The sequence below is a fragment of the Gymnoscopelus microlampas genome (assembly GCF_963454915.1).
Source record: "Gymnoscopelus microlampas genome assembly, chromosome: 21".
NCBI lineage: Eukaryota > Metazoa > Chordata > Actinopteri > Myctophiformes > Myctophidae > Gymnoscopelus > Gymnoscopelus microlampas.
Window position 1 is genome coordinate 21,356,894 of NC_139958.1, and position 59,302 is coordinate 21,416,195.

Below are 59,302 nucleotides of genomic sequence, written 5' to 3' on the forward strand. Positions count from 1 at the left end.
CTTAACTCTGACTGATGAATAAGATCGGGTGGGAGTCTAATGATCATTACAATGTCTGGATGTCAAAGATTATTACAGGATATACCGTATATGGTCAAATCAAAATGTATTGGAAATAAATGTTTTGTCATAGTTAAACGTAATGTTGATATGGCACACTGACTATCAAGAAAATAAAAACATGGCACCTCATGTCAAAAAGGTTGCCAACCGAGCAGCCACTGCAACAACGTAATTTATGGGGTTTAAGTGATTAATAATGAAGGTTTGGAGATTTTTTTTGTCTTTTTTTTAATGAAGTATTTTCTTTCTGGTGCAGGTGCAGACTATTCCAGCCAGTCCTACAGCCATTCCCCTTACACTCCCTACAGTGAAGCCTGGAGGTTCACCAACTCCAGCATACTTGGTGAGTACTGTATGATCAAACATAACAGAGATCCGTCAGTGATATCAACTAATGCCCGAGTTTTACTTAAGTGTATGCGGGTGTCGCACACCAAAAATAGCAGCTATAAAAGCTCACAACACATTGCGCTGTGATGTATAAGTATAAATCAGGTGTAAGTGTCATGTAGCAAAAGTGCTTCTGACTCATGGGGTCCTTCCTGGCTTGAACCACAAAATCACACTGTTGTAAAAGAAATTCACATAACTCTTGTGTTCGAGAAAAAACTGAGTCTTATTTACTCTTGTAACTTAAGCCTTAAGTCAGGGGCCCATGAAAGTACATGTGACACACACTTGTGATTGGTTGTCCTATCCGTGGTATCTTTATTCTAGGGACTAGGGTGACACCTTTTTTATAATAAAGTGGACAGAATAGTGTCATGTTTTATGGCATCTAATACTGTAGAAGACCTTTAAGATTGAAGGAAGGTGTGTGTGTGTGTGTGTGTGTGTGTGTGTGTGTGTGTGTGTGTGTGTGTGTGTGTGTGTGTGTGTGTGTGTGTGTGTGTGTGTGTGTGTGTGTGTGTGTGTGTGTGTGCGCTGCGCACGTGTGTGTGCAGTCTGATTCCAGTCGTAGGACAAGCGATCCAAGTCAGTCAGGTTTCCAGCACAACCATCTGCCACTGTGCCGCATAAGCAGGATAAAGAGTGTCTGATGTTCCATCAATGTCACAAGCTGGAGAAACATCCAGTGATCCAACCATTAGTGCTGACACTTTTCATCTCTGTCTCCCCCTACAGGTTCACCCTATTACTACAGCTCAGCCTCTCGTACAGCTCCCCCCTCCACGGCTGCTTATGACCACCTCTAGTTCATATGGTGCGTTGATTGAAACATTGTTTCTCAATGTCTGGTCCAGGCCCACCAGGGCACCGAATGGACCCTTACAGGTCTGTAACACTGGATCTTTTCCCTTTGGGACCCCAATCTACACTGTACAATTCTTAGTGTTGATTGAACTCTGAGCGTGTACAAATGGAACCAAATGGACCTGTAAGGGTCCATTTGGTTCCACTTGTACACTTTCGGAGTCACAGACCCGTAAGGGTCCATTTGGAATCCCTGGTGGTCCCCGGACCCGACGTTGAGCACCAGTGGATTAACAGACTGATATGATATGGACCAAGAGTACATACTCATGAATATCATTGCAACTATCACTTCCAACTGCGGACCAAGGCATGAAAGTGGAGAATGGATGTCAATTTTACACTGCTAAGGAACTAGCTTATATGGACCATCAAGTCTGATTAATATTTTGCCGTGCAACGGTGTCACACAGTGAAAATAGCAGATCTACATCCATACTGTATGAGGTTGTAGATCAGTTCTTTCCGGCACTTGACACTGTAATACGAAAAAGTATAAATAAGGCTTTTCACCTAAGTCATGGCTAATTAATAAGTTATCTATTTGCCATTGATGATGCCATTTCCCATGGTAACTTTTGACTCATGAACATTTACGCAACTCCCAACTGAACTCATCCAAGGAGCTGATTCCAGGCCAAGGATTAATCTTGCAGTAGTACATATTGTCATTATAGCTCCAATGCTGTTTTGCCAAAGAACTCCTTTCTGTCACATCTGCAACATGGTCCAATATCAACTGAAATGAATGACTGGTGATATGCAATGTGTTTTATTGTACCATGTCTGTTTTTGTTTACAATACTTTTTTATAAGAGGTTCTGTCCTACCATCACATATCCCTTTGTTTTTTGTAATTTATGTCTGCTTGATAATTATGCTTGTTTTATATCATGGTGTAAATTCAGATGGCAGTGATGGACTTTGCTTTAAAATTTGTAACTGATGACTTTAGTTTCATGTGACACAGATCAAATCAAACTTCAAAATTCTGTCCAAAACTGATGTATATGTTTGATAATATGTATATTGTAAATAATGAACTATTATTGGGGATGTGATGCAATTTGGTTCCAAGAATAAGAAGGGTGGGTGTGGGGTGGTGATTTATCTACTGAAAAACTATGCTTGAAACATGTTTCTTTGGCTTTGATGAAATTTGAAGTTTGTTGTCATGCTGATGTTTGGTAAGATCCGTGACTATTTTTTCTGACACTGTTGTTAATATTATTAAATATGTAAATATGGAATTTCTAAGGAATTATTTTAATTAAAGCATGACACGTTATTCCTTTCATTTGTCTTTTTTATATGGCTGCATAAAGTTTTTATATATAAATTGAGGGGAAATGTCACATACTGTTGTAACACATTATTATTATTATTATTATTATTATTGTTATTATATGCAGTTTTGGCTGCATTTTAGCAGTCACCTGCAAATCTGTCTATAATGTAAAAAAAAATCTGCAACTCAGCAATTTAAGAGGACGAAAGCAATGATCCTGAAAGCACGCGCATCTGTTTAATTTCGTTTTTTATTTTCTGCATCATGTAGTTTTATTTGCAATTATTTTGCCTCTCTTTAAGGCCTCATTATTATACCGCGTTAACGAGGCCACGGTTCGGCGGTGCCATGGCCCCACCTGGAGCCACCACCATAACAGCCAGGCGGGGCGTGATGGATAGGCTCGGCTCTCTGTGACGGGTAGGGGCGAGCGTAACAGAATAAGCTTACTCAGCCCACCAGGAAGCTATAGAATATCAAAATCTATGTCTTGTTGTTGTATTGGGAGCCTAAAAACACTTTAATTAGTTGCTTTTATTTGAATTCCATTAGCCTAAAAACTTTGGCTTAAATGTGTTTTTCCCCCCACACACACATATATATATATATATTTATATATGCACTTCAATATGTTCTTTAATTGCATTAAGAGATTTTAACGTGTAAACATGAACAGAGAAAAACTGTGTCATTTTTGTGGGGGCATTGGCAATCCTTTCATTAGGCCACTGTACTGCTGCAGTAGGTTAGGCTAATTTTCAGCCAGCCATGTTCTCTTTGCTTCATGGACTAATTCACCACCAACGAAACCTTCAAACCTAATAAAACAAGTCTTACATCAAATTATATTAGGCTATTGTCTGTGAAAATGACTTGAACTACTCAATATCAATGATACACTGGCTATTAATGGGATGCAGTTGATGCAGTATAAGCTATTCATCTTCTGATTAGGATTAATAGTGACACATTTCTATTTACAGTATGCACAGCTTTTCTTTCCGGTGCCTTTGCCCTCTGCCTGCTTTTTACCATCATCCAGTGTTCGCCTCCTTGCACCCTTCTGTTCAAAAAGACATTTGAATCCACACAACTGTATGCATTGTGTAGTGTCCTGTAAACTTTTAACAATAGCTGCATGCACCCTGTCCCTTTGTTGTTTGAGTGGAATGCCTCACTTCAAACTGCCCATCAACTGGCTGAACACACTCATTTCTTTCCAGTCCCTTGCGCAGGCATGCAGAGAAACACACATCCATACATTCACATGTACGCATCCACAGGGGAGCTTTTAAGTGGATGTGCACTCTGTTTTAACTGAGGCTAAATGAGTGCCCGTCCCCTCCCTATAGCAGAAATATGTAGAGCTATGTAGAGAGCCAGCTGATGTAATGCCAAAGAAATAATGACAGCAACTGTTAAACATTAACACACGCATGGAAAAAAGAAAAGAAATTACACTGACACAAACAGAAATATCACACATCTCTCTGTCCCTTTCTCTCTCTCTCTTTCTGTCTTCCACTGTCTCTTTGTAAGTCTGTCTGTCAGTCTCTCTTGCTCTCTCTCTCGCACACACACACGCGCACGCACACGCACACACACACACACACACACACACACACACACACACACAGTTCTCTCTCCTGTCTCCTCTCTCCCTCCAGCCTGCGTGTGCGCGTGTCTCTCTCTCTCTCTCTCTCTACACCAAACTGTATTTCCTTGCTGTGGATGACTGTGGGCCTATTAGCCATGAGGTTTTGGGCCACAGTGCTTCTAGTAATGAGCCCAACAGCACAATACAAGCACCCGTCCGTAACAGCTGAGGAGAGACAAAAGCCAGCAGGCTGGAGAGAGGACACAGGGTTACTACATTTAGCTTGTGTGTGTGCGTGTGCGTGTGCGTGTGCGTGTGCGTGTGCGTGAGCAGCGGTGCACACATTGACATGGTGTGTTTGTGGATTCATATACAGTACATGTCGCATATGTATTAGTGCATGAATGTGAGCGAGCGAGCGCGCGCGTGCGTGTGTGTGTGTGTGTGTGTGTGTGTGTGTGTGTGTGTGTGTGTGTGTGTGTGTGTGTGTGACTATATGGTGTATAACTGTGCCTTTGAAAGAGGGTCATGTGTGCAAGAAGCATTACAGGGACAGATTCAGAGAGGACTGGGGGCCAAGGGCCCCTGGTGAAATTGCTGCCAAAAAGGCAGTTGCGGAGTGTGTGGCAATCAGCGGAATGACGGATCAGGGTTGTCCTGTGCCATGTCATCCGGAAATTTCACTACTTATCTCCGAGCCTGAGACATTGTCCGACCAGTGCAGACTTAGACAATCTACAAGCTCACAATGCATGGCGTGTTGTGAGCTTGCAAGCTGCTATTTTTTGTTATTTTTGAAAGATTTTGAAAGCCTGGAAATATTGTAGACATTTTTGAAAGATTTCATCTACATGACATGCCCATAATAGGGACAGTGGGACACCAATTGTGAATGGCAGCACTGCTGGGGCACCCATGTCTGCCCTGGCAGTTCAGCCTATTGTAGACCAGTAAAAAAACAAAACACTGTGACTGAACACAGCACCTTCATTAATTGATTTGAATGGTGCGATGTGGGTGACTGATGTTTGGTCTTTTTCCCCCACATAAAACCCACCCTGTCTCTTTGAGTCCTTCTCTGAATGTGAACAAACCTCTTGGAAACCATTGAGAATGAGCTCATTATACTGCTATGATGACATTTTCACAGCAATAGTGTCCATGTCATTAATAGTGCATGGCACGGCGGCCATAGCCGAGTGGGTAAAGAGGCCGTCTGGGAACAGAAGGTCCCGGGTTTGCGCCTCTGCCCTGGTTTGTGTCAAAGTGTCTCTGAGCAAGACACTTCACTCCTCCCATAACGGCCCCCAGACTGCTGTGTTAGTGCTCACTGCTCTTAAAAGTTAGGATGGTAAATGCAGAGGACAAATTTCACATTATGTGCAAGTATACAATAACAAAAAACACTGCAAAGGAGTGGGGACTTTATTATTATGACTACTTTAGCCCCGTAAAGTTTATTATGGTTTTACTTTTCCATTATTGGTGGATTATACCACAAACATACCATAAAACATACTGTATCTTCTACTATGTGGATATTGAAATCAAGACAATTTAATATCACCACGGTCACAAAGTGAGTCAAGATGGTAGGACTCAAACCAGAGAGGCGGAGAGGCAGAGCAGTCCAATTGCAGGAGGTGTATTTACAAAAATAACAGATGTCCACTCCAGGAACATTCACAGTCAGGAACACAAGCAGAACACAAGGAATATCAAAGTACACTGGGAGATCAAAGTACTAAGAAGACACTAGGAGCCTAACCAGGAGTACAGAAGGAGCAAGAAACTTGCCAAATAGTGACATACGCAACAAACTGGCATGGCCACTTGGAACAGGGGGTATAAATACACAGAAGGCGGGTGAGCACAATAGGTAATGAACACTGGGATAGGCTAAAAGACTAACAGGACACAGGTGCAACATTTGCTAATGACAGGACTGGTGAGACAATGCAGGCAACAGCTACTAGAGAATACAGGAAACATTAGGACTAAACATCAAATTACAGGTGTAAAAAGTGTAAAGTAAAACCCTAACTAAAACTAACAAACAAGGAAGACACATTACTACAAAATTAAAGAGACACAACTGAAAATTAAAACAAGGAACCCAGGAAAACACAACAGGGAGACAGAACATTACACGGATCGGATCGACACCCACCTTACATGTACTGTAAGTCTGATATATAGATGGTTGCACACTGTTGTCGTGCACTGGAACTAGTCAGTTTACTAGCTCACAACGTTGTGAGCATGTGGTTATACTTGTTTTCGACCAGGTATAAGTTTAAATCAGACATTAGCCATAATGGATCTGAAACAAACGTGCCAGTCAAACAGAGAATGTTTTGGATAGAAACTGTAGGTGGGGGGGACCAGCCTTAAGGGCAGGAAGTTAGTATTGACTCGAAGACATCAAGAGAAACGCACCTTTCAAAGCACACAACATCCGGATCTGCGGACACACACACACGGACACGCGCACACGGACACACACACACACACACACACACACACACACACCCACCTGGATAAAATCAGCCAGGTATCAGGTACTGCCCTGAGGGAGTAGGTTGACCTCTGCGAGCTGGTGACTGCCTAGTCAAACACTCCATTGACAGAGAGGTCATTCACTATCACACCGACCCTTTGAAAGAATACTGCTTTATCTCCAAATTGCACAGTGTAGATTGAGGATTATAGTATACTACATCTTACCATCAAAGTGCATTAAGATTCTGCCATTACACATAGAGATAAATAACTTATTTATTTTTTTGAATTACCATTTACATTTAAAAGAGCAAAATTACAGACACAATTCTAGGAGAACCCTATGCCAATTTTGGGGTTTGTTGTCCTGTACAGGTTAATAACAGAAAGGTAAAAACATGGCAGTCTGACCTTATAGTACATTGTGATGTAGGCAACGCAGCTGCAGTGAATGAAATTAATAATCGTGTGTGTTAGATTTAGGTGTGTGACGGTGTGTCAATGTGCAAGCATTGACAGCAGTTTTTAACCTGTACAGAAAAAAACACTCAAAATCGGCCTATAGAGTTTCATGGCCCTCAGTAGATTTAACCTATGTGGAATGCCTTCAAGGTCCAGTATCCTTATGTTTGTGTACAACTCCTGCATCTTAAAAGCCATTGAGTCCCTTCCCTGGTTGTATTGTTGGAGCCAGGAGAGTGTAGAAGAGCAGAGGGCAAAGTTAGGTCATGCGTTGAAATGCCCTTAAGCCAGTGACTTTACCTTAACTCCTGCAATGAGAGACTCCTTCGGTACAAAAGACAACATTTGCACAGGCCATGAAAGCATGGCTATGAAATTTAAAGAGTTATTCATGTTGTTACTGGGTCTGCTTGGTAGGTACAATAAAAACGTGTTATTTTAAAGTCTGGCCTTCAGAAAACAACACCAGTGAATGTAATCTAGGCGAAAGGGGGGAATTATATTGTTAAATGTACATTGTTGTCTTTGTCTCTTGTGCTAAGATGTCATTGCGACAGCTATGAAGATGTATAATGAGGCACATGATGGTCGCTCCACTCGTTCAGTAGACTAATTGCCTGGAAGTAACATCAGTTCATTACAGTAAGGACACACTTACTGTGCATTGTCTTATAATTTCTTTTGTCCTGCACTATGAAAGCACTGTTGAGGGTGTACAGTGTTCATTATTGGTGTTTCTTTGTGCGTGGTGTCTTTTACCCAGCTGTATCTACCATACTTTTCTTACCCTGTAACTGTATCTTAGCTGCCGTGCTGCCTTTAGCGACTGAATTTACCCCCAGAATCAATAAAGATCTTATCTTATCTTTCGTTGAGATATTTGTAAAACGTCACTTCTACCACTTAAAACATGAAATTATGTGAGGTTAGATATTTAGTTGTCAAGGTCACCACTAGTTCATCTGTGGCATAGATGGTGTGTCAAAGACAAAGGTTCTAGCTTCAAAACCACCACTTTGAAAATGTGCACTTTGCACCCATATCCTATGAGGAGTATTTATTTAATCAGGGTAATCAGGGAGATGAGATGTACACTGTATTAATCCCCAGGGGGAAATTAAGGGTGTTACAGCAACATGAAATAAAATGAAAAGACAACACAGTGAATACACTAAACTCCTTCTCAACCAGACAAATGACAAATGATAATGCCATGTACAGTGGGTGACCATTGACTTTGTCGCGTTTCATGAGAGAATCACTTCACTCATTTGCCTCACCCGCTTTGCAGTAAATTTAAGTTCCAAATGCTACCACAAGGTGCCGCTTTGGAGTCACTTTTTTTGTGACAGAGAGACAGACAGACAGACAGACAGACATACATACATACATACAGACAGACAGACAGACAGACAGACAGACAGACAGACAGATAGATGTCTTATAATATTATTAATAATAATAATAATAACTAGCAATAATTACGTGTGCTTAGAGCGTTTAAATTGGGTTTTCTGTTCAGCGTCGGGCAGTCAAGAACGCATCTCTGTCATTTTAGAAATGTTCAGACACACATTGGTTTCTGTCTGTCTGTCTGTCTGTCTGTCTGTCTGTCTGTCTGTCTGTCTGTCTGTCTGTCTGTCTGTCGTCAGACGTCTTATATGTTTTTTTTTTCTCGCATCAATTTCTGTGTAGTAGTCTTTTACATATTTTCTCTATAAATGATACAGCTCAGTTAGTGTAGCGGTTAAAACTGATGCCCGGTGATTTTTCAACCCGTGTTCGAATCCCACGCGATGAGCATACAAGTTATTCATTTTAAACGTGTAGGCCTACTACATTTGTAGTACTACTACCGTTTGTTTGAGCTGAATTTAAAATGTCCTGTCTTAATCAATAAAATGCTGGAAGTGGTAGTTAAATGGTGAATATGATACAGTATCTCGTCTATTAGTTTGTATTGGCCAGTGCGTTATATATATATAATGTATGTATAATGGATTAATATTCATAAAACCAACAGACAGACTTTTATTTTAAAACATAGCAGATCTACAAGCTCGCAAAGCATCATGGTGCAACACTTTGGTAGCTTGTAGATCGGCTATTTTCACTATGGGACACTGCTCTCTCTCTCTCTCTCTCTCTCTCTCTCTCTCTCTCTCTCTCTCTCTCTCTCCGACAACTGTTAATAAAGTATTCATTTTTGAATTTATATCGTAAAATCAATGTTAATGTAACTCTGAGAGTGTACAAATGTTGTACACTCTCAGAGTTACAGACCCATACGGGTGTGTGTGTGTGTGTGTGTGTGTGTGTGTGTGTGTGTGTGTGTGTGTGTGTGTGTGTGTGTGTGTGAACAAAACACAGCAGGAGAACCTAAATGATTTGATACTGTTTTTTTATGATGTCCACCATGACCCATTTTTTATGTATAGGTACATGGCAAAACAGGCAAATTAAATGCATACTTTTTAAATGTAGTTGCTTGTGTGGGAGGATATTCTACAAAGAAATGTAAACAGCACAATTACATTTATAATACTGTACTTTGACTCGTTCCATGTTTCCATTGAGGTCCTTGGTGGTTCTGTGAAATGTGTGTTTCAAAAATAAAAGTTTCAATTGCCCAATGTGTTTTGTTTATAATTATTCATTATATTTAGCTCATTATTAAACCAGTGTTCAGTCAGTATAATAATTACTAGGACTACGATTTCAATATCTTTGAATATATCTCGTTTTCAATTATATTATAGGTGCACTCATTACAGTAATGTGTTGTTTTGACCTTATATGTAAAATACGTCCACTAATGAGCGTCGATTATTGTAATGACATTATTAACAAAAGACACTTGATTAATGAATTTGCCATGCAAATGTCGTCCTTTCATACTTAAATAATGAGTCAATGTGCACATAGTTTGCATTCCATTCTAAAGTAGCCTAACTTATTGAATGTCCACATCTGGTATTTTATTTCAATTTAGAGTAGCCTCTGACATTAACAAAAGAGTATGACACTTGATTAATGAATTTGCCATGCAAATGTTGTCCTTTCATCGGGGTGTGGTCAGGTCCACATCTGCTAATTCAAGGAACCAAATGGACCCGTATGGGTCTGTAACTCTGAGTGTACAACATTTGTACACTCTCAGAGTAACATTAACATTGATTTTACGATATAAATTCAAAAATGAATACTTTATTAACAGTTGTTGAAGAACGAGAGAGAGAGAGAGAGAGATAGTTTCTTCAGATTAGCATTTTGACTAAAGCTTTTGTCACAAACTGTACAGCTAAACCCTTTCTCCTGTGTGTATCAACATGTGTTTCTTAAGATTAGCATTTTGACTAAAGCTTTTGACACAAAATGTACAGCTAAACCCTTTCTCCTGTGTGTATCAACATGTGTTTCTTAAGATTAGCATTTTGACTAAAGCTTTTGTCACAAACTGTACAGCTAAACCCTTTCTCCTGTGTGTATCAACATGTGTTTCTTAAGATTAGCATTTTGACTAAAGCTTTTGTCACAAACTGTACACCTGAAGGGGTTTTTCACTGGTATGATTCCTCATAAATCCAAGTCATTTTTCCTGGTATAATAATCCACAGGTGTGTTCAGGAAGAGCCAGAAAAGTCTGCAACCAGCTGGGCAATACCGCCTGTTGTCAGGCTGCTGAAAAGGGCTCATGCTTCATTCAGCATTCTGACAGCAGCTGGGTTAAAACTATTCCATAACCTGGTGGTGGAAAGTAACTTTACTGGAGTATATCCAACATTCAATATTTTTACTCCAATCCGATTAATTCAAAACTTTAGTTACTAGTTACTCTGCAGATATAAAAATAAATGTATATTATAAATCATACATTAACCACTTTAGCCCTATTTTATAACTATCTGAAAATAGCTTAACAACATGCATAGCAACGTGTTGTGAGCTTGTAGATCTGCTATTTTCAAACATATTTGTACTTTTACTTTTGGTACTTTAAGTATATTTTGATGCCAATGAATTCGACTTAAAGGGCTTTGATGATCTACCAGTAGATCGTAAAACGTGTAGGCACTAATGAGCGTTGATTATTGTAATGACATTGACCATGATTAATGAATTTGCCATGCAAATGTAGTCCTTTCATACTTAAATAATGAGTCAATGTGCACATAAGTTTGCATTCCATTCTAAAGTGGCCTAACTTATTGAATGTCCACATCTGGTATTTTATTTAGTTTAGTCACTCCCCGATCAGGACTCACATCTCTTCGCCTCTTCCTCGGCTTTTTGGGGGAAGGGCTGGGGGAACACACACACACACACACACACACACACACACACACACACACACACACACACACACACACACACACACACACACACACACACACACACACACACACACACACACACACACACACATTTGTACACTCTTCGGAGTTAATTTAACACCGGGATTTTATACTGTGTTGCGGAGGGAGTCTGCGTATCAGTTTGACTTTGGCTGTTCCTTTGACATGTCTTATTATTCAGGTCTTTAAAAGCCTCGGCCTGCCTCGCTGGACCCCCCCCCCCCCCCATATCCCTGATTAAAGTGCGACTGACACTCCCAGCGTAGAGCCAAGCTGACCATGGTAGATCTACAAGCTTGCAAAGCATCATGATGCAACTCTAAATTATCCCATCCCTACCCCCAAACTTTGGGGGGGCTTATTTGGAATAGTGTAGGCTACAGTATTAACATTAACATAACCGGTTTGGCAAGAGACTGGACTAACCTTGCGTTTAACAAGACATAGGCCTATGCAGCGTATATGAAAATGCGACATTTATTAAACGTGCTGTCACAGATGATGTGATCATCTTATAAAAAATGTAAGCATATGCCAAGACAATTGAGACTATATAGCTGATGATGAGCTAAATATATGTGTTTAAAGAGAGAGAGAGAGAGAGAGAGAGAGAGAGAGAGAGAGAGAGAGAGAGAGAGAGAGAGAGAGAGAGAGAGAGAGAGAGAGAGAGCAGTGTCCCATAAAGTAGTAGTGGAAATAGCCGATCTACAAGCTCACAAAGTGTTGCACCATGATGCTTTGCGAGCTTGTAGATCTGCTATGTTTTAAAATAAAAGTCTGTCTGTTGGTTTTATGAATATTAATCCATTATACATACATTATATATATATAACGCACTGGCCAATACAAACTAATAGACGAGATACTGTATCATATTCACCATTTAACTTCCACTTCCAGCATTTTATTGATTAAGACAGGACATTTTAAATTCAGCTCAAACAAACGGTCGGCTATGTCGTAGGCCTACACGTTTAAAATGAAAAACTTGTATGCTCATTGCGTGGGATTCGAACACGGGTCGAAAAATCACCGGACTTCAGTTTTAACCGCTACACTAACTGAGCTGTTTCATTTACAGAGGAAATATGTAAAAGACTACTACACAGAAATTGATGCGAGAAAAAAAAAACATATAAGACGTCTGTCTGTCTGTCTGTCTCTCTCTCCATGGACTTTTGAGACAGACAGACAGGCAGAAACCAATGTGTGTCTGAACATTTCTAAAATGACAGAGATGCGTTCCTGACTGCCCGACGCTGAACAGAAAACCCAATCTATTGGCAAGAGAAAAAAATACGTTTATTTTCCCGTCTCGTTTTATCAATGAAGACGTTAAAATTAAACTAATGTTAAGCGCAGCATCAAGCTATCTAACTTTATTTGCTCAATATTTTGCGTAATATAAATGTCACATCTTGTAGGCTACTGTAAGCAACATACAGGATCTTTCTCTGTCTTTCTAGGAAAAACAGTGCCTAAAAACCCCAAAACAAACAATTTTGCTATTCAAATGAGCTATTGGCATGATAAAACATACGTTTACATTTTCCAAAGCAAGTGTCAAAACATAATACAAAAGTGTAAAGTAATGTATGTACAGTTTGGAGAGGATATACAGTAACTAGTAACAAATATATTCTTGCTGTCTGCTGTGGGCTGTAGGCAGCTGTAGGCAGTAGACCGCTGCTGCCCCTAGTGGCACAGAGTGGAAATCATACATGTCCTGCATGAAACGCATGAGAAGAGTGAAAAAAAACGACAAAGTCAATGGTCAGCCACTGTAGCACTTTGATATTTGTGTCAGGTATAAGGTCCATTACAAATAAAATGTATTATTATTATTATACTCACACTCACAAACAAACCCGAACATCACCACAGATTAACTCACTCCAGTACCTCTGTGGTAGGGGAGAAGACGACAGTCTTCACGTGGCCTCCCCTGTGAGTAGCGAGAGATGGTGAAAGACCAGCTTGCGAAGCAGATGTCGTCATCCTATCATCACCCAGATCACCCAGATCACCCAGCTTGCAGATCAGGGCGCAAGAGACCGGGGAGACACACAGAGGAGACAGAAAGACGCCGCCTACACAGCCTACTGTGAAGTGCTCTTTGGGGCAGCAAGTAAAAACATCCTGCGAGGCTACAACATGAATTACATCCCAGGCTGGGATGAAGAGTGTAGCCTCCTCCGACCTGCATGTCCACAAGCAGGCTATACATGTAGCTCCAGGGAAGAAGTGGATGCGACGGTAACGGCACTTCTCAAGAAGCTGGACGCCACCCGAAAGGCAAGGTGGACTGAAGATTTTTGTTTTACCTCTTTACCGTAGTATATGTCTTTGCCCTACAAACACAAAAGGTCCTTGGTTCAAAGCCGATGTGTGGAACACATTCACTCTGCATCTAAATCCTACGAGGTTTAGGAGGTATTTAGTTATCAACATCATCTCCCATGCTTCTGTGATGCAAGAAATATGCCACTGCATTGTAAAGAGAAGGTTCTTGGTTCAAAACCAAGGATGAGGTTTGTTTTTCCAAGTTTGTACCTCGCTCTAATATTGAGGTTATGTATTTAGTTGACAACAAAGCCACATTGTGAGCTTTTTCAATCTTTCCTCCATCAGGAGTTGGCTCTAAAGATTGATGAAAGGACTAAAGGAAAAGGACCTTTAAGTCTGAGTTTTGAACTTCAAACCTCTGCTAGGAGAGGCACATAACTTACCACTGCACCACTGTGTTTTGTATTTTGCCCATTGTCTTACATGCTCTATAGTGAAAGATTAAAGCCAGGCACAAAACAGAAAAACATCACTCTTGGTTTTAAGCCAAGAACCTTCTGTTTAAAATGCAATGCCATATCTCCTGCACCACAGACGCATGGCAGATGTTGGTGACAAACTGGTAACCAAACTAGAATCAGGGCACCCTCTGTGACAAGATTAATTGACCCACACAGTGACATGACATGCAGATGAGCGAAAACCGATTACACAAATATCAAACATTTTGGATGTAAAATGGATAAATGGTGTGGTGTGAGAGCATGTAAAGAAGATAATTTGCGTGAGTCTCACGCCCAACACATGAAAGCATGTCATGTCATGGCAGCTCTAGTAATAATATTACGACTCCTTACATTATAAGGAGTATAGGGTCAGTCTAGGTGTGAGCAATGTGAAAAGTATAGGTTGTGTCCATAATTATAATGTGATGACACATGTGACAAGTCATATCTATTGCAAATCAATTAGAAATATAGCAATAGTCCTATAGGTTATATTATATATATATATATATAGCCTATGATAATTAGTATGTCCTTTTTTGCTACAATGTTGGAAGGTTGGAACGTATGTTGGAGACCTACCCTCTGTGTTAAGTTGACACTGGGAAACAATGGGAGACTCTCAGAGTTAAATGAACACTCATGATTTTGCTGGGTTATTAGAGAGCTGCTGCAATGTCAAGGTGAAGGAGGGGACCAGAGTGTGAGAGGAGACAGAAACCTCCTAAAAGTCTCACAGAGTGATTTCAAGTGTCCTGGAGAGAGAAAAGGCTGTCGCAACATCGGCAGTCAAGAGCAAACCCATTGAAGAAGACATGAAGAGAAAAGAAGAGGGTGACCAAAGATTGAGGAACATTGGAAGAGAGAGAGAGAGAGAGAGAGAGAGAGAGAGAAATGAAGAGTTAACGTGGGTAAGAGATAAACAGTAATAATTAGAGTACTGTATGTGAGGCGTGAGCAGCAGATGGAGAATGTCTGTCAAGAGGGGTATTGAGGGACAAAGTGAGACTGAAAGTAATCCCTGGGTGAAATATTTGTGCTTGAAAGTGAATTTAACAGAAGTTATATACACATTGGCAAGGTGTGTGTGTGTGCGCATGCATACACACACGCATGGAGGGGAAGGGGCATATTTGGACAGATCTCTATTGGAGTTGCTTTGAGGGTTGCACATTGTTCAAAAACAACATAAGTATTTGTATGTATGACTCGTGGTGTGAAGGAGGGGCGGGGGGGGGGGGGCATGCTGGAATGACCTCCCATGTCAGAGGTCTCCTTTGGAGGCTGGATGCCTGACTGAAAGCAAAGCAAAAAGCAGTGCACTGGACGAGGCCCTAATGATCACAACTCAGGCTCTCGCCTTTTTAATTACTCAACCAGGCCTGACTGAGCAGCACAAAGCTCTCCAACCCCCAGAATGGAGTGGCAAGGATGAAAAAAAATAAAATAAAAAGGCCAATTCCCTCAGACGGATGCCCTCTGAACCTTGCAGCCTAATGCAGGCCTCTCCACAGTCCCTGCTGCTTGCGGCCGCTGCATTGTGCTTGAAGAGGAGGAGAGAGTGCAAAACAAGGCTGCCGCCGCCAGTGTCATGGTCCACAGGCCATGAGAAAAGCTCTCTGGTCAAGAGCTCTTCTATGGATGCAAGCACCCCACTGGTCCCTCTGTCGCATAGATGAAAATCGCTGATCAAATTATACACATAATACGACAAAATCTCCAGCTGTCTCCAACTACAACATTTTAGTCACAAGCCTGAGAACCCTTCGTTTAGCCAACATCGCCGTCTTTCAACTCACCTAGCTGCTTCTCCGCCCAAGATGCTGCTAATAGCCCAAGGCCCCTGTCAGTCATGTGGCCCATCAGTCACCCTTCATCTGGTGAATCTGACTTTATCTTAATGAGCTGTTGTTATTCCAATGAATGAATGAAGACTGCTTCCATTCAGAATACAACAAAACAAACATTGTCCCATTACCCCAGCAGTCACCACTTCTGTCCGGCTACTGAGCAGTCAGAGGAGGCCTGCCTACACTGCAAAATCCTGTTGAAAGTTTTTACTGTGACTTTGAGGATCAAAGACATTTTTCCCTCATATTCCAATGAAATCTCTTAGTGTGAACCACTCGAAAGTGGCAAACTATAACTTTTTAAAGTCAATAAAATATTATTTTAGTACGTTAATACAATATGTCACATTTGTGGTGGTTGGAGGTGGGCTCCCTGCTCTTCTATTGTGCCTTTTAGACTTTTGACTTTTTTGTCCACTACAGGCTGACAAGATTGCATGAATTTCAAAGGGAAATATTTCGCCTTGACAAATTCTCTCTCTGTTATGACGCAACTATAGAAATCCTGGCACACATATGGGTGACTTGGGTTCAAATAGGACATGAAAGGCACAGATTGCAGTTTAAATCACTTTAAACCTGGCATCCGTTTTTTTTTCCCCAAAAAAATATCAGATCTTCAAGCTCATAACGCATCATGATGCCACGCGTTTTTAGCTTATAATAGACCGGCAATTTTTTTTTAAATGTTTGAATAGAACTGAAGTGGTTAAGATAATTCATATGAACTGTATGGCCTCTTGTTCAGCACCTGATCCCATGAAGACACTCTGCTACTCAGACAGAATGGTGTGACCTGGGGTGCTGCCCGCATTGTGCTTCCCATTGTTACATCACATTCTTGCCTGTACTGCTGGACAGGGACACGGAGGAGGAATGAGCGTGCATGTGTGTGGTGGGGGTGTTATTCCAGACATCCTGTTCTTATTGTCAACCACCCCAGGCTGACCACTGCTCAACATGTCAGGCTGAAAGAGAACAAAATGGGGGCCCAGATTCCGTTGTGCGCCACCGGGAGAGATCACACACAGAGTGTGGTCCTGGTTTGGACCATCTAACTGCTGAGGCTTAGCATTTTACATCTACCAGGGCATGACTAATGAAGCATTCAAATAATTAGGTTTCATAGTGGAAGTGGCAGTTCATACAGACAGACAGACATAAAACAGACATAAAACAGACAGACAAAGACCAACTGAAAACGTTTGTTACAAAAGGAAATATCCAGCATTATTTGGAGAGAGGACAAAAATGGACAACTTTTTACATGTGGTGTTTTGTCAATGGTTAACAAAATGTTTAACTCTTACATACTTGACTCTATATATTAGCTATTGAATTAACCTACAGTTATTCTAAATGCATGTAGCATAAAAAATGTAATTCTTCATGTGTAAAATATAACACTGTAAATATCAAATGATACTCACTAGGAAGCTGAATCAATAATATTTTATATACAATTCTTCAATGAACAACAAGGCAATTGACAATATTTCAAAGGTACCAGATTAGAATTAGGCTGTTCAGACATATTTTGTACTACCGCGCCCTCTTGTGGTTGACATCTGTCAAAGCATATTTTTTTGCGGCAAACCAAAATCAAGGCGGCGACAACAGTGCTACTGGGAGAAACACTGCAGTGTTATTGGTTACAATGACAGTAACAAGTTATCAAAACAAAGAAAGACTGCATGTGGCTTAAGTCAAACACAAAACACAGAAAAACAAGCCACTACATACTTTAGAAACAACTTGAGAGCTAAATTCTTTGAGGTTCCTTTTTTGTTTTTGTGAAAGTGCAAACTGCAAAAATGCATGAAAGGTGACTCTTAAAAAACAAAAATGACACCAGACTTCCTGAGTCAGATTCTATATGTGGGTTTGATGATTGCTCCACCTCTCAATGACTCCTCCTGATGTTCAACATCAATATAAAAATATATTTTCTAGGGCTGGGTATCATTTGGGTATCACTTTGAAGTGATAACAATAGCATATTAGTACCTTATTTGAATATCAACTATGTAACTGGAAGCACATTGGTTCATAGCAAGCCAACCCACTACGCTGAAACTGTGAAACTATTTAACTTAATAAATTATTCATTTCAAAAGCAATTTAATAAACATTAAGCAGTCGAGCTAACCAAACAAACATAACAGAATAGAAATTCTGATTGTAAGCGTAAGTAAGTAAGTATTTTAAATGTCTTAAAGACAGCAAGTACTTCAATGTTAACTGATATTTTGTCCAATAACTAAACACATCAGCTACATTTGTTGCGGAGAACTTTAGTCCAGAAATGCCGGTATAGAGGGTCAATCACGTCAGGTGTTGGTGTTGATATGAAAAGAATACACATCTTATATGGTAAGGTAGGGATTGACTGCAGGATTTGTTTGAGTGGTATTGTTATGCTGCTACTTGGCATCATATTGATTGAATCAATTTTCAAAGAAAGAAAGTACAGCATACCGGTACCCTGCCCTAATATTCACACGGGTCAACAGTACATACAGTAACATCATTCCCAAGGGCAACAGACTTGTCATCTTATAACAGTCTTAATGTCACTGCTGTAAAACACCTCCTAGAGGATTTTATTACGCCGAGGAATAATGGTCTTGCGGTAAGTCCGTCGCTCAGAGATGTTGCGTTTGACTTTGACCAGAGGTGGTGGAGCCAACTCCAGGTCCAGAGACGGGCTAGAGTAGGACTTCTTCAGTCCTACCTCCTCATCCTCATCACCCATGAAGTCTTTAGACAAGGCTTTGTCAAACAGAGCGAATTCTTTGGTGCCAACTATGGCATCAGCTGCCATATTCAAACCCTTCCAGGCCTCCAACACGCGAATGTAGACCTCATACCGACATATCTATAGTGTGAACAAGAGAAGGGTTACATTATTTTAAACAATCTGTCTGGTAGAGCATGTTAACCACTTAAAAACCTAACCGCAAAACATTTAAAATTATATTTAAAAAAAAGTAGCCAGTCTCCAAGCTCACAAGCATAAAGCATCAAGCTCACAAGTACAGTATGAAGGAGATTTCTTTCATCTTGGAAGATTTTCGATTCCCCCACGCCCCCGTCTAATAACATGCACAACATTGGGACACCAGGATTAAAGTGGCTAATACAATATAACTAGCACATCTGCAATAGTTGGAGGTAGTCGCCCATAAACGTAAATACGTAGGCCGCATTGGCCCCTGGGGCAGTACGTCAATGCCACCCCCATGTTAAGCAGGACAGCTTGCCATAACTCCACCGCAAGAAATACGCCTGAGTCATATATATCTCTGAGATTTAAACTTTTGTTTTATAATCATTATTGGTATTATCTACGTAAGATAGGGTATTATCATATGAAAACACAAATGTTGTATGTAACCAAATGTCCTATATCATAAAATAACTACATTAACATTTGTAACAAACCTAACCGCTTGCAAATTGGTTGAGCAGCAGTAGCAGCCAATGTGGTATCTACTGTATGTGTACTGTATTATATATCTATGGACTCCCTACTCTTCCATTGCGATATTTAGTCCCTGGTGTTGGGTAGGACACCTACTGGTTGACCAGTAGTACTGCCTGAAGATTACAAGCACAATATTTCCCCTGGGCAAGCAGGGATTCGGTCTTGGAAAATACATAGATGTTTGATCTACCGGCTTCAAATCTCAGGTAGGACAAAAAAATAAAAAATAACTTGCCTTTGGCATTTGGATCAGACACACAGTCAGAGGAGTAGAATTTGGAATACTAGGCTTTAAATCCATCATTAATGAGCTTTTGGTCTCGGATTAAGAACAAGCACACACAATACTAACCCAACACAAAGCAATGAACAACAATTAAGCCATTTAGAAGAAGCTCTTATCCAGAGTGATTTTAGTGCAAAGTGCCATGGATCTTTGTCAAACATCAAGGTCAGTGTCAAAGTAATAACAGTGCTAAGAACACTGTGTATATGAAAACAAGAAATGCTGCACAGGATAGCACGTAGACAACAAACGGGGAATCCATCTAAATAACATAACTAGCATCTAAATAGTCAATGAGCATGAAGTGCAGATTCAAATACAAGTATTAGGAGAGTTGGGTTGTCAGTTCTTAATTGGACAACTCTGCTAGGAGAGATATCAAGCCACACATCAAAGTGATCAAACTCTTGACAGTGTCATTTTGGTTATTGACATCATATGTCAGTAGCTTTTCAGACAACATACTGATTTACAGTATGTACATACACACTGGCAGGACAACTCTGTTTACACAACATTACATACACATACACATGCATTGCACATTTACTTGACCACGCACACCCACCTCCACAGTATTTACATGTACACACATTCTCACAACACTCCTCCTAGTACAGTACTCAGGGCTGTCACGATTATGCAATTTTACTTGACAATTAATTGTCGCTCAAATAATTGCGATTAACGATTTAAATGTGTTTCTGTCTGTCTGAACATTGGAACATTATGAATAAAAATTACATTTCCGTTTCGCTTTTAGGCTTCGTAAACAAAAAGGTGCACAGGGCAGATATGACAAATAACTTAATTTAATAACTTTTCTATGAATGCGTCACATCGTGATGCGTTTTGAGCTTATAGATCGGCTGTTTCCACTATTTTTGAAAATGTTATATAATATAATATATGAACATTTTGGAAATGATTATGAGGAATATTGCGATTATCTGAAATAATTGCGATTAGGCGATTATGAAATAATTGTGACAGGTCTAACAGTACCTCATGCTGCAGGTACTCCTCTCTGACGCGGTGTTCCTCCAGTTCTTTGGCTTTGGCCCGTCTGCCTTCTGGGAGGTTCTGGTGCAGGAACGTCAGGTCATTCTGGAAGGACTCCAGCATTCCTGCATGAGACTGCAGCTGACGCTCCTGAGTGAAGATATCAGACAACACATGATTATGTACGCCTTAATAGTCTTGATGAATAATTCATGTTTTACAGTAAAGAAGTGTATCGTCGTGCATGAATGTCAACAGTTTGGAAAACGAATTAAATCACATTTCGTATATATTATGTTTAGATTTTTGTCATGGTTAATTCCCAACAAATTACCTATGAATACCTAATACCTATGAAAAGTAAGTCATGTAGCACAGAATATTGCAAGAAAGAAAGTTGCGCAAATCAGTGACACTTTCAAAACATTGTAACACAAGATGATAACATATAACAGAAATGTTTACCGATTCAGTACGACATGAAGAAATGCAAAAAGGTAAAAAAAAAAAAAGAAGAAGAGAAAGTACCAATGTGTGTGCAGACTGTGAGGCAGGTAGGATGGGTCTACAGAACCTCCTCTGGGAGCCTACAGCGGCAGGGAAGGGAGGTGAGGAGTGGAGAGCCGACACCAGGTTCATACGGTTGATCCAAGAGCTCATCTCTGCTCTGGACCTGTGGAGGGAGGGATTAGACATGAAGAAATGGACCCTGGCTACAACACTGGCTGTTTAGAGTCATTTTTATAGCGTGGCATCTAGGGGGCAAGCCATTTTAGAAGAGCATGTGTGTCTGCGTGTGTGTGGCTAATCTCGCAAACCACTAAACCGATCAGCAGCAGATTTCGTATGGACTTCCTTGGCCAGTGGGCCAAGGAAGTAAACCGGTGAATATTTTTTTCGGTGACACATTTTGTGAATTCCTAATCTCAGATCCACTGTCCCATCATCCCTCCATATTTGGGCATTAATATGACGTAATCAACATCCTGTTTAATAATGAATTGTGTAATTGACTTGGGTGTAAATATTGCAGGTGTAAATGTCACATGCACACCGTCCTACACGGTATGCAGACGCCCTCCAGCAGACACTTACGAGGCTTGAAAGAGGAAGACCCTCCAGTCAGCAGTCTGCAAACGGAAGACATGTGGTTTCTTGGTGTAGTTGATCGCTTGCTCAGCCAGCCCATGGTGCACGCTCACCACCTCCTCTGTACTGTGGTACTCCTTCTTATACTCATCCTGATTAACACACACACACACACACACACACACGGATGACTGAAATAAATTCTCCCTCAAAAGAGAACTGTATATTTATGTGGGGTACGCCGTGAAATCTGGAGTTTAACTTAAAGGAGCACTTCACCAATTTTCAACCAATGTTCAACCATATCTTCATATAATTAGTCTTCTTCACCTAATGCTCATTATAAGATGGTACTATTTCTGTGTACTCGCTCTGAGTCTCAGGGGTGGGCTGAACTGGGTAGTTTGGAAATGTGTCTCCAGGCTAATGGAAAGTACAGGCTTTAGGTGTTTTTACACGGGAAGTGACTGAGGCACCTAGCAATTCATTTTCAAAGGGACCCGCCCTCCTGCAGCGACAGTCGACATGTGTTGAACGTTTCTTCTATGTGACGCGTAGAAACGTGTCTAGTCACATGAGGAGAGCAGTGCGACCCCGTGGATCCAGCTGCAGTGTTGCTCCCTGAGGGAAAATTCCTTTTTTATCTTACTGGAAAGTTAGCACGCTGAAATAGAAGCCACTGTTATTGCGTCAATACAAATATTAAAACATTTGAAGTCTTGTTTGAAACTACCACTGATGAAGTCATCGGCAAGCAATGTTTTGAACTACCTCTCAGAATCACCTCTGAGACACAGAGCATGTAGGCAGAAATGGTACTGTCCTATAATAGTGTGCATTAGTGAGGACCCATATATGAAGATGATGCTGAACATTTTTTCTATCAAATACACACCCCATGAAGAATTGAAGTCATGGATTTGTTTTTGTTTTTGTCGCATTGCTTAGCCAATAATTTGATGACCGGCGGAATGATGCTAATGTATCCGGTAGGACACTCAAAGGAGACTCTTTGTGTCTCCTACCGGAAATACACCCGGTCATCAAATTATTGGCTTAGGAATGTGACAAAAACAAAAAAAATCTCTATGAATTCAAGGCTTCATGGAGTGTGTAATTGATAGAAAATACGTACTATTTTGGGTGAACTACTACTTTAAGGGTGCAGAATGGAGATGTGTTAAATACCTTGTGCAAGTAGAGGACCATTCCCCTCAGCACCCCATAGAAGGTTTTCCAGCTCCTCTTGCCCCAGGGAGCTGGCAGACAGGTTAAATGATTGTTACATACAGCAATGTTAATTTAACTCTGAGAGTGTACTAATGGAACCAAATGGACCCGCCCATGAAGTCTCTAATAAATGTATTCATTTTTCATTATTTTAAATGGTCAGTGTTTCATTCTGACTGAAAGATGTCATCCAAAATATTGTACTCCAAATTCACTTTAGAGGTGGGCAAGGCAATGAATAAGTATTGCACCCAACGGAGTACCCATTGCAGACACACCCCCACACATTCAAGGGTGTGACTCATTTTCATTCAGACTGAAAGGCATTTAGTCTGCATGACTATAGAATTAACATCTCAATCAACTTGCTCCACCTGTCTTGTAACAGTGATTTCCAAATACCACTGCTGCGTGTTTGCCTCCAGTGATTAACAGGTTAATATTCCATAATGATTGAGAAGGAAAAAGTTATCATGTGTTCTAGTATTATTGCTGTTTATGTGTGCTGGCATGCCATCTGTATCAAATGAGATTATACTGTATACTTTTTGAAGTATGGATTTTGGCTTCAAGTATTATTACCCTGCCCCTATTTTGGGTATGTCATTATAGGCAAACATTTCTTTTTTTATTCAAAGGGACTTTTTTAAGTTCTCTAAATTATTATTATTATATTATTTTAAAATAATTATAAAATTCCCCAAATAGCAGATCTACGAGTGACTAGGTAGCTAACAAATGAATCTGAGAGTGACACTCTTGTTTGTTTGATAATGTAATGTGGTGAAGAAAACTAGTGTCAGAGTATACTGTATTTACAACACCACTCACTGCGTTTGCCGTCGATGTCAGCGTGTGTCTTCCGCTGGAGGAAGCCTTGTTTGAACACCGTGGCTTTGCTGTTGTGAGGTACATCCTGGAAGGGGTTGCTCTTGCAGCGCACCGGTGCATCCTCTTTTGCATCGTCCTCCAACAACATAGAGCTCTTCAGTTCCTCCTCATCACTTCCAACGGCATGGGAGGACAAAGAGCATGACAGAGAAGTTAAATTAAATGAGGAAGGTTTCATAAGGAAGAGCAAAGGACAATTGCGGCGACAAATCAAGAGCTTTCCCTGTGGTAGAATTAAACATGTGATATAGTATTTATTGGTTCCACTTACACAGCCCATTCCAAAGGCTCGTTCTTAATGGAGCTGTAGAAGTTCTGAAAGAAGAGCATAGATAAAATACTGAATGACTTTAACCACATTCTTAATCACTATTTTGGGCATGTCATAATAGGTGAACATTCGGCAAACCTAGGCAAACATTCTGTGAAAATAGCAGATCTACTTGTAGATCAACAATTTGCGGCAAAGAGATTTAGTGGAAAGGTGAACGAAGTACATAGGCTTTAAGTGGTTAATAATTTAAAGGTGGTTAAAGGATTTAACCACTTAAGCCCTATTTTTTACTAAAAAACGACTTTTTTTTAGTAAAACATGTTATTATAGGATACTGTTTGCCTATAAAAACATGTGCAAAATAGGGACACCAGGTTTAAAGTGGTTAAGTCCCTTGCAATTTCCTCAAACCAGCATATTAAAAACATTACAGTGATTTCAACAGTATGAGGGATTTACTTTCAGTAGTTCCTTGCTGAAGTTCTGGCCTTCATCCATCCCATCCAGGTTGGACACAAAGTCTGAAGAGGACATGGCCTTCCCCACATTCTACAAACAAAAATAAAAGGGTGCATAAGATGATGTGATACATTTATTATCTCATGTTTTTGATATAAATGTTTCAGGACTCACCTGTCCGTGCAAGTCACTGTTGAGAAGCATCAGGGCGCATGTGAGCATCAGCACTGTCTCTGAGAGGGAAAACCACACATGACGGTTTTATCTCTGACTGCTCAATTTTCTATCTCTGAACAAGAATGCATATCAGGACTATAGCTGCCTGCAACTATCAATTCTTTTTGCAATAAATCAAATAATCAAGAGGCTAAGCACTCGGGTGGTGCAGTGGTAAAGTCCCTGCCCACCACCGCAGTGGTTGTGGGTTCAAATCCACGTGGTGCATCCAGCTTTGTCTATGCCGAACACAATTGGCTTGTGTCCGGGGAAGGGAAGCCGGGCGGGGAGGGTGATATTGGTCATTGCATATACCCCTACGGGCTGGGGCGGCACCTGTCAGCAGGGAGTGTTGGGCGGGAGGAGTAGCACGAAGGCTCTACGTCTTCCCGGCGGGGGCTCCTCACTGGCAGGTGGTGAGTGAGTAGGATACAACAGCAGTGACAACACAGAAATGTGTGTGGGGAGGAATTAATTGGCATAAGGACTAAATTGGTGAGAAAAAGGGGGTAAAAATAATTGGCTAAAATAAATAAATAATAATAATAATCAAGAGGTTTTCCATCCCATACATTCAAAAATAGCAGATCTACAAGCACACAGACCGCTGGGATGATGTAACACATTGTGACTTTGTAGACTGTAGATCTGCTATTTTCATTTTTGAAACCTGAAAAATAGATTGTTTCATTAAAATCAAGAATTTTCTAAAATTGATTAACGGTTCCACCCCTAGTCAGGACCAGAGCTCACCTGCATCGGAGAAGGAGTGAGGGTTGCATTGATGGAAGCGGCAGGCGAAATGCTGCAGCACTCGCTCTCTCTCCTGGGTTTCCCCAATCAGAAGCACCACCTTCAGGATAGACCTGAAACAAAAAAGAAGAACATGAATAATAAAAGTATTACTCCATAATCTCCTCACAGGAGACAAGAGCATATGCTCGTGTTAGATAGCTTAACCATAATACTCACCTCAGGGCGTTGTCTAGAGTCTGTCCAGTAAAATCAAAGAATTTGAGGTATTCCTCTCCCACTGCTCGACTGAAGTCATTGCTACATAAAAAACAGACCATTCTGTGATTCGCTATCATACATTTCACAGGCAATTCCATGTAAAAACAAATGTTTGCTGAACTATAGTAAAAGGGTGCACTAAGATGAAAGACGAACAAGTTATGTCCTTACTCTTTGTCCAAGTGTCGGACCACGTCTTTACGTTGAATCCCGTCCAGCCTGTAGAGCCTTTCAGCCAAGCAAGAGGCCTTCTCCCTGTCCACCACTGTTTCATTCTCCAAGGTTCCAGCGAGCTCAGGCGGACCTCCATTTGACATCACGGTCTGCATTGGTGCACCCTTTCTACAATCTGGCTGTATATTCTGAGGTGAGTTTTTAGTCTGCCTCTCTTCCTGTGTGAACTCAGTCCTTGCTACATGCTCTGTGACTTCAGGAGATTTATTTTCTGCTTGGTTCGTCTCACCAGTCCGGTCGGTCTCAGCTTGCATTCCTGGAGGTGTTGAAGGCGTTGGAGATGGGCTACTCGTTTGCAATGACTGGTCACTCTGCTGAGACCCTTCCGTCTGCACTGGATGTTCTATCACTGCAGTGTGTGGCATCAGAGCGATTACCTCTGACTGTCTAGACTGTTCTGGTTGGCTTTCCTTTTCTGGTTGTTCTGACTCTTCTGGCCGCTCTTCCTTTTCTGACAGTTCTGTCTGCTCTTCAGTTTCTGGTTGTTCTGACAGTTCCTGCAGCCCTTCCTTTTCTGGCTGTTCTGACTCTTCTGGCTGCTGTTCCGTTTCTGGTTGTTGTGACTGTTCTGTCTGCCCTTCCTTTTCTGGTTGTTGTGACGGTTCTGTCTGCTCTTCCTTTTCTGGCTGTTCTGACTCTTCTGGCTGCTCTTCCTTTTCTGGTTGTTGTGACTGTTCTGTCTGCCCTTCCTTTTCTGATTGTTGTGACTGTTCTGTCTGCCCTTCCTTTTCTGATTGTTGTGACTGTTCTGTCTGCCCTTCCTTTCCTGGTTGTTGTGACTGTTCTGTCGACTCTTCCTTTTCTGATTGTTGTGACTGTTCTGGCAGCTCTTCCTTTCCTGGTTGTTGTGACTGTTCTGTCTGGCCTTCCTTTTCTGGTTGTTGTGACTGTTCTGGCAGCTCTTCCTTTCCTGGTTGTTGTGGCTGTTCTCTCGACTCTTCCTTTTCTGGTTGTTGTGACTCTTCTATCTGCCCTTCCTTCTCTGGTTGTTCTGACAGCTCTTCCTTTCCTGGTTGTTGTGGCTGTTCTGGCTGATTGTCCCTTTCTAGTTGTTCTGACTGTTCTTCCTTTGATAGTTGTTCTGACTGTTCTTCTGACTGTTGTGACTGTTCTCTCTGCTCAATGTGTTGAGATTGGTCAAGAAGTTCTGGCTCTGTTGATTTGTTTGAGTATTCGTTGGAATATTGTGTTTGGTTTAGTAACTCAGCCCAATTTGATGGCTGGAATTGCTCTGATGGTTCAGTGTTTTCTAGGTGCATGGGTTCAGAGTCTTGTGGCTCCACAGAATGTGCTGTTGTTTCTTCACAAAGTCTTGTCTGCTCTGATGGCGGTTCTACACTATATGCATTTTCTGTCTGGTTATTCTGCTCTGATTCCTCCTGACAGATTTCTGTGAGGTGCTGAAGGACCTCTGCTATCTGTTCAGAATTTGAAATCTGATTGACTACTTCACATGCTAGAGGCTCTACAATGGTCTCATTGTTGAGATCTGTATTTTCACGCAACCGCCACCCTTCTGTCAACTTCTGAAACTCTTCTGAATGAATCGATTGATCAGGCTTTATGATTAGTCCAACATGGTTGCTGCACTCTCCAAGCTGCTCCCTAAAAAAGGGGTGAGAAATATGTGTATTATTTATTAATGTAATTATATAACACCACAAATGAATAACAGCCAAAGGCACAACATGAAGTAAGTGCAGGGCAGTTGTGTTTGCCTCTTCCACCCACCGTCCTTTTTAAATAAAGGCTTGTCACCATCATTGCTCTTACTGGTAATACTGCTGGTGTTATTCATACAGCTTAGGTTGAGTTTAAAATAACAGACACAGACGGGGTGCGTGGCACTCAGTTTAGACACACATTTGGACCACAATGGAAATAACCTCTCAAGCTGTTTTGTGTTCTATCATTTTGATAGCTACGTACAAATACAGTATATGTTAAAGGGATAGTCTCCATACGGCCGCAGTTCTGTATGGAGACACAAAGAGTCTCCTTTGTGTCTCCATACGGAACTGCTGCCGGTCATCAAATTATTGGCTTAGGAATGCGACAAAAACAAAAAAACATCCATGAATTCAAGTCTCCATGGGGTGAGTAATCGATAGAAAAAAAGTAATTTTGGGGTTGAACTATCCCTTTAATGTACAGTATATGCATTAATGTCAATAAAAAGTCAAATCAATCAATGAATAACATGGATATCCACATTGTCCTTATGAAAATATATAACATAAGAAGTCATATTACTCACCTTTCACATGGACCTTTTAGAACAACTGACACAGGTTCTTCATTCTCTTCATTGCAGGGAATCTTTGTCACAGTCTCGTCTTCCCCGTTATAATTTTCATCTTCCACTCTTCCCAGATGCTGCTCTTCAGTCTTGAGACTCTTTACTGTAGCAGAGCGAGGCTCTTGCTCCAAGTCAGTCTGCCCAGTCAGCAGAATGTCAGGCCTTTCCTGTTCCTCATCCAGTCTTGAGTCGACCACATTCTGCCTCTCCTCCCCAGGCTCAGAGTCTACAATCCCCTCCTCTGTGATCAGTAATGTCTCTGCAGGTTCAACAGCTTCTTCTGTTACCGACTGTCCATCCTCTTCCTCTGTATCTGCCTGTGAGATTTCTGCAAGCCCATCTGGAAATAGGGGAAATTACTCGTGAGTCGTGTAGTCACATTAAAACATATTCAGATTTGTGAAACGTAAAGTAGGATTTTGTAAAGTAGAAGTTTGCATCACTTTAAGACCGTAAAAAATGAACAGTGCACTGAATTTCTAAGTATACATTTCAATTCATAAAGGTTACACCCACCATCAGTATCGATACAGTCTGGTAGCTCCCACACTGGATCTTCCTCTTCCTGTGTTGTCTGTTTTGTTTCTTCCTCTGTATTTAACATATCACATGGCTACAGATTGCAACATACAGGATGTTGTGTGTTAGGGAACTTGTGATTAACATTAGGTTCATCATTAGACAGCTGTGATTTGAGTCTCGTCTGACCAACACATGCACCTGCCGACGCTAACTCTGAAATAACTTAGACATACAGTAGCTATATAGACAGCATGTCTAAATGTAGATTTACTCTCAGACAGACTGCTTTAGCAGAAAGCACACACACTCGTATATTGGCCAAAGCTGACAAAAGAATAAAATAATTACATTTCTTTCTCTGTCTCCACATACCTGTGAAACACTTCCTTTCTCCTCTACAGTTGAGTTTAGAGGCTGTAGTGCCGCAAGCCCATCATCATTCTGTGTGTCCTCCTCTGAGGTAAAGTCAGTGTCCTGTGGCTTTAAAAAAGAAACAGAGTCCAGCTCAGCCAAGCTGTTGTCGACTGTGGGGTAAGGCGTCTGAGAAGAGGGGACAGGCATGTCCCATTGCACCGTGGCAAAAGACAGAGCTACAGAAGGATGTGTCATGGGGTATACAGGTAAAATGATTGGACCCCATTGGCTTTCTGCCTCCTCAGGATCATCCAGGCCTCCAGCAGGTGGAAGAGCATGGGGTTGTTCCTTACTGTCCACCTCATTCATCTGGACCTCTTCTTCCCAGACAATGGCTAGCTTCTGGTTGCTGAGCTGTGGATGGTCCACCGATGGCCATGATTCCTTTTGAAAATGCTCATTGTCTGAATCGTATGGAATAGAGGAGAATGTGCCGTCTTCCTCCATTAGCTTCTACTTCAGTCTGCCCTCGTGTCAGGATGTCAGGTTTTTGGCTAGGTGTAGCTGTGAGTGTCTGACAGTTAAGAATTGTTTTCTGTTGTATGAGGAGTGGCCATCTTTTAACGATGTCACCCAAACGCCATCACATGGGACCCCTAAGATGTGGCATGAACTCCAATGCAGCCCAAATGAATGAAAGAATATCTGCGAAGAAGAAAGGAAAACAAATCTAAATCCAAAATAAACATTTAACTACATCCCAGCCTAAAACCACACTTCCCTCCATGTCCAAAACTAGACACGTGTTTGTTTAGGTTATGTGGTTTTGCCAAACTGGTTCTATGTAAATAAAAGAACCATGATGTAATTAATCTGCATGAGAGAAGTCATGAGAGATAAAAACAAATATTCATAGTACTCACACTGAATTTAGCAGTTAGAGCAAATGTTTTAGTGTTAAAGACCTTATAATCCTTAATTGTGTACATTTATGAAAGAAGACCAGAAACAAGTACAAAAAAGCATTAAGTAAAACATTTAGTAAAAAACAGTTTTTAAACAATACAGAAATGATATATCCTAGGCTCACTCACCACTTTTACAGTCTATTAGAATTCCACGCAAGGAATACTGTACCTATCTTCATTCACTTGTGAAATTTTAGTGTGGCGGGACGGATGTAATGCAACGACCTTTACCAAAACGTTACAAAAGCACATCTGCACTTCCTGGACACAGAAATCAACCAAGCGAGTGAAAAAGAATGAGAGAGAGAGAGAGAGAGAGAGAGAGAGAGAGAGAGAGAGAGAGAGAGAGAAAACACACACACACACACACACACACACACACACACACACACACACACACACACACACACACACACACACACACACACACACACACACAGACTAAAAGTAGGTGTACAGCAAACATTGAGAATGACAGAGCAAGAGTCAAAGGGTGGGGTTGAGGGGTTGCTTTTGGTAAGTGGTTTAACGGTCGGTGTCCAATGCTTATCTTAATACCACACTGCTGAAGTTGTGGTGATGGATAAAACCTGGAAAGATTTAAATAATGACATTCTCAACCCACATATCTCATCTAGACACACAGAGCAACAACATGACATCAGCCAACCGTGTAGTCAATGTTTGATTTCCTGTCTGGACTCTCAAAAACTCGATTCTGCGATGTGGCCAGCCATCAGCAAGAATGAAAATGTTCCAAAATAATGTTTAGCACATGATGTGTGCTAAACCCATGCAGGTTTTTCTTTTCACTCTCTCTCCTTCTCTTTGTCTATCTTAATTATTCTGTTGATGTCACACAACCAACATCCGAGCACAGCTTTGACCACATTTCCTGTGTGGGTGCCTGCTTCTTACTTCCTGTCAAGGTGCAACTAACTAACTCTTGATGTCACACCAATAGAGTCATGGTTCAATCTAGGGCAGTGGTTTTCAAACTTTATGTGCTCAAAGCACACCAATGGGCAATTCAGAATCTCAAGGCCTGAAGTCCCGGATGACAACACCAAGGAATGGACGAGCTGTAGCTTCCAAACCCTGCTTCACACAGCAGAAGCCATGGGATGACTTGTGTGAGTGAGTGTGAGATAGAATTTGCCTCTGTACTGGGAAATGAGTGCACACAAAGTACTTGATATAGTAAGGCCTGTCACAATTACATAATCGTCTAATCGTAATTATTTTAGATAATCGCAATTATCTTTGCATAATTGTCATAATCGTTTGCATGTTGAAACATTTTCATACATTTTTAAATATCAAAAAGAAGCAGAAATAGCAGATCTACACGCTTACAACACGTCACTTCGTGCCGTGTTGTAAGCTTGTAGATCAGCTATGTCTGCAATTAAAGTTTTGGGGGAAAATATAACATTATCAAATATGTCAATAATTTATTTATTTCAGTTATTTGTCATGTACTGTCCCTTGCAATTCGTGATTACAAAGCAGAAATTAAGTGTTTATTCATAATGTTACACTGTTCAATGCCAAAAACACAATTAAATCGTTAATCGCAATTATTTGTGCGACAATTAATCATCAACTTAACTTTGTAATCATGACAGCCCTAGATATAGTAAATAAATAAATACAAATATTCAAAACCTTTTGTATAGTTGTATATATTGCTATAATAATGTGTGGTTGACACAAAATCCCAAGACACACCTGGACTTCTTCTGTGAGAAGATATTTAAGATATTTAGTGTTTATATCTGTAAAATATATTGTGTTTGGTATAGGAGCAGTTTAGAGATAATCTTCTATGGTGCCTGATGTTATCTTCTGCAACTTGTAGATGGTAAAAGCTTTTTAAAGTTTAAAAAAGGTTCAGATATTCCTCTATAGCTAGATCATTTTGACCCCATTTAAAAAAATATTTTTTAATGAATGAATAAATAAATAAATTCTTTGCCACTTTGGAAATGTTGTTAAGATTTTCACCTACAGTATAATAACATGCCCAAAATATGGACACCAGGGTTAATGTAGTTAAAAGAAGTATTTCTGTCAGAATATAAATATGAGAATGAAAAAAGTATGGTATGGTTGCATGGCAGAATCATGCACCATACTGCACACATCACATCACAGGCCTGAGGAGATGTATATAATAATACAGTCTCAGGCTGTATCATAGACGAACGAATAGAACAACGAATAAAGAGACCTAATGTCAAAAGATTAAGTTGGTGAACGATAAACATAATGGGAAAACAAAGATCAGCATTATCAAACTTCAAAGAACAACATGGTTTTAGAAGTAAAGTCAGGCTTTGAGGACTGAAGTCTGACTTACCCTCTCTAGGCTCCTGAAAGACACATCATATGATCAGACAGTGTGTGAGACTGTAAGTAAGTCAAGTATTGTGGGAGGGGAAAGTCTCAGCACTAGGCTAGTGTTGTAGCTCTGTCAAAGAGCTGATCTTCAGAGACAGCATACACACAGACACACCTTCCCCCACACACATAAGACATGTGCACTTGCATGCGCGCGCCGTGGACACATACACAATCAAAAATGTTAGCTGTATCTCTACTCTTGCCTGTATATGTCCTGTGTTTCATGCATACTGCAGTGCTGCTATGACAACTGATTTTTTGAAGCGGGATCAATACATGTCTGTCTATCTATCCACACACACACACACACACACACACACACACACACACACACACACACACACACACACACACACACACACACACACACACACACACACACACACACACACACACACACACACACACACACACACACACATCCCTCAGAGCTCCTTGTCTCGGAGCTGCTAAATATCTATTTGCTCCTCTTTGTCATTAGAGTCTTTAGCCTGAGGTGTCCCATAAATAAACACATGCAAGTCATAAGCCCTGGACCTGATGCGTTCCCCCCTCCTCCTCCTCCTCCTTCTCCTCCACTGTCCTACCTCTCCTCTCTGGATAGATCGGGATCAGACTTCCGCCTCCTCTCGCTGTTTCCAACACGGACACGCTTGAGGAAGAGGGAGAAGACGGGAGGAGGGGTAGAGAGGTAGATAGGCAAGCTGAAAGAGGCAAACAAAAAGGAAGACATGGGACATTGTGATTGGCAGTCAGCAGCTCAGAGACACCTGAGAGGCCTGGCTGGGGCCTCCGCCCACCACACGCCTTGAAGGCACACATATACACATACACACACACACACACACACACACACACACACACACACACACACACACACACACACACACACACACACACACACACACACACACACACACACACACACACACACACACACACACACACACACACACACACACACACACACACAGAGAGAGAGAGAGAGGTCAGGCCAGGGGAGTGGCTTTTCTTCATTCCTGCAGCTGAATGATGTGGTAGATGAAAGACATACTATGCAAGTTAAGTTATATAAGCCAACAAGCCTTGGACCAAGTCTGACAGAGATGACAGGACAATGACATCACCAGCTAGCTTCACTAGTGTGCTAGTACTGTACATTGGTTCTCAAAGTGCGGTCCGGGGACCCCCAGGGGTCCTTGGGGGGGGGGGGGGGGGGGGGGGGTTCCAGGGGGTCTCCAACAAAAAAAGTTAATATCATACTTTATACGTTGGCTACTCAATAATAGTAGATCTACAAGCTCATAGTGCGGCACAAAATATGTTTTAAAGCAAACATTTTGAACCAAAATCTTTGCCTCTGGAGGTCTCTGGCACAAAATGGAGAAGGGGTCCGCAGCCAAATACAAATGATTGTGGGGGTCCTTCCTTGACATGAAAAAGAGAACCACTGGGCTAGTAGGTCAAACTGTGACACATTCCATCACATTGGAACTGCCATAATAAGCCTACCCTGAGCCTGAAAGCTTATTTAAAATCAATAGCCATGTATGATTACGAGTGTAAACAATGATTTACCTCAGGTTTCCGTGAGCAGCTGCAGTGTAGTCACTTTGTTTAGCTTTCCCACCGAGCACCTCGGTTTTAGGGGTTTTGACGTTTACTTTTTTTTTTGTATTGATCAGTAACTGCTCCCGAACGGCAGAGGGCAGTAAAGACGTCGGTGTGGTGCAAATAGAAGCAACAACAAAACAAACGTCAGGGCCGTCTGTCCTGTCCAGTGTTGCCATGTCCGCTTATTATAAGCGGCTTTGGGCTTGTTTTTCTTTCTTTTTAAAGTGTAGTTTTGGTCTTTAATGTTGTTTAAACCAGTGTTTCTTAAACATTTTCATGTCAGGGACCCCTAAATTAATATGTATTTGTCCACAGACCACCCCTATGAAAACATTTGGTGACAGGGACCCTCCCTTAAACAAGATTTGTGTTGTTAAAATGTTTTAAAAATGTTCCAAAATTACCTATTTCTTTCTCCAAGATTTCTCTCGTAGCCATGGCACGACGGTCGTCTGTCACGACCGTCATGGATGAACTTCAACCTGATGTTTGCACTTTCTCCAACGTTCAGATTTCAAATATAAAGTGTTTACCCCATGGCCACAGATGTTACAATTATGTCTGGGCCCTCAAAAGTACACGTATCTTCCGTATTGTTCTATACAAAGCATTTTAATCCGATCGGTGGCCATTTCTCCGTTTTTTCGCCATTCGCCATGTTTTCAACTACACGACTCTATGGTTTGGAAGGTGTATTGCACTCTGATACATTATACCTCTATGAGGAAAATGACCACCAATCGGATTAAAATGCTCTTTATTGACAATACGGGATATACAGGTACGTCTAAGGGCCCGTACATAAGTGTAATATTCGTGGCCGCAGGATAAGAACTTTATATTAGAATTTAGAAATGTGAACGTTTATGTAGATGTATGGGCCAAAAAGGGAGAAAGTGAAAACACCTGGTTGAAGTTCATGATATGACAGTCATGTTTGCTCTATGCACAGCAGAATTGGGCCCCTTCCTTACTTCCTTCACATGTGTTACCAATGATACTAATTAAGGCTCTGTTCCATTTAGTGTGGCACAGTGGTTGTCTTATTTTCAAGGACCCCCATAACACTCAGAGTTACACACCCACCATAAGGGGCCATTTGGGAACCAAAATATAGCGTTTCTAGTGAGCCAACATGCACAATATCAGCACCCTGACCAGAATGGAACAGAGCCTTCATTAGTATCATTGGTAACACCTAAGAAGGAAGTAAGGAAGAGGCCCAATTTCCTTCCAATATGGTTGCTGTGCATAGAGCCTATTTCTCGTAGAATCTGGCAACACTGGTCCTGTCGCGTCACTTTCATGCGACCCCGTCTATGTGCTTTTGTTTGTTCCGCACACGGCAGCAGCAGCGACGCGCACACACCCACTCCGAAAAGATAGATGGTCTTTTTTTTTGTATTAATGCTGCGAATTTTAAAACCATCGGCATAGTTGTGGATTGATGTTATAAAGCGTCAGATCATGGCCGTCTCCACCGATCTGAGAGGGTTCCTGGAGTCGTCGTTGAACGAGATCTTCAGAGCCACCGTGAGTGACATCCTGGACTCTGTGGACAGGACCCTGTGCGAGTATCAAGGAAAAGTGCACAGAATGGAGGCTGAGAACGAAGACCTCAGACGGATGGTCTATGATGCACAGCAGACCAGCACGGACCAGTCTTCTTCAGCCAGAGGTCAGTGTTGCCAGGTTTTGAGAGGGAAACAAGCAATCGAGTCTATGAAAACAATCCCAAAATAAGCAATTTAGGCCAGTGTGGTTCTCAAACTTTTTCATGTCAAGGACCCCTAAATTGACACTTATTAGCCCGTGGACCCCCATTTGAAAATATATGCCCACGGACCCCCCATAAGAGATGATTTTTACAGCTCTAGCAGTCAATTCTCAACCATTTTAATTGTGATTTAGGCCACATGACATGAGCACTTTAAACCTATATACAACATCGGCTGTTTGAAAATATTGATGCGACGCGTTGTGAGCTTGTAGATCTGCTATTTTAGAAAATAATCCCAAAGTCGCTTATAATTAGCGGTCATGGCAACCCGTGTGGTCTGGTGGTGAATGAAATAGTATTTATTTATAAAAGCTTCTGTTTAGTTGTGTGAAATGCTAACAGGCTGGCCTAGCGTCACGCTGTCACTGACCTTTTGTTCAGAGACAGCCAGTGGCTATTTTGATGTGACTATCATTTCAAATTTGTAGACTGTTGATAAAGAAGCTGCGATCTGGAGGTACTGTGTACCTAAAAGTGTTTCTGTGTCTATCAAGACTCAAGATTTTTATTGTTACATCTTACAAACATGTGCGGAACATCTTGGAACACCAAGACCAACGTTCTTTGGTCTTGGTTCATTGGTACATTGTAGCATCAATAATAAACTATAACAAAGATATAATATTAATAGCAGCAACAATAAACAATAACAAAGAAATAAGGAATAACAGCAATTGCAAGAAAGAACACAGAATGTTGGTTATTGTACATTTGAGGTGCTTGAAGGTGGTGTGTGCATGGTTTCTACTTCTAAATGTTAGCCATGTGCGTGCGCGCTGTGCGCACTGTGCAGTATGTGTGCATAATAATTATATATGTATATTTACATTCTTTCTATGAGGTAATCGTTCACAGTATTCTGTTGGGTTGTTGTAGTGTCAACTATACTATTTTGTTTATAATCTTTGGGACCTTCATTTTTTTCCCCCCACAGACATGAGTGACCAGGACACGGCACTAAAGTACGAACCTCTGGAATGGGATGTTTCTACCTTCTCGTCCGCTCATAGTGCGTTCAAAATGTCCATATGCAGCAGTGACAAGAAGAGCTCCAGGAGGAAGAATAAAGACAGGCTGAGGGAGAACAGAACGCCATCTGCCTCTTTTTCACTACCAGCCACCCAAATGGTTGAAGAACCCTGCTGCGTGACTACATCAGATGCAGGTGTGCCCGACTCGTCTTTAGTATCGATAAAAACTGAACCTGCCCTGGGTGACGGCGGCTGTGCTATTGATCTCTCCAAGCCTCTTCTCGTTCCAGTTCCTAGGCCAATAAAGTCAGAGAGCCCCCCTACTATCAGTTATGAGAGTCAAGATGTGTATGTGCCTCTGGAGCCATCTCTAGGTGCTGATCAAGACTCGACAGGCGGTGACAGCGAGGTCAAAGTCACCATTGTTTCTGACAGATTCTTGGAGGTGTGTGAGGATGAGGATGCACCCTTTGTGAAGTCTGAGGAGGAACCTGAAGAGAATTTACAGTATAGTCATGATGAAGAGGGGTTCTCTAAGGCAGGGTTACCCCCTACTGAGCATTTACTGAGCTATTACCCTGAGCCAGAAATGGATGCTGCTGATATAAGTGATATAAGTGGAAAGGGATTCACACCAGACATGAAGCAGGTGCAAAAGGACCGTGTCCCTGAAACAACAGATTTTTTAGAGAACCGCGACAACTTTTTGCGTTGCCCTGTGTGTCCCAAAACCTTTAGTCGAGCAACCTCCCTCAACATCCACATTAAGACCCACAGTGGTGAGAAAGCGCACAGCTGCGGTTATTGTGGCAAACGTTTTGGGCGGGCTGACCTCCTGAAATCACACAAACGCACCCACACCGGTGAGAGGCCCTACTGCTGCAACATCTGCAGTAAGAACTATGCCCACCCCAGTCAGCTCAGGATACACAAACGTGTTCACACTGGAGAACGACCTTATTCTTGCCCTTACTGTGGGAAGCGCTTTAACGAGCACAACCAGCTCAAAGTCCACCTACGAACCCACACCGGTGAGAGGCCTTACAGTTGCAACCAGTGTGGCAAAACGTTCAGCAATGCAGGCAATCTGCGCATTCATGAACGGATCCACACGGGAGAGAAGCCATACTGCTGTGCTCAGTGTGGGAAAAGATTCAATGGTCTGGGTGATCTGAAAACACATTACAGGATTCACACAGGGGAAAGGCCCTATAGCTGTGAGCTGTGTAAGAAGACCTTCAGCCAGGCTGGCCACCTCACAATACACATGCGAATGCACACTGGAGAGAGGCCATATAGTTGTACTGAATGCGGAAAGAAGTTCACAGTCGCTAGCAGCCTCAAACTGCACCTGAGGACTCACACTGGGGAGAAGGAGTATATCTGCTCTTACTGTAGCAAGAGTTTCAGCAGGTCTGGCCACCTGAAACGACATGAACTGGTCCACACCAAAGAAAAGGTCTTCCTCTGCAGCCAGTGTGGCAAGACGTACACTGATCAGTCCTCCCTTAAAAAGCACCTAAAGATGCATGCAGCCAGGGAGATGAAGGCTCAAATGGAGGGAAGCACCAGCACAGCTGAGGTAAACTCTGATGCTGCCCAGTTGACTGATGCTGACCCGTCTTCAGCTGTTTAACCGCCTAAGCCCTATATACTTCGTTGTATGACAAAATAGTGAAAATAGCCGATCTACAAGCTCACAACGCGCTGCGTTGCATCACGTTGTGAGCTTGTAGATCGGTTATTTTCACTGAATGTTCGCCTATTATGATATGCCCAGAATAAGGACACTAGAGTTCATGTGGTTAATAAATGTGAGAGCCAAATCCTTGAAGGTGATTAAGCTAAAGGCTTAGAACAGATCGTGCTGTATATGATTTGTGTTACAGTGCAATACACTGTCGTCTAATCTTTGCTGTGATTTAGTAGGCCTACAATATTTAGCAATACGGTATTATTAATGATTAAATTAATTATCTCTGATGATTAAAATTGTTATTCTCCTTGTAGTCTGCAGGCAAGCCCCATTCCCTTAACTTGATTGTTGTTTATTCTCAACATAATGGTTTATGAAATTATGAGCGATGCCATTGTTGTTAAAACAGAGTTGCGTATGTTACCAAAGTCTCTAACATAAAATATTTTGGAAATGGTATTATGGGAAAAGAAAATGCTTGAATGGATTTTTAATTAAATTAAGGTGCTTTTATACTCATTAACACTACTAGGTGGCAACAGGTAGAACATTGTGCAACATCATGTTGATTCTACAAGCAAATCATTAATATTGTGCTGTATATAGCTTTAAGTATATGGTCAGTATTCTGCTCATATTGAACTGACAAGAATGTATTTGTATAGGCCTAATGCTAGAGTATGAGACACAGAGATGTTTTAATACAAATAGAACTGCGTTCAACAATATTCCTACTCAATAACTGTTTTACAAGCCATACTGATTTTAAAGATGAATGTTGTGATCTTAGAGCATTTGTTATAGGTTGAACGGTGTACCACCAGGAATCATGTCTATTACCACTAAGTATGTACAAGTCGGGGTGCAAGTAAGACGTAAAATATGTTTATGATGATAGGGCTACTGTAAGTGTTGTTGCAGCTGATTAATATGCCTACATAACAAGGTATTTTGAAATGGCTATTTGTTACTGGGAATTCAATGTGGAGTTTTTCTTTTGTGTGCTTCATGTCTAAATTAAAAAAGATAATCCAAATGTTCCCGTAGTTTTATTTGCTTCTTATATTTACCATATCATCCAATAAATTAAGGCAATGGTTTTAGATAAAAATAAAAAAAAACAATAACATTACAACACAGTCCACAATGACATTGTCTTGCACAGTCAACATAATTTGTGCAGAAGAGCTAATGCCACACTGTACATGTATTCAGAATAACTCAACATCTGTCCTTTTAACAAACATTGTGAAAACAATATATACATACAATCATTGTTCCTACAGTAGCAAATAAAGATTTACCTCCACGCCCATTCTTAACCTGGGTTACTGTGGCAACACAGGCCAGAGCTCCATGTCTTCTTACCGGACAGATAGAGCACAGGCTGGATGCTGCTGCTGAAGTCCATCAAGCCAAATGCAACATAGTGAATATAGCAGTGGAACACATCAGGAGAAAAATATTGCTTGAAAGGGAATAGTGCCACAGGTGGAAAATAGTTAAAGACTATGATGGCCAAAATGATCAGGACCATCTTGAAGGCCCTTTTTTTGACAGGGTGCATCTCATCCCGCCCGGGCCCCGACTGCCGGAGTGCCCAGAGGATTGCAATGTTACAGAACACCATGAAGGCAAACGCTGCAAGGATCAGGACAGTGAAGGCCATCTCAAATTTGACAATAGTGCCCACGCACTTGCAGACAGCGTAGGCCAGCGTGACGAGCCATACCACCGTGACCAGGACAGCTCTGTGGTGGCGGTCCTTTAGTTCAGTGAAGACGATAGGGTGGAGCACAGCCATGTAGCGGTCCAGGCAGATGCAGGACAGAAAGAACGGCGAGGAGTCTTTGACGCCGTAGATGAAGCGCAGTACGTACCAGGTGCTGCCAGTCGTCAGGTAGACAAGGTTGGCGATCTCCAGAGGAATGGTGAGGCAGAAGAAGATGTCCAGCACTGCCAGGTGGAGTATAAAAATGTCCGAGGTGGACGAGTCCCCCTTGTTCTTGTGAATGAGCCATAGCACCATTATGTTAGCTGGAATACCTAGTAACATGTTAATGAGCTGCAAGCTCAGGTACCAGATTAAGACGGCTGGCATGTGTGCGCAACCCTCGTACACTGTCTTCTCTGCATCACTTCTCTGCATCTTCTCTGACCCATTGATGGGTCTTAGGGAGATGAGCAGCAAAGAGGAGTTGATGTAAAATACCTCCATGATGGCTGGATTGGTGTGGTCTCGCGGGAGGACACAACCCGATAACCAATAGTGATCCACCTCTGCAAAGAATAAAATGGTAAGATCAGAATTTACAATGTATTCAGCATGAGAGAGCTAATTGGAGTGAAGGACTGTTTACCTTTCTTATCAGACTGTTCCTGTCATCATACACATCCATGTGTACTTCCCGTAAAGCTGTCAATGATTTGTCTATATCCTAAATGGGACATAAATATTCCCCCAACTGTTGCACATCACTGAAAGGTGCCTCTGCTCTCTTCATTTGACTCTGATGGAACATTAATATTTTCTGCATGAAAATACTTCAAATTCAAATTCAGTAAATAGAAGACAACCAATAGCAATAACAAAGCTTCTTCCCTTGTTAATTATTGAAGTAAACTTTCAAGTAAATCTTGCAACCTATGATTTACAGCTAAAATATGATCTGGATGTAAAAAACAAACAAACCTTGTTTTATCTGTATTTAATTCCATAATGAAGAAACCCCTTTGTATTCACTCTCAGGCTGATATTGTAAACTAGCCGTGTTACATTTCTAGTCCTGGGAGGTACAGCTGACTGAATCACACAACTGCATCTTTATTTGGTGCAATATCTCCGGAAACATTCTGAAAATATTGCAGGTATGTTTGAAATATATATTTCTCATGCAGGCACGCACTATCTCCGTATTGAAAGGTGATGTGCATGCATAGCCTAACGAGAGACCCACAGTTTGCTCCAGTTTACAGTATGTCATTGACTTACTGGTGGTAAAACATTACCACTCTGTTTAGCACATAGCAATAAAATTCATGTGTACACTACATGTACTGTATATGGCTATTAAGTGTAAAAATCCAAAAAGCAGATAATATAATGTCTATATTTATTATATATATTTACAGTATGTCTGTTTAAATAGAAATGCCAGATGGCATCCGGCTATGCATATAAAGTGACACTTACCTGTTCAGTTGAATAATGTAGCACAATAATTCAGTGGTTGGTGTCCCCGCTCCCTACTTCATCCTTGATTGGTTACATCTGTCACTGTATAAGCAAAAACTAAGCCCTCAACTCAAAATGAGATGTGGAAAACACCCCTTCACTCGTGACCCAAGGCATTAGAGATCCTCCTACATCCAATCCGTGTTGAGAGAAGGGTGTGGAACCTGGAAGTTCTCCCTCTGGATGTCATGGTGTCTTGTTTGGCCCCCACCGGTAGGCTATTACCGTAATTTTCCACAGCTTTAATAGAATATCTACATTATATACTATATTAATTGTAAAAGTACGGCAATTTACAATTAGGCCATTCATGAGATTTATATATGTACACTGAAATCTGAAGACAAATTTGGTACGAGGATTTTGATTAGTTTGTTTAAAGAACGCGTACAGTAGCAAGCCATTGTCTGTTCACACCGATTGACAATGATGCAACAGGCCATCGGTGCCTGACGGAAATTTGGTGGTAAACAACTGATGCAACAGTCCAGAAGAAACCACTTTTGAAATTCATTGTAATAATGTGTAATCTGTTACATGACTCTGACAAGTTGTGATGCCTGTCAGTTGATACAGACAGAGCATAGACTGTGACTTTTGTCTCTATATCCAGCTACATTGTTCTACTTTTCCTATGTAAAGAAAGGTATGTCCAAACATATTGCTGTCCAGTACTTTATTGGCCCCCACTCAAACAAACAATATTTGTCACAGGAAAGGCGTCAAGGTTAAACCTTATGGATTTATGGCTTTATAGTAGGTTGTTCAGTGTGTTTGAATCTACCTGGCAAGCCATCTTATGAAACTTATTTGTGTAAACAAATAAGGTGTGTCCTTTTCATTAGCTGTCTGATGTCCATTATAAATGTATACATTTCTCTTTAATGACTGAAAAATCATAATTTTAGTACGAAGTGAACAAATTCAAGTTATTTGGTAATTATGGCACACTTAGATCATAGGTCATACCCTGTTTAATTTGAAACTTGAAGCACTTACATACCAAATAGATTCCAATTAAATTTAAATTAAATATACATTGCTAATCTGGGGGAATTGAGCTGGCTGTGAAGAGAAGACTGCTCGAGCTGAATGTAAGTAATTATTCAACTCATGTTAATCAATATGATTAAAATCATGAAAACTCCTCTTGCAGAAAGAATTAGAAAAGTATACACAGAACAAAGATAAATGTCTAAATGTTGGGATTTTTTATTAAGAATATTGTTATTCTGTAATAAGACATTTTTAAGTCCATAATTGCCAAGAGGCGTCTCTAGACTAGGCCATTTCATTGCACTAATTGTCCGGGCAGGGTTTCTATGAGCACCGCATGCCAAGCATGATTGCATTTCTTGTTAAAATATTCCTGATGTAATCCCTTCTGAGGGTGTAGAGTAAATCTGCTACATAAATTACATCATACTATCCAGCCTATCAAGGGGTATTTCATATCTAGTCTCCACTGGCTATAACATCATAGTTGAATCAGGCATTAAGAACTGTTTTGGAAATTCAGTTATCTGTTATGATTCGTTTTTTCACTGCCAATTTACATAACGCTGAACCATTTCCAGACAACCAGTAAACTTGGTTCGTGCTGCTTCCATGCTCACTGTATGACATTTAACCACATTAACTTTGGCGTCTTTATTTTGGGCATGTCATTATATGTGAAATGTTACAGATTTACACATTTACACATTTTTGTATAAATTGATTAAGTGGTTAATTGGAGTTGTTCAAGCAGTGATTGTTGGGCCAATGGAAAACTAGATGTGTGAGACAGTTACACAATCTCTCTTTGTACAATAATTGATGGTATTATAGTGGATTGTGTCTGTTAAAATCTATTTGAGTAATTTATTCCACAGAAAATCTTAAAACTAAGATTAGCTAAAGCAGATTAGCAGTACATATTAGCTGTAATAATTGATTATGCCATCAGTACCACTTTGTATGATTGGGAACATTGTGGTATTGTGTGCATTACATCTTTAGAAACTGTTTACTGAACCAAACCCTTTTTGAATTAGTTTATGTATGGATTTAATTTTCAAAATTACCTTTACATAGTTTACTACTTTCAATAGTTTTTTTTAATTAAGCATTAAATAGCTCTATATCCTAGCAATCATTGCTGTGTAGAGTGTTTGTTCAATAACAGGGGTCTTCCCGTCTCTCCAGCTCTGGTCTGGTTACTTATTTCATCCAATCATGCAAGAGAACTGATACAGGATACAGAATAAATGAGTGAAATTGAAAGTGATGAAATAAAACAAATTAGCAGACAAAATTGGAACTGGAACACTATCAAATTTAAGCTGATAATTGATATTTATGGGGTTCTCTCTCCTGATTGGAGAAATTGGTGTCTCAGTTGAAAACATACTTTCTGTTTATTAAAGAGCGGATGAAATGAGAGACGGCTGTTACTGAACAATTACACTATAGCAATAATTACTATCAGAATATAAAGGTTTACCTTTTTATTTTGTATTTATTTTATTTTATACATTTTTGTTTGTTTTTTTACCAAAGAATATCACTTAAAGCACCTTCACAACACAAAAACAATAAGTGCGTTACAACATGGGTTTGATACAACAACTAATTTAGCACCATTTGATAATGTTTATTATTTTACAAGTCATTCGAAGCCGACTCATAATCGGGACAGACACTAGAAAGGAAATGGTTCCATTCACCAATAATGTATTATGAGCAGCAAGAGAATCACATAACATAAGTAAACAAGACATAAACAACAGTTTCTAATGCCACCCTCTAACTGAACTCTCCTCTTGTAAACACGTGGAGAAATGTCTCAAATGTTTTTACAGTGTGTGATCATAGAAAACATTTCTAGTTCCTGCTGCTGGTTTAAGGGGACCTTTCTGAGTGTACCACCATCTGTGCTAACACTTAATCCCCAAGTTACACTAACAGAAATTTCTTCCATGTATCAAATATTCAAACTGAAAAACATGAGTCATTCTAAATTTATTTAACCATGACTTTGAGAAAGAATAAAAACTCCGCACAGGGGATCTGGCACTAGATAGCCAATGTCGTTAAAAATATTTATTTTTATGGTTATGCCACCACATTGAAAGAAATCTAATAACCAAGGAGTCATTTAGTACCGCTAGCCCACCCGACCACATTCTACTCTGAGCCCTCCCAAACCAGTCCTTTGGTGACTAGGCCATTAGTTACAGAGCACGTTTTTAGCTTGAATTCTATTGTTGATGATGTGAAAAACTGACGTGGCACTTCCTGGTGCGTTGTTTTAATTAGGCTGGCAGTGTTTTCCAGTGCCTTTAAGAGCGAGCTCTTAAGTCACATTAGATATTAGTACGCATTATTTCAGATTTTCATTCCTCACAATAGAACAGTTTGCCAAGCTAAAACTATTGGCAAAGTTGCTCTTTAAGGCCACAGGCAAGCAAGGGCTCTCCAACCAATTCAGTTAATACCATGCTTCTCCTCTTCAATTCTATTCTACGTGCAAACATCTCATCTTCTCAATAACTCTCCCTCTCCTTGGTTGTGCTCTCGTCTTTTTCCACTGTTGAGACAATGTCTCCGAATTCATACAAAGTTATGACATACTGCTATATTAATTACACAATTGACAGTAGTGCTTCACACCATTTATACAAGTGAAATTCCTTCTGTATCCTTTTTGTCAGTCCTCAAAAGTTGTGATCAACCATTTGCGTTCATTCTAAAAAATAGAAAATTAAGTAAATATTCAACAGAAAAATGTAATATAAATCAATGGGTGTGATTAGGGTCAAAGTACCTGGATTAAAGTTTTTTTTTTAAATATCAAAACAAGAATGATAAGTCACAGCAAGCAAATTAAGTTTGTTTCCCTATTCAGCATGAATAGCCTATATATGTGGTACACATATAATTGCAAAATAAATCATTTCAGCCAATGTCTTTGTGTAACAGCTTTTGATATTAAGTATGTTTGGGTGTTCGTGTTCTATTGCTTGTACCGCAGAGCAGCATGAGTAAGAAGTCTTCTGGGAGTGCTCAACAGCAGGGTGATGCATGGTGGGAGTGCTCAACAGCGGGGCGATCCATGGGATCTCGTAGGTGCCATTGTGTCCGGGGAGTCATCGAGTCAGATCTCAGCAAGTTCCACCCCGATAGTGTATCAGATTGTCTGATTGGTGGGGGTGGTATAGTGGTTGGGAAAGGTCAGGGGGAAGGCAACAAATAACAGGATCTATGTCCCTATGTAATTGGACTCCACTGTCCAACGAGCATTCTTTTTTTTTGCACTTTTAAGGAGTGTGGAAAGCATGTGGAGTGATTATATAATGTATTCAGGGGTATTGTAATGTAGTACTGTAGTTAAAGGTGCATCAATGACACAATTGGTCAGTTGGGTAAAACATGACTAGAGAGGAACGCTTCAGTTTTCAAAACATTTGTCCTGACTACAGAGATTTTACAATTGGACCATTGTCAGTTTGTTGCGGTTTTATCTCAGTTCATATATCTGCCATGGTTGTAAAAAAGTAAACCCAAATACAGTCCCATTCTGTTGGTGATGGTATTGTGTCACATTCGATTCATGGTGGTTGCTTTGTAGTTGAATAATGGCCATGTCATGGCTGAAACATGCTTGTGTTACAGTATTGTGTGTAGTTGTGTTCATATGAAAGTAGAGTCCATGGCACTCGTATCCTGTGCACTACGGGCACGAGCCTCAAACAGCTGTTTGATCAACGCTGACTTCTCCTGTTCTAGCTGGGTGATGCGCTCACTCCTCTCTGTCACCTCCTTCATGGATACGAAATAGAGAAGAAAAAGAGAGAAATTAGTCATGTATTTTACCAAGTGTTATCTTGTTGTGTAAACAAATGTTTTGCTAGTAGTAGTAACTTTCTATCAAGATAAGAAAGAAATTATGGTGATGTAGCCTTTCAAATAGTGGTAAGAGCTGGTGTGTTTGATCACAGGCTTTTTCTGAGCTAGTCTGATCACAGACTGCTCACACTGGCTTGGAAGGAGGTGTACTGTCAGACCCCAATGGTTTTCATGGCCACATCCACCAGGTGATTGACTATGGCCATAGCCACTTTCAAACTGATGTCCTTATTTTGGGCATGTCAATATTTTTTCAAATATTTTCAAAAAGAGAATAAGAAAATTGCCTCACAACGCATCGCAACGAGTTACAAGCTTAGATTAGCTTAGATTGGCTATTTTAGCTATTCGTTGTACGACAATGCGTATAGGGTTATGGGCAGAACCCACCCCAAATAACCCATACACTTCCAATGACAGAATAATAAGAGGAGCATAATGCTCTGCCTCAAGCCGGAAACTCCAAGCCTACAGAGAGAATACATTGTCATTGTGTATCAGCTGTATTGAATGTCACCTACCTGTGTGAGAAGACGGTTCTGGTCCTTCAGTCTTTGGATGGCTTGCGGAGGGGCTGGAGCTGGAGGCTGAGAGCCAGTGGAGAGAGTTGTGCTCTGAGGGACTGGCTGCTCAAAGACAAAGAGAGCTAACCGTATTATCCAGTACTGAATGAAGATTATTGAGTAAGTATGTTGTCGATCCAACATGCAGTACATCTAACCTCGTCAGCTTTTAAAAGATCATTTGTATTGGTCAGAGTGGTCATTTCAGATGGAAGCTATTATGGCACCTTTTTACATGTTACTTTATGTAAGTTAAACAGATCAGGAAGATGCAGGACTCAGTTGTCATGAACCAAACTCCATTCTTTATTTGTAGACGTCATCATGTTACAGAGCAGCAGCATGCCTGCTGCCCAGGTCTCTCTCTTACAAGTGTGTCCTAGCTCTTTTATACCTTCTTGCAGAAGTCCACACAACCAGCTGGTCAAACCTCTCAGCACACCTATAATCGGCACTTTACAAATAGATATAGATTCATGTGAAATCAGCTGTTGATGGTCAATCCCCATATATAGGTTCATGAACAAAATGGGTTACACTCTGCCTGGGATACTGTAAATAGTTTGGTGTGTCAACAGCTGTTGTGATGGAGCTAGGCTCCACGGGAATCACCTGTCTGTCAGAGCCCAAGACGCCATACTACTGCAGAGAGTATAGGCTACTACTTCAACTTATACTTTGTGCATTAAATGAGTCCATACCATAATGATGGTTATATGAATTTTGGCCACCACAAAGCTCAGTTTGTAGAATAACCTAAACATTCTGGACTACACCCATGTAAGTAAGATAATTGTTAATTTAAATGTATGGCATTTGAACGTTTGAATTGCCACTTTGTGGCTTTGGATGCAAAAGAATATATTACAGCTTAACCAGGTTAGATATGTATTTTAAGCCATGTCACTGGTAAGGCTATTTTATGTGGGGCCAATTATCATCAGCACTTACCATCCCAGAGCAGGAAATGAGGTCACTAAGGCAGCGGTTGACTTCTTGCAATTTGGGAAGCAGGACATTCATGCGACTCTGGCTGGCTTCTGTGAACAAATCCTGTTAGAAGATAAAGACGAAATAGGACGTGAGAGAAAGTTACAGTCTATTGTTTTGCAAAAAATGTGGAAGTGGGATGGATGACTGGACGAATAAAATGATTCATGCAGAGCAGGAAGTATTTCAAGATTTTTACTTTTCATATAGAAGTACACAAGGGTCAAATTCTTTGTTTTTTATTCCTCGCACTGTAGCAGAAATAACAACAAAGAGATAATTATGAATAACAACAGTAGTAAGTAGAATGTTAATCTTTGCACACTTTGAGGTGCTTAAGGTGCCTTCGGGCGTTTGGCTCCTTCCTACCTGAAAGCCCCCCTTCTTCCAAGCAGTTCATATCTGAAATTGCTCCATACAGATTGAGTTCCATCTTTTGAGTTTGATATTTAATTACTACATGAACCTACCGTGCAGTGGTTGCTCTGGCCAACCTGCCGCTGTCTCTCAGTGACATTGTGGATCTGACCCTGGTACCAGTCCCTTGCTCGCTCCACCACCTCCAGACCTGCCAGCAAGGAGTCTTTCTCCTGCTCCAGTTCCTTCATTTGCTTCAACTGGGACAGATGATGGAGAAGGACCGGCAAGGATGGAGACAGTAGGAGAGAAAAGGAACATGGTCAGTTAACTACTTTCAACCTGGTGTATCTGTCATAACAGATGTAAATCTTGAAAATTCTTCAAAACATTTCCTACAGCTCACAATCCATCACAATGCAACGCATTGTTGGCATGTAGATCTGTTATTTTTGCTAATCATTGTACGATAACCAATAGGGTTTAAGTGGTTAAACACAACAATCCCAAAGTCCGAAGTCACCTGATGCCACATTCTGATTTCAATTAGATGACAACCACCAAAAAGACACCATGAAACTTTAACAAGCTTGTATCATCAGCAAAAAAGTCTTCATGTCGCTGCCAAAATCTAATAAAAACAGACTATATATAGACAATATATTTTTCTGCCAGTACTGCGAGTGGTGAGTAGAAAAACTCTCATCCTTTCACATGGGCATCTGCAGTGGCTTCTTTTGTGCTGGTGGATACAATGGAGCCGTACCAATTGTGCCCGACTCTCACCCCATTCTGAACAGAGACAATGTTTAGAGGAGCAATCAGCCCGGTGTCATGACAACCACACAGCAACCTAAGAATGGGGTGAACAGCAGACCCACTTCAACTACAGTCGCCCGTGTGTGTGTGTGTGTGTGTGTGTGTGTGTGTGTGTGTGTGTGTGTGTGTGTGTGTGTGTGTGTGTGTGTGTGTGTGTGTGTGTGTGTGTGTGTGTGTGTGTGTGTGTGTGTGTGTGCGTGTGCGTGTGCGTGTGTGTGTGAGAGAGAGAGAGAGATAGAGAGAGAAAGAGAGAGAGAGAGAGAGGGAGAATCCCAGCAAGGCTGCATTGAGTTGTGCTGACCAGGCTTTCCATGAGGCTCACAGCCCAGGCCCCACTGCTGGCATTCAGCCACCTGGTGTGTCATCTTTCCATCCCTCCATCAATCCTTTCCCACTGCCTCTTCCATGGCTCATGTGCAGTGCAGTACAAAGCAATCCAATTGGACAGAAGTCCCAATGGAATCATTTGACCAATTTGTAATTAATTACAAAGTCAATCTATGTTTAATGTGTTCTCTTGTAATATTGCACACTAAACATATTTTATGCATTCTGTTCTGACTAATCGAATATGAAGAGATTGGGAGGGAAAGAGAAAGAGAGAGAGAGAGAGACAGAGAGAGTATAATAGGACGCAAGGGAGGGGGTTGAGGGGTGTTTTGTGCCTGGAATGAAGAATGACCCAACAGTGTCGGGCTGTGTTTATGTTGTGGCCACTGGTGATAGGCATTCAAATCCACAATTTAAAAGGAGAGTTGTGGAAAATACACACAGTGAGCAAGAGACGGAAACCGAGAGGAAATGATTGAAAAGTTATGGAAAAGTTTTGTGTGTGTGTCTGTGTCTGTGTAATACACGTCACAGCTGAGCTGGCTAACACAACTCATACTATAAGCAGCCGTAAAACACAAATAATATCATGACACCAGCGGCCCCGAACACAGCTTAGCTAAAACCACAAAGAGCAATATAATGGCCTTTCAACTTTAATCTATAAAGCAAATCCGAAGAGCATGAGCTTCACCTTGAAGTATTCCAATAATATGGGCAGTTACCAACAAGTTCAAACTAACAAACAAGCAAAATAGCAAAGGCTCTGTTCTAATATCTGGGAGAATCTTAAGAGGTATAGTCCAAAGTAGAACAATGGAGCACACGTATACAAAGCAATCAAGTTACCGTATTTTATTAAAGTCTAACGATTCAAGTTTCATCATGGTGCGTCTTCATCAGTCAAAGGTACTGTCTGTGTCTGCCTAATCTGAGTCTCTATTCTCTAATAACCTACTGGCAAATGAAAAAAGCAACGATTAACAGTAGATAGACTATATAGATGTCAATCAAGAACACGGCCAATCACAGACGATGTTGACAGCTGCTTATATCTGCCTTGTCAAATAGCATATTGGCATCTGTAAGTTGCAAAACACACACGCACGCAAGCACGCACGCACGGACACACAAGCCTCCTCCAAGGCAATAGTTGACTACTGATAACTTGGTGTAGTCTCTCTCTGTACCCTCCTTGTCTGTTTTTCTAACCTACTCACCCAGAGGAAATAATTGAGTGCCTTGTTGCTGTAGAGACTGCTACTGAGGGGGAAGAAGATAGTAGTGTAGGCAGCCCAGACTGCTGTCCAAGCTGGGCCGGGCCGGCCAAGCGAATCCCCTGCTTCCACCAGGCCCCTGGGCCCGACCCGGCTCACTACCATCAGTGCAGCAGCAGACCAAATTGCCCAGGGTGGGTCGGAGGGGGGGGGGAGGGAAGGAGGGAAAGGGGGAGGAGAGGGGTAGGGAGGAGGAAGGTGAGGAACCACTCCGTCAGTACGCTCCAGACAGAGAAAGGGGAAAAGAGAGTGCAAAGGAAAAGAGAGCGGGGGACGGAAAAAGGGAGAGAACAGAAGAGAGGTAGGGATAAAGCAGGCTGAGGGAAAATGTGAGGCAGGGGGAGAGAAAGAGAGTGAGGTAGAGAGGACGAGAAGGGAGGCAAGAGCAGGGGACTGGAGAGTGGGAGGGTCTGAGTGAGGGGAGAGGGTGGGTGAAAAGTATTGGGAGGGGAATGTGATGGCCAATAGAAGTTGTCCACTAAGCAGCCTTTTCTATATTGTGTTGGCCTGTTTAGTTTCTTTATTTTCTACTATCTTCATTAATACATATCATTTGAAAACAAACACTTGATCCAAGATAGAGTTTAGGTAATAGGCTTAGGATACATATTTTCCTTGGTCTACTTGTCCAAGCCAGCCCATTGAGTCCTCTCCATTTCTATATAATACAATGTACATAGAAAATGCAGTCTACCTCCTTCTGCATCAATGTTGTGGGGTTTAAAAAAAAAGGTTTTACCAACTTTAATGAACAATTTAATTAACCAATTTAAGGCCCATATTACAGCACTGTTTTAATCATAAACACTTCACAAAACCATAAGTGAGTAATAACGGCATCTACTGCTCCTAATAGTTATGATGGGTAATGGGAAGAATTTCAGGTATTTGCGAATGTACTTGACAAATACCCCAACAAGAAGTGAAGCTATAGCACAGGCATGGGAACATACAGTACATAGCATTGCTGTCGGGTGGAAACCTTGTATGTCCAAAACCACTACTTTTCAGAAAATAGAAAAACATAGGCTGTGCTCCAACGGATCCAATGTAGCTATCCAATTATTTAGTCACAAGCTCTTGTTAACATTGTCATGTATCACACACCTTTGTCATGTATAACCACCTACACTTTTTCAAAAATAACTAAAATAGCAGATCTAGAACCATGCGTAAGTGTCGCAATGTGAGTCTGTGAGACCGTGACACGTTGTGATCTTGTAGATCAGCTATTTTCTCTTCTATAACGAAGTAGGCCATTGAGAAAAGAAAATATTTGGAATATGGAGATACATGGTTTCTGCCCCGACAGCAACGACAGGCTTACTTCTCTGTGTGTGTTTATGTGTGAGTGTGTGCATGTAACAAACCATTCCATAATCCACTCCATTTGAGATGGTGTGCCGTCTCTGCTCTTCACGACTACGCAAATGGCGTCTGGAACCACCAGTAATAAACCCTGTTGCTGATTCACTCTGAGATCTTGGTAAACATGGCTCTGGAACACCTGGAAAAAAGAGAGTGATAATAATTCACGGGGCATTACATGGGGGCCCAGTCCACAGTATTACCCTGCGTTTTAACAGCGGGCAACTCTGGGCGACGTCGCCCAAAAATATAATGAAAGTCTATGAGAGCCGGCGATCGGGCGAAGTGGGCGGGGGGGCGATGAAAGATGGATTTTCTTTATCTTTTTGGGCAATATCGCCCGGCATCGCCCGGAGTTGCCCGCTGTTAAAACGCAGGGTGACTGTCATCATCAGTATATCGTCGCTGTCGGATGGATACCTTGTATGTCCAGAACTAAAAAAGAACCTGTATTCCAATGGACCAAATACTTGTTATTTAGTTACAAGCTCTTTCCCTGGGTTGAATATTTATAACACCCACAGATTGATTATAGGCGAATATCTTGCTATATGTTTTTCAAAAATAGTGAGAATAGACGAAGCTCACAACAATTGTGACACACGTACGTTGTGACCTGGCTTGTAGATTGGCTATTTTTGCTCGACATTTTTATGACAAAGTAGTGTATTCATTCATTAAAAAATATAAAAGGATGAACTATGGAGATACAAGGTTTCTGCCCAACAGTGATGATAGGGGCCTGGTATCTGGGACCCAGGCCAGAATTTATATTGAATTCATTATTTAATATTGTTTAATATAATGTAATATAGTTTGTATTGTTTATCATAGTTTAGTATTGTACTGTAGTGTAGTATAGTTTGTATTGTTTAGTATAGCTAGTTAGTATAGTATAGTATACCTATGAGACCTATATGATAATAGTGTCGACAACAAGTACACATACATTTTGGTGGGACTGCAACAAGATATCAAATTTTGGATATCTTCCAAGCCTAGAGTAGCCTACATCCTTGTAACTTCACACCATGGGAAATGTCAAAACTGAATTCTCTGAGTGATGCTAAACAAGGAAGTATGTCTACTTTAACACAATGTGGTGTTTGTGTTTTTAGCCATTATTATATCATTTATTTGCATAGTTTTACTTGATCATGTTTTGACAGTGATGGATATTATGAGGGAACCAAATGTAAGCAAAAAACGGTGTGCTTTTAAGCACTTTGAGTTTCTATTTTGGCCATACCATTAAGCGAACATTTTCTTTAAAGTCAAAACGTATCTGATCTACAAGCTCACAACGTGGCAAGATCTTGTAGATCATCGATTTTCGCTATTTTTGAAATAGGGCTTAAGTGGTTAGGTCTTATGCAAAGTTGTCTTCATCTGCCTGTAAGTTTCTTTCAAAGTAACACTTCAAGCTGCCGCTCCTGACCCAATCCTAACTGGTTTCAACTCAAGACCTTACTTCAAGGCTGCATCAAGCTGCATTCCACATACCAGACAGGCATGTTTTTACGGTACTTGCTGATCATTTCTCAAAGCATACTGTGTGGGTTTGTTGGAGAAAGCCACTGGATTCCATTCATTTCAATCATCTTACAGAGATTTTAAACTTGCTTTAGAAATTCCAACACATTAAGTTTTGTTATCTTTGCGTTTTAATACATTTTCTAGTACGGATTGATTTTAAAAGTCTAGACAAAAATAGAAAAATTGAAAAAAGATGTATTTATTAACCAAATTCAAATATCCACAACCTATCAATGTATAAAATGTACTCGTTCTATGTTTATTTACAATATATGGCCAAATACACTATAAATAGACAATGACATGTATTGACTGCGTTAGGACCCACTTAAACCTGCCTTAATGTTTCCTGCACCTGACCTGATACTGCCCTCCAGGTCCCTGTTCAAGTTGCCTGCATCCACTGAAATACGTTTTCTGTTCTAATAACACAAATATATGTACTTGAGATCTGTTACTTACTGTTAAATGGAAAGTCTTTGCCTTTTTTCAATAAGTTATTCAATAAGGTGACAAAATTGACACAATACTTGTAGAGAAGAGTACCACTAATGCATGTTACAGCAGCCAAGCAACAGAAATTACATTTGCTTAAATTGCTGAAGCTGTGAGTTTCCATGTCTACCACAGGAGGGAGCCATATTCCTCAAATAATGCTGAAATCAACAAACCAGCATTATTCCCATAACTTTCCATTGAAAAGACTAAGGAACACATGAACCACAAGTCAATATGTCCTTCCTGAGCCCTGGGGGTCGGTCTCAGAAAACATCACAGTGACTGCACAGTGAGTATCAACACTCCTGTGACAAGCTGACATGATTGTCCACTTGTTTTAAGTGTAGTATCACAGCACATTCTTAACCATCTCACTAGCAGTGATGAGAAAACATTCCAGACAGTGCCGACAGGTGTTATTCATTGCTCCATGTAGCGATGATCTCATGCAGTACAAATCACTAGCGACTGCTAAGGAATGTGTTATTTACTTCTTTCAAACTTGCTGTGGGAACAGGACAGGTTAGGGAGCATGATTGGTGTGTGTGCGTGCGTGTGCGTACGTGTGCGTGCGTGCGTGCATGTGTGTGCGTGCGTGCGTGCGTGCGTGTGCGTGTGGTGTGCGTGCGTGCGTGTGTGTGTGTGTGGGTGTGTGCTTGTGTGCGCATCTCTTCATGCTGAGCCTCATGCCTCCCCGAGGGTTGTTCTTTATGCCTCAGAGCTAATGCTGTGTAGTCCTAGGAAGTCAGACAGGCAGCAGGTCTTGACAGGTTTTTCTTTCTCAAAATAGTCTTCCTTCCCCTGCAATGTATAACCCATATACCTGTACACATGAGGAAGACGCTATGAAACAACTCTTTCTTGTTGGAATAGTGTCATTCATAGAATGATATCCAGACAAGGCTGCCTTTTGAAGTATTACAACTGTCAGTCAGTAAATAAGACCCACGGTCTATGCAATTGAAGTTTGCTTACCCTAGGTCAGACTTGAAGTAAAGTGCATAATTACAGCAGCTAAGCACCAATACAAAAATGTTCTCATTACTAATGATTTATAATTCAGCGTGGATGGTGTAGCTAATAATTATGTTATACCCTCTAATGTACATTGGTAAGTTTAATGCAACATTTTACCATGAATGAACTATTGCACTGAAAAAAAAACTCAACATTGTGAGTTTAGACCAGAGTGTACAAAAGCCACTAATATTGCATCTGAGAACAAGCATGTCAGAAGGAAAAGCTTGCAATATAAGTTCCACTTGGCTACTGCTTTGAGTCCAATTAACAGATTCAATTAACATGTTCAATTATCCATTTCTAACTCAGTGTACAAATGTAACCAAGTGGTCCCTTGGTTACATGTGTACACTCAAGGTTTAAATCAATACTGAGGATTTTAATGTATCTAACAAGTGACAACGCTGCCCTGAGTGCAAGTGAAGTAAGTAGCCAAGAAGACCCCCAGGGCTCCGGAAGGAGGTGGTGGGGACGGTGTTACACTTATAGCTCTAGACAGGCCTGGTTATGTACAGATCAAGCACACTCTGGGAGAAAGAGCGAGAACGTGGTGTAAGACGGGAGATAGGGAAATTTGATCCAGCATGAGTATGAGTAAATATGACAGATACTGAAAGAGTAAGTGATAAGAGAGTTGGCACAACTGAACTCCTCCAACTTTAGTATACCAGGGTCAGTCTAGTAATGACAAGCTCAAATTGGACATTCTTAAAGCTTCCCGTCCCCCCTTATTGCCCCTAACATTCAGCCACAGCAGGGTCAGGGAAGGTCGGAGCTCCTCGTATCTCCTCATCCTCAAGTTGAACTCGGGTAGTCTCTCCAGAGATTTCAGATAATAGGCTGCCTATCTCTGACCTTATCTATGGATAATAACAGACATCTCCACTTTAACCACTTTCAATCTAGCATGTCATGATGGTTGACATGTCCTGGCATGTCATTCATTACAGGCTAAAATGTTCAAAAATAGTATAAAAGTATAGAATAGGGCTAAAGTATGTACTTGGTCTGCATGGCCCTGTATGTGCAGCTCTGTTTGTGTTACAAGGTGCAATTACATGCAGATCAAATCGATATGTTCTGATTTATTCCCAGAATAAAATGATTTATTCTGGGAATTCACTTTCTAGTATTTTATCCTGTCTGGTGCCTATATGCATGACATCATTTCATGACTATTCTGAATTCAAGAATCTCTCATGATTCATAATCTTAGGGTTCCCGTCAGAAACTTTTTTTAGTTAATCAACTCATTTAATCAATTTAATCCATCTTTTAATCCACAACGGGGAGGAAGCAACAGCCTACAAATTCAAGAAGTAGCCTAGGTACTTTTCACCAATCTGGAAGTCTCATACTGAGCATGCACAGACAGGGTCAGATTCAGGTCTGTCAGGTGACAGGTCAGAGATGAGACAACAACAGTGTTTCATCACAGTTAATATGGATTAGTGACAGTGATATATATCAGCTTTATGTCTATGTTATGTATAGGCTACCTATATATAACGTGCTTGCACCACACATTTAATTCCCGAGATCATACTATGATTTGGACTGTGGTTTATTGTTGATGTTATGGAACTCAAGCCTATAACAAAGTAAACAAACATTCATTTTTTAAAAGATGGAATGGAAGAGACTTGGTTTATTTAACCATCATACTCTTACTTGGCTTTTGGAGCTGTGGAGACTCCAGCGCGAGCGATTCAATGGACCGAACACGACTCTGCTGTGGCGGCAGCTTCGCGACGTGGACCTGGTGGTCAGGCCGATAACCTCCTCCTCCCTCTGGCCCAACGACGGGGATGATCCGCTCCAAGCTCCTTCCACTTCTTTCGAACCCAGCGTGAGCGTTGAATTTGTACCGTGATGCTGTTGGTCCACACAGTGGTGTAAAGTAACTAAGTCAATTTACACAAGTATGTAGGCTACTTAAGTACACTTTTGAGTTTTTTTTTAATATATACTTTTACTTCTACTCCACTACATCTCAGAGGCAAATATTGTACCTTTACTCCACTACAAGTATTTTAAAACTTTAGTTACTAGTTACTTTGTAGATTTTGATTGTTATTACAAAAAACATATTAACCACTTCAGCTCTATATATACTTGAGCTATTTGAAAATAGCAGATCTATCTAAATCGGCTATTTTCAAGATTTCTATACATTTTACATATAACGTGTGAAAGGATACATTCTGCATAATGAGTAGCCTACTTTTACTTTTGGTACTTTAAGTATATTTTGATGCCAATACTTTTGCACTTTTACTAAGTACATTTTGATTACCAGACTTTAACTTGCAACAGAGTATTTCTACATCGCACAATTGATACTTTTACTTAAGTAAACAACAATGTGAGTACTTTTTCCACCACTGGATCCACATGCCGGGAACCCACCGCGGTCTTGGTCTTCATGTCGGGTCCGGCTCTGGAGCGAGGAGGCGCGGTGCTGCTGCTGCTGCTGTGTGTTGGTCACATTACTTAATGGCCCCAACGGCCGAACTTTGTTCTCAATCCGCGTACCGACGTTACAAGCTGAAAGTGGGGCAGGTTTCTGCACATGCTGCTGGGTCTGTTGTTGCTGCGGGTGGACGGCGGCTTGGGTCTTGACCACAACTTGACGGTTCTCCGGATTGAGCATCGAATATCGCAGCCCCGCGACGAACCGCTCGAAAGTCAGGCAACCATGCGGTGGGGCGACCCGCCTCAGGCACCCCAGCACCCCGCCGGGCAGGTCCTGGGTGCCCGCGCCCTGCCAGCGGCTCTCGATCTCCGAGATGTGAACGTAGCCTCTCTGTCCGTCATCCAAGATGTCAAAGAGGGTCCTTAGACTGTGCAGGAATGCCTTCGGCAATCCGTCTGTGGAATACTGGTCCGTCTCTTTGGGTTGCATTCTTTTGACAGTTTTAAAATGATCTCCTCCCTTGTTGCTTTGGAAATCTTCCTTTCTTGCTCCGATTCTGCTGTATATTGTCGACGAGCCGTTGAATGTGCAGCCCTGGTCTGTCGCTATTAAAGCCATATGGAGTTATCAATAGCCTAGTTTATGATAAGGCTATAACAGAAATTTCGCTCCAATGTTAAGTTATTACAGCCTACCAGCCGAATCATATAAACTATTTTTTTGGAGAAACGAATACTTGCTCTTTACATGGAAATTGTTGCATGGAAATTCTGTCTTTTTCTCGCCGAAACTCTCTCTTCTCTTCCAACCTAGTTCTGAAGCTCCGCAGGTCTATGCATTCAATCTATTCTGTTCTTGCAGGCCCGCCCCTCAAACGTCAGCGATAGACTGGGATCAATTCAATTAGCAAGTTGCAGATCCGGTCTAGAACGGACACGAACACGGCCTTAATGTGCGCGTGTGAATTACCGGATTCAGTAGGCGTGTCCTAAACCGGATCTAAGCACTGATCAGTAAATAAAAGCCAGGCTTTACACATGTACCGAAG

General features: G+C 41.1%; 5 protein-coding genes across 9 annotated transcripts in view; 2 read left to right on the forward strand and 3 right to left on the reverse strand.

Annotated features, from left to right (window-relative positions):
• Window positions 1–1,259, forward strand: part of pax8 (paired box 8) — a gene marked incomplete at both ends in the record, with an annotated part of 13,905 nt that extends 12,646 nt beyond the window's left edge. Inside the window, 2 exons of the mRNA XM_084046307.1 lie at window positions 320–406; window positions 1,189–1,259. Of these exons, the coding sequence (XP_083902433.1) occupies window positions 320–406; window positions 1,189–1,259 (158 nt within the window). The remainder of the gene's footprint in view (window positions 1–319; window positions 407–1,188) is intronic.
• Window positions 1,260–17,599: 16,340 nt separating this feature from the next.
• Window positions 17,600–34,559, reverse strand: LOC311038344 (uncharacterized protein). Of its 4 annotated transcripts, XM_084047815.1 has the most exons (17): window positions 34,473–34,559; window positions 33,482–33,598; window positions 29,539–30,225; window positions 29,161–29,257; window positions 28,603–28,984; window positions 26,283–27,950; window positions 26,070–26,150; window positions 25,851–25,963; window positions 25,056–25,114; window positions 24,882–24,971; window positions 24,420–24,463; window positions 24,089–24,261; window positions 23,216–23,286; window positions 22,034–22,179; window positions 21,467–21,611; window positions 20,942–21,088; window positions 17,600–19,041 (listed from the first exon to the last, which is right to left on the reverse strand). In XM_084047815.1, exons 3-17 carry the CDS (start codon window positions 30,025–30,027, stop codon window positions 18,757–18,759), a joined length of 3,990 nt encoding a protein of 1,329 aa, XP_083903941.1. In that variant the 5' UTR covers window positions 30,028–30,225; window positions 33,482–33,598; window positions 34,473–34,559; the 3' UTR covers window positions 17,600–18,756. The 4 variants fall into 4 exon arrangements, with proteins under 4 accessions (XP_083903941.1, XP_083903942.1, XP_083903940.1 ...); XM_084047816.1 differs by lacking the exons at window positions 33,482–33,598; window positions 34,473–34,559 and adding an exon at window positions 32,851–33,163; XM_084047814.1 differs by lacking the exons at window positions 33,482–33,598; window positions 34,473–34,559 and adding an exon at window positions 30,615–30,760.
• Window positions 34,560–35,862: 1,303 nt separating this feature from the next.
• On the forward strand, window positions 35,863–39,982 carry LOC311037386 (uncharacterized protein). Its single transcript, XM_084046524.1, has 2 exons — window positions 35,863–36,186; window positions 37,223–39,982. The coding sequence occupies exons 1-2, from the start codon at window positions 35,976–35,978 to the stop codon at window positions 38,893–38,895; spliced, it is 1,884 nt and encodes a 627-aa protein (XP_083902650.1). The 5' UTR covers window positions 35,863–35,975; the 3' UTR covers window positions 38,896–39,982.
• A 291-nt stretch (window positions 39,983–40,273) lies between these two features.
• On the reverse strand, window positions 40,274–41,173 carry hcar2 (hydroxycarboxylic acid receptor 2; the record flags this gene model as incomplete). Its single annotated transcript, XM_084047151.1, has 1 exon — window positions 40,274–41,173. One exon carries the CDS (start codon window positions 41,171–41,173, stop codon window positions 40,274–40,276), a length of 900 nt encoding a protein of 299 aa, XP_083903277.1.
• A 3,576-nt stretch (window positions 41,174–44,749) lies between these two features.
• sapcd2 (suppressor APC domain containing 2) lies at window positions 44,750–59,051 on the reverse strand. 2 transcript variants are annotated; one of them, XM_084046556.1, is made up of 7 exons: window positions 58,248–59,051; window positions 57,510–57,713; window positions 52,787–52,923; window positions 49,104–49,250; window positions 48,595–48,696; window positions 47,602–47,706; window positions 44,750–46,993 (listed from the first exon to the last, which is right to left on the reverse strand). In XM_084046556.1, the coding sequence occupies exons 1-7, from the start codon at window positions 58,870–58,872 to the stop codon at window positions 46,865–46,867; spliced, it is 1,449 nt and encodes a 482-aa protein (XP_083902682.1). In that variant the 5' UTR covers window positions 58,873–59,051; the 3' UTR covers window positions 44,750–46,864. The 2 variants fall into 2 exon arrangements, with proteins under 2 accessions (XP_083902682.1, XP_083902681.1); XM_084046555.1 differs by having other exon boundaries at window positions 58,212–59,051.
• Between the last annotated feature and the right edge of the window lie 251 nt (window positions 59,052–59,302).

Coding starts and splice junctions, on each gene's coding strand:
- LOC311038344 (XM_084047815.1), bottom strand. CDS start 30,027: ATGGAGGAAGACGGCACATTCTCCTCTATTCCATACGATTCAGACAAT. Junction 27,951..28,602: donor CTAAAAGGTCCATGTGAAAG/GTGAGTAATATG, acceptor CCCCTTTTTTAG/GGAGCAGCTTGGAGAGTGCA. Junction 24,262..24,419: donor GAGCCTTTGGAATGGGCTGT/GTAAGTGGAACC, acceptor TGCCGTTGGAAG/TGATGAGGAGGAACTGAAGA.
- LOC311037386 (XM_084046524.1), top strand. CDS start 35,976: ATGGCCGTCTCCACCGATCTGAGAGGGTTCCTGGAGTCGTCGTTGAAC. Junction 36,187..37,222: donor CCAGTCTTCTTCAGCCAGAG/GTCAGTGTTGCC, acceptor TTCCCCCCACAG/ACATGAGTGACCAGGACACG.
- sapcd2 (XM_084046555.1), bottom strand. CDS start 58,872: ATGGCTTTAATAGCGACAGACCAGGGCTGCACATTCAACGGCTCGTCG. Junction 52,924..57,509: donor TCCACAGCTCCAAAAGCCAA/GTAAGAGTATGA, acceptor TCTTTTTTCCAG/GTGTTCCAGAGCCATGTTTA. Junction 49,251..52,786: donor ATGGAGTGGATTATGGAATG/GTTTGTTACATG, acceptor CATCTGTCCCAG/TTGAAGCAAATGAAGGAACT.